At 31.9% G+C, this 72,089-nt stretch overlaps 3 protein-coding genes across 6 annotated transcripts; 2 read left to right on the top strand and 1 right to left on the bottom strand.

The window, feature by feature from the left end:
- Positions 1 to 14,740: 14,740 nt before the first annotated feature.
- On the bottom strand, positions 14,741 to 46,858 carry LOC108347668 (NAD-dependent malic enzyme 1, mitochondrial). Of its 3 annotated transcripts, XR_008245296.1 has the most exons (20): positions 46,510 to 46,858; positions 44,649 to 44,745; positions 40,558 to 40,676; positions 37,391 to 37,558; positions 36,852 to 36,980; positions 36,362 to 36,422; positions 33,353 to 33,456; positions 33,162 to 33,245; positions 31,037 to 31,143; positions 27,396 to 27,507; positions 25,804 to 25,917; positions 25,223 to 25,288; positions 20,094 to 20,166; positions 19,912 to 19,998; positions 18,039 to 18,093; positions 17,887 to 17,958; positions 15,985 to 16,047; positions 15,777 to 15,891; positions 15,077 to 15,211; positions 14,741 to 14,854 (listed from the first exon to the last, which is right to left on the bottom strand). XR_008245296.1 is itself a non-coding variant. In XM_017587062.2 (19 exons), exons 1-19 carry the CDS (start codon positions 46,672 to 46,674, stop codon positions 15,137 to 15,139), a joined length of 1,866 nt encoding a protein of 621 aa, XP_017442551.1. In that variant the 5' UTR covers positions 46,675 to 46,858; the 3' UTR covers positions 14,996 to 15,136. The 3 variants fall into 3 exon arrangements, 2 of the variants coding, with proteins under 2 accessions (XP_017442551.1, XP_052724462.1); XM_017587062.2 differs by lacking the exon at positions 14,741 to 14,854 and having other exon boundaries at positions 14,996 to 15,211; XM_052868502.1 differs by lacking the exons at positions 14,741 to 14,854; positions 44,649 to 44,745 and having other exon boundaries at positions 14,996 to 15,211; positions 46,510 to 46,645.
- Positions 46,859 to 53,307: 6,449 nt separating this feature from the next.
- Positions 53,308 to 60,658, top strand: LOC108347658 (phragmoplastin DRP1E). 2 transcript variants are annotated; one of them, XM_017587046.2, is made up of 15 exons: positions 53,308 to 53,658; positions 54,620 to 54,683; positions 54,920 to 55,027; positions 55,561 to 55,662; positions 57,147 to 57,197; positions 57,290 to 57,351; positions 57,631 to 57,721; positions 57,813 to 57,877; positions 58,014 to 58,208; positions 58,286 to 58,405; positions 58,500 to 58,570; positions 59,162 to 59,387; positions 59,480 to 59,530; positions 59,718 to 60,095; positions 60,299 to 60,658. In XM_017587046.2, the coding sequence occupies exons 1-15, from the start codon at positions 53,512 to 53,514 to the stop codon at positions 60,425 to 60,427; spliced, it is 1,860 nt and encodes a 619-aa protein (XP_017442535.1). In that variant the 5' UTR covers positions 53,308 to 53,511; the 3' UTR covers positions 60,428 to 60,658. The 2 variants fall into 2 exon arrangements, with proteins under 2 accessions (XP_017442535.1, XP_052724461.1); XM_052868501.1 differs by lacking the exon at positions 54,620 to 54,683 and having other exon boundaries at positions 53,318 to 53,658.
- A 6,522-nt stretch (positions 60,659 to 67,180) lies between these two features.
- On the top strand, positions 67,181 to 69,419 carry LOC108347047 (uncharacterized RNA-binding protein C1827.05c). Its single transcript, XM_017586156.2, has 8 exons — positions 67,181 to 67,374; positions 67,485 to 67,599; positions 67,674 to 67,729; positions 68,330 to 68,377; positions 68,460 to 68,557; positions 68,836 to 68,905; positions 68,993 to 69,103; positions 69,215 to 69,419. Exons 1-8 carry the CDS (start codon positions 67,291 to 67,293, stop codon positions 69,260 to 69,262), a joined length of 630 nt encoding a protein of 209 aa, XP_017441645.1. The 5' UTR covers positions 67,181 to 67,290; the 3' UTR covers positions 69,263 to 69,419.
- Positions 69,420 to 72,089: the final 2,670 nt, after the last annotated feature.

The following is a 72,089-nucleotide window of genomic DNA, read 5'->3' as shown; positions in this document are numbered from 1 at the left end:
AAATAAAATGATTTTATATTAGTAGAAAATATTAATAGCTTTACTTGCGCAAAATGAAAACCATAAATGTCCTATACTAATTAGTAGATGTTGTCTTATATTGGAAGGTAATGTAATACGCAATTGAAAAATCGTAATATTTTGAATTGGTGACAAACAAACTGATATGATATTATATCGATTAACAATAGTATAACTCATGTATGATATAATCATCTACTTGTCCATATTAGTATGTAATTAATAAGACAAATCGTTACAAAAAAAAGTAAAATTTAATAAGTGTAAAGCATAGCAAAAAGTATCCATGATTGTGAATCAATTAGCAAAGACTTCCCTAGTATTTTTATTTGAACAATACATATGTTTTTCTTCTAGGATGACCGTTAGCATTATCAAATCTTATAATCATAACAACAAAACCAAGATGAAAAGAAATTTCTCGAACCTACTGAATTAACTTATCACATGTAAGAAAAATCTCATTGATAGTGAAATTATCAATATAATCTCCCATGCACATTTCATTTATAACAAGAAAAGAAATATCATATAAAACTCTCATTTACTTATAGTTTCATACAATTTAAAGGATAATCTTTCATCTTAATTACCAACACTTTAACCATCTACAATGTGACATGAGCATACAATATCTCACTTGTTGAATAATAATAACTAAAATAGAAATCAATAACAAATTCATAAAGCAAAGCACACAAAATAAGTAAAACTAAAAAAAATAAAGAACTAGATTTCGAAATATGAGAGACTCTTTATCTAGATTTCAAAATCCAGAAGATAACAAGATCAAATTTTAAGATTGGGAGAATAGAGAACAAATTTCAAATTTAGAAGAATTTTAAATCAGATTTTGAAATTAGAAAGAATAGAGAACCAGATTCAAAACCACGAGAATTTTAAATTTAATTTGAAATTTGAGAGATTAAGAAATCAGATTTCAAAATTCCATACACTCCTAGATCGGATAGAAAAATTCAATACACTCCTAAACCTAATTTTGAAACTTGGGACACTCTAAAATTGAATTTCAAATTTTAAGAAACTCCTAAACTAGATTTTTAATTCTAAGACAATTTTATATCGAAATTTGATATATTCAAAATTTACTCCTAAACCAAAATTTGAAATTTGGAGAGTCGTACACCGGATTTTGATATCCGGTATTTATTTTAAATCAGAGTTTCCATTCTTTAAACCAAATTTTAAAGAATAATTATGAAAAACTAAAAAAAAAAACGTGTAAATGAAAAATAAGGAAGTAAATACTTCACTCTTCAACCAAAATGAAGATGAAAAACGAAATCCTTTAAAGAAGAAGAAAAACACCATTGAAAAAGAAGAATAGGAAAATAACTTGGTTGAAAGGAAGAATAAGAATGCAAGAAGAGAAAAACGCTTTTACTGCGTGAAAATGACTTTAGAGTTGAGAGAAGTAAATATGACCGCTGGAATAGTAATATATGGATGGATAAACAATAATTACTGTTTATCTAATTAATTTAATAATATATATAATTTGGAAGTATAGGAAGAAAAACGTGGGAAAAAAAGCCCCTACTTTATAATTAGTTAATAGAAAAAAAAATACTTTACATTTTAAGTTTGGTTTGAATTAAAGGATGAAAAACGACAAGGGTAAAAAAGAAAATATTATTTGAATTAATAAAAAATGAGAAAAAATAATCTTTTATTAATATTTTATTTTAATGTATGTTAATTATTACTTATTATTATTATATTAAAAATATAAATATTAATAATACGTCTTAATCTATTATGTCCAAAATATAATCACTAACATTATATTTTACTTTAGAAAGTAAAAATTATTAAAATATTTATAACATACAAATTTTATTTTGATATAATTGATTATAATATTTTTATAACATAAGTTTATGAACTTGAAACTTTATAAAAAAAAAATACAAGAAATAGTGAAGCCTTTGTGATGGGAAACTTGCACTAATAATTTTAGTAACCTAATTGGTTGTGGTGTAGTAATTTGCAATGAATATTTCTATTTCAATTTGCATGGAAAATATGGACAACTTTCTTTGGTAGAAAATGAATAGTATACTGAAACTTTATCTCCATTTTAATTATGTTAAAACCAAAAACTATGTACATTTTTTTACCTATAATAAATTATATTCATTGCTTCGTTGACAATCTCACAGATAATGGCATGCTATTGATTGTTGTTTTGTTATATGTTCAAATAATTGTAGTTTCTTGAACATGTCAAATAATTCATTTTTTAAAAATTATTTTCAGTCAGTAAAAAACCTTTCTTTCTACTAGTCAATGCCATTTACGTAAACGATTATGATCTTATTCCAATAATTCTTTTAGACGTTTATACAAAATAAAATAAAATTGTTTTTTTTACGATTTAAAATTAACTCATGAACTCAATTTTATAAAATTGGTGGCATCTCACTTTTCAGATTAAAATATTAAATTTGGTTTAAATTTATAAAATGATTTTGCTTTGCCTTTTTCTCCTTTTAATATTTCGTTTTTATTGAAAAAAATGATCTAAAATAAAGTCACGCTTTAAAAGTATTTATATGTTAAGTGAGGCAAACATGAGACGAGCAATACAACTTAATCAAGGTAGAGAAGAACATTTATGAATAACTCATTCATTTTAATGTTAATATATTTTTATCAGAATTAATAAAGAAATTGTAAGGAATCGTATTAAAAAAAAAAAAAAAACAACAACAACAAAAGAAACGGGGAAGGAAGGGCGCTGGAAAGCGCCAGTTTTGTTGGCCACAAGGGACAACAAATGTTGCTTCCCTTTTCCCATTAAGAAAACAAGAGAGGGGGAGGCTTGTAGGAGATAAAAAGAGGTGGGTTCTGCATTTGGGGTGGGGAATCATTGCTGCCAAATTTGTGAGAGAGGTGAAGTTGAAGCTGCAAGGAAGCTTTGGTGCTGCAAGTTGAGGAAGAGAAGAAGAGGAGGACTTTTGGAGTTGGAAGGGAATCAAACTCTCTGGAAGTGATTCAAGGAAGTCTTCAAGAGGTAAGGGGAGCTAGATCTTTTGTTTGATTGTTGATATATGTTGTGTTTGATGCAAATCTGGGAAGAAGGGGATGAAAAATTGGGGTTTTTCTGGGTTTCTGGAAATCTGGTGCGATTCTGCAGAATTCTGCAGATCGCGCGTTCGTCCAATTTGATGAGCCAAATTGGACGTTCGTTCAAGTTGCTTGACCAATTAGTGGTCGGCAGGAATGGGTTGAGCGTTCGGTTATGGTGCTCTGAGGTAACGAGCGTTCACGTTTGTTTGTAATTTAGACGTTCGTCCATAAGTAATATATTCAGCGTTCGTCCTTAAAATATTGAAATGAGCGTTCGTCCTTAAATATTGAGTTGAGCGTTCGTCCTTAAAATATTGAGTTGAGCGTTCGTCCTTTAAATATTGAAGTGAGCGTTCATCCTTAAATATTGAATTGAGCGTTAGTCTTAAAATATTGAGTTGAGCGTTCGTCCTTAAAATATTGAGTTGAGCGTTCGTCCTTAAAATATTGAAGTGAGCGTTCGTCCTTAAATATTGAAGTGAGCGTTCGTCCTTAAATATTGAGTTGAGCGTTCGTCCTTAAAATATTGAGCTGAGCGTTCGTCCTTAAGTGTTATACTGAGTGTTCGTCCTGGTGAGTGTAGCGTTCGGTTTCATGACGTTCGTCCAGCCAGTATCCAATTTGAAGGAAGTATCCGGTTTTAGCGTTCGGCCTAAGTACTCGATCCCAGCGTTCGGCCTAAGTATTAATCTCAGCGTTCGGCCTGATAGTGTGTTCGGTGAAATAGCGTTCGGCCTAAGTATCAATCTCAGCGTTCGGCCTGATAGTGTGTTCGGTGAAATAGCGTTCGGCCTATTTGTAAATAGCGTTCGTTCAATACCGTTCGGTCATATAGCGTTCGTCCAAATAGTTTAGATGACGTTCGTCCAATTAGGGTTCGGCCTGGTATTTGGAAAATGGCGTTCGTCCAGTAGCGTTCGTTCCACAGTGTTCGGTGAATAGTACTTATTTAAATAGTATTCTATAAATAAGTTGTATTCTAAGTTGCTTTGCTCTTGGGTGGAATTATGTGTTCTAATGTTTGGAAAATATATATATTGTGACGTGATTTATGTGAATGTATGAGGTATGTTGAATTTATTGTGATAATATGGTGGTATCTGTTTATTCATGACTTGGGATAATGTTTAAAGTAACAGTATAAATTCATGAACGTAATTCCATGATCCTCAAGGAGAGGATACATGGTGGTGTTTTGGGGTTGTATAGAATGATTACATGGTAGCTCAGTTTTGGGGGTCATCCTGAAACTCCAATGGTCTTTCTTCTCATGTAGAGAGGATTGAACCATGTGGTGAGGAGTAGCAGGAGGTCCTAGTCTTGGGTGCTTCCATATGATCCAAGGTGAGTAATAACGGATTAACCTCGTGATTGTGGCCGGGCAGGAGTGCCCAAAGTTCCACCGGGCGGGAGTGCCTAAAGTTCCACCGGGCGGGAGTGCCCAAAGTTTCATCAGGCGGGAGTGCCAGAGCGGGAGTGCTCAAGTTCCATAAAGCCACCACGAGTGCAAGACCCGCCATAGCTCGGTAATCATTCTGGTCCGGACGAGTCAGGGTATAAAGTAACAAGTCTTGTGATGTCAGTTTATCATGTTTGGATGACTTTTGTATGTCGTATGAGTGGGTGAATGGTGATTTAATGAGTATGCCCTAATTGTTCTTTTATACGAATCTAAGTATGATAACATGAATTAATTGTGCTTTATGTATAACATGTTTTTTATATCTAACTTACCCTTGCATTTTCTGTGTTGTGTGCTGTTTGGGTATGTTTCTTTGGCGATGATCATCCACTTGGATGATAGCAGATGATGTCGCGGAGATTCCCTTGGAGCAAGAGCTGGAGGTTGCTGATGTTGCGGAGTAGTCTTCTTAGGAATTTCCTGATTGAACACTTGTAGTGTTCAATCCTTTTAACGGTTAAGTTTAAATTCCCATTTATTTTATTTCTGGATGACTGTAATTTCACATTTAATTACACATCATATTCTGACTGTTCTCTATATTTGATTAACGTCTTTATTATATAATATTGGTTATTATATAATTGGGATCTTACAGAAATAATGTTTATAATTTTAGTAATAATTATCATCAAAGGTCAGTAAAAGTAGTATCTATAATTATTTATTATTGAATAAAAATGTAAAATTATTTTCTATTATGGAAAAGTATTTTGTTTCTCTTTTATTATTTAGGTGTACGAAAAAACAGAAAAGGACGACGACCATTTCTGATAAGCAACTATTGGGGCATACGCCAGCAGACAATGACAAAGTCCCAAGAACGAATTTGAATATTTCTTCTATTTTTTTTTAATTTTTTATATATATTTTTGATGATTGAACTATTTTTTCAAATAAATAAGCAACTTTTCTATTAAATCCACACAGTCGCAAAAATTTAATGTCAAAACCTTGAATATTTATGATGAAGGAACTGTATTTATGAGAAATGGAAAGCAGTGATGACTTTGAAATTTTAGCATTGGAGATAGCTAGGATAATCATATTTTCTTTTTGTTTTAATTAAGTTTTAAGTGTTTGATGAATTTTGTAACATCCCGATTATATAATAACAATTATTACATAATAAAGACGTCATCATTTAAAATATAGAGAACAGTCAGAATACGACGTGTAATTTAAGTACAAATTACAGTCATCCAAAATAAAAGAAAACGGAAATTCAAACTTAAAAGTTCATATATTAGAACACTACACGTGTTCAGATATGACACTTCCTAAGCACACTACTCCGCAGCCACATTATTCTCAAGCTCTTGCTCCAGAGGACTCTCCTCGGCATTCTCCTCGACCACATCTGCTCCCATCCAAGTGGATGATCATTGTCGAATAACATAATCCGAATAGGCATACAATACAAACAATGCAAGGGTGAGCTAGATATAAAAAACATGTTATCTCCTAGTACAGTTAATTCACGTCATCATACATAGATTTAAATATAGAAATACTTAGGCATACTTATTAAACCACAATCTACATACTCACACAACTCATCCGGATTTTGTATAATTGTCGAACTATTGGTCGTCTCTACACTTGCTAGCTCTGCTGGTCTTTCTCCAACGCTAGCAATATAAATCCCCCAAGCTGCCTATGTCTAAATTCAAAGACTATAGACGAGGATCTCCCTCTACTCTCACCACTGACATTATTCTTCTCTACTTGAGTGTGAATAATGCTTTGAGTGTAGGGATAGACATACCATTTCGAAGCCCCTACAATTATACAGACACAACCACAATATTTCACATAACTACTTCCATCCATCTCTCCCTGAGATTTCCGAATCATACTCACATTCATCATTTTCATCATATAATCACGGTAATTTATCATAATTCATACATGCTCACATTTTCAAATAAATCACATCGTATCATACTTTCAACATTTTACATATTTAATTCAATCCAAAACAATAGCAATTGAACCCTTTGCACACTTTTGGACGAACACTATTCACCACCAAATTGGACGAACGCTATTAAGGATCTGGACGAACGTTATTAAGGACCTGGACGAACATTATTAAAAAAAACGGACGAACGCTCAAGTTTAGGACGAACGTCCATTTTCCGGACGGACGAACGCTTGCCGAACACTCCACTGTACGAACGCTCTCTGGAGTTGAAGGACGAACGCTCTCTGGAGTTGAAGGACGAACGCTCACTGGGACGAACGCTACACTCATCTGAAAGGACGAACGCTACACTAATCGGACGAACGCTACACTAATCCGAAAGGACGAACGCTACACTCAATGGGAGGACGAACGCTCGACAAACACTGTTTGGACGAGCGTCCTATACTAAGACGAACGAACGCGGACGTTCGTTCAGAAACGAACGCTCAACAGTGGGGACGAACGTTCAACTGAAATCTTGGGGACGAACGCTCAGAATAATTTAAGGACGAACGCCAACATATAACTTAAGGACGGACGCTCAACCCATTCCTGCCTACGAGCGACTTGGACGAACGTCCAATTTGGCTCATCAAATTGGACGAACGCGCGATCTGCAGAATTCTGCAGAATCGCGAATTCAGAAACCCAGAAAACCAGAAACCCAACTTTTCATCCCCTTCTTCCCAGATTTGCATTAATCACAACATATATCATCAATCAAACAAAAGATCTAGCTCCCCTTACCTCTTGAAGACTTCCTTTGCAAAATCTTTGAATCTATCTTCTCCAAGACTTCCAGTTGCAACTCTGGACGCTCTCCGCTTCACCTCTCCCAGATTTACAGCAAGCCTTTCCACTCCTCCCGAATTTACAGAACCCAAAACCTCCTCTCAGTATTTCTGAAGTTAGTACTGTTTCTCTTGGGACTCATGGACGGTTGAAAATGGAAGGAAGGAAGGGTTCCTTTCCCCTGGATGCTCTCCCTCCATGCCAAAGAAATGAGACCCCTCTTTTTAGTTGCTAAGCTCCCCCGTAAAATGTCTCCTTTCCTTTTCTCCCCTCCCCTCATAATTGTACTTCAATAATTGCATTCTAATAATGCACCCGTAACCCCACCTATCCTTAAAAATATAGGTCCTTACAAATTTGGTTATTTTTTGTTGATTTTTTTTAATATTTTTTAGTTTATTGGATGTTCAAAAACAAGTTATGTATTTATATTTAAATTTATATAATTAATTTTTTTTATTAAATCATAAGATTATTATTTTATCTTATCAGTTTGTTTGTTTTTTTATTTATTTTCATATTTTAAGATATAATTAATTTTATGATTAATATAAAACAATAGTATAGTAATGTAAAATGACTAGATGATTATTATTGTTTTAATTAACCGCAATATTAAAAACAAACAATGACAAAAAAAATTCATAATAGCAATAAAAGATACTGTAAATCCATAATACATAAATTTATCAGTAACTTCAAATTATTTAAACCTAATATTAATTTAAAAACTTAGTACTAATTAGAAACCATTTTCTACGAGATTATTCATGGCACTTTAACCTTCAATAATCATCTGTCTAATCTATTTTTAATATATGTGTTCCTATCTAATCTAATAAATATGTTAAAGAATATGATTTAATAAAATTTATTAAGCTTTTTTTCTTCTGTTATGAGACCGTCTAAATTTAAGTCTATTTGGATGATATTTATAACTTTTAATGTTTAATATTATGATTATATATTTATTAATTATATTGTTATTATATATTTAAGGTAAATATTATTTTAATAAAAATATAGATTCATAATTCAAGTTGATTTTATAATTACAAGGGAGATTTTTTAAAGAATTGTCACTTCATAATTATTAATACTCACATATTTATAAAGATTTTAAATTTTTTTAATGATTTGAATGTTGAAAAATCTTTTGGAAATGTTTGTTTATAAATCTATAATCAAGATTTCGATAATATAAATATGTTTTTTTTTTTAACTTTTATGATGATAAGGAATTTATGTGAGAAAGCATGTGAAAAAGATAAGAAAATGAAAACTTTTAGTAACTATCTTTCAAAGCCGTGTTTATTAACACCATGTACAAGAATGATTAGATAACACAAAGTTTGATTTATAATGGATTTCTTTTTCTTTCCTTTTGAGTGAAATTTAGAATTTTTGGTTCACCTTTAACATTTTATCAATTTTATCTAGAAGTATAAAAAATGGGTTACAATTTGGAAATCAATATAATTCATCAAATATTTAAACTAGTTGAAAAACATATACATTATATTTATTATATATAGGTTAAAATGAATCAATTTATTTAGTTAATAATTAAGCAAGTTTAAGATGAAATGGTAATTAAGCAAGTTTAATCTAAAATAGTAATAAGTTGAATTATTCATCGCTCTTAAGTGGGGCTTTTAACACGCTGTCATGGTCTCGACATCTTGTTTATCCTCTCCTCATATTAGGACCCTCTCATTAGGAATGGTCACTAATTCCTTTTCAAAAATCCAATTTTGTCAAAAATTACAAAAACATTACATAAATCTACAAGTTTTCAAAAATTCAAAACCTTAAAGCCCAGTTTTGTCTAGCCCCAAAGCTCAATTTCATCTAGCCCCCAAAGCCCAACTCGCCTGGCCCACGAAGTCCAGCTCGTTTGGTCCCCAAAGCCTAGTTCATTTGGCCCCTAAAGCCTAGTTCGTATGGCCCCTGAAGCCCAACTCATCTGGCCCCCTAAAGCCCAGTTTCATATGGCCCACAAAGCCCAGCTCGTCTGGCCCCCTAAAGCCTAGTTTCATATGGCCCACAAAGCCCTTCTCGTCTGGCCCCCAAAACCCTACTCACCTGGCTTCCAAAGCCTAGCTCATCTGGCTCCCAAAGCTCAGCTTCTCTAGCCCACAAAGCCCAACTCATATGCCCCCAAAGCCCAGTTCTTCTGACCCACAAAGCCCAACTCGCCTAGCCAACAAAGTCCAACTCGCCTAGCTCACAAAGCCTAGCTCTTCTGACACCCAAAGTCTAGCACACCTAGCCTTGAAGCTCAACTCATTTGGCTCCCCAAAGCCCAGTTTGTCTGGCCTAGAAAGCCCAGTTCGCCTAGCCCACGAAACCTAGTTTATCTGGCACCTGTAAGCCAAATTCTTTCTAACATCCTAAGTCCAGTTTCGTCTAGCACTCTAAGTCAAGTTTTATCTCACACCCTAAGCTTAAGTTTTTCTTTTGTATATCTTTCTGCTTTCCCTTTTATTTACTAGATCATTTAAAGTGTGTACTTTTATTATTTTTTTGTTTTTACTTTTACTTCTTTTGGTTTTGTTTTCTGGGTAGCTTTCATTTATACATATTATTCTTATACGTTTGTTATAAAATATAATAAGAATTATAAAATAAAAGATAAAAATTAAAAAATATAAAATGAAAAAAAGGAGTAAAACTACAAAATTATAAAATATTTTTAATTTCTTTTTTTAACACTTAATATCTTTTAATAACTAAATGTAGTTTTAATTTATTTTCTAACTTAGACTTTTCTTAAAAAATACATATGCAAATATTATTTTTATTTTATTTTAAGTACTTAGGTAAATATTACTGTTATTTCATATTAAACATTTATGTAAATATAACTATTTTCTATAATCTTATTTTAAACATATAGGTAAATATTGTTTACATCTAATAAAAATTGCAAAACAAAAGATAAAAAGTAAAAGTTATAAACTAAAAAATAAAAATAAAGGAATATTAGTACTTGTGTGATAATTCACCTCGTCTTATACTTTTTTTTCTAAAATAATTAAAAAAATAATGAAAATAATGTTTTAAAGGAACGAGTATTTGTGTGATCGTCTGCATTAGCTTAATACTTATTATCTTCTAAAATTACCAAATAAAATACAAAATCACAAACAAAAAACTAAAAAAGTCAATATTTTCAGACAATCTGAAGCTAGAACTACATGATCCTTGATTCTCCATAAGAGTGGAGATACGTAGAAGCAAGGCTAGTCCTTCTCAAGTTCACTTCCCAAAAATTCAAATTTATCCATAATCATGTCTAAGCAAATTTTACAAACAATTTCTCAAACAAAATTTTCAAACAGTTTCCTAGAAGAACTACTTAACATTGATTTCTCGTTTTGAATGATAATACCTAGAAGCAAAGTCAATCCTTGTCAGGATCAAAAAATTAATTTTTTTTTTCTTTAGAGTATTATTTTTCAGAAATAATTAAACATTTTGAAAACCATATCAATTTCGCATATTTAATTAAAGGTACTACTACCTTCGGGCAGGTGCAGTAAGGTGCTAATATCTTTCTACGCGTGATCGACTCTCGAACCTAGAATCCAATTTTCACATACCATACATTTTTTATAATGTTTTCGTAGTTTTTCAGAATAAACTATGGTGGCACCTCCAAGTTTTTTTTAAACTCGTTTTTTTATTTTCGTCGTTTCGTCACTATTTCGATTGCGACAACACATAATACCTATAATATGTTAAAAATGTCATAACTTGTAAGATATAATATAATATAGTATAATATAATATAATATTGATTGGAATATTGTAAAATTTTATTTTCGAATGTTTGTGTCAAATGTCATTTGGTTAATATCAATTTATTTCTTGTGTTTGTTATTTTTATTCAATTTACTTCTTTTGTTAAATCTGAACAATTTCTTTCATCTCCAAATTATAACTAAATATATTTTTTTATATAAAATTTATACTAATATTTTTATTAAATATTTTTAATAAGATTAAATTTATTTAAATTTATATTCTACATTAAACTTTATTCAAATTTTGTTTTAAATTTTATAATTTATTATTGATATTTTATTACATCATACTTTAATATTGTTTTTTATTTGCATTTATATGTCAAATAATTGTATATAAATTTATAAAAAAATTACTAGTATAACATTTAATAATTTTTATACAAATGTTAAAATTGGTTTAATTATTTTTAAAAATATAAATTTTAATAAAAATATCATTATAACATTTATATGAAAATTAAATTTGATCTCGATCAAATTAAATGACTTTACTTTAAAGAAAATTAAAACTCAATCAAAATAACAAATACATATATTAGATTAAAATTAAGACTATGATACTTGATGTCGACAGTACACGTGACAATTTCTTTTTAAATTAAAAAAAATAAAAAAGATAAAAAATAAAACTAAAACTAAAAAAAATCATGATATGTGATATATTTTTAATGTTGTTAATATATTATTAATGGAAATAATTAAATTATATCACAGTTTCGAAACTTAAATTAAAAAAAAATTGAAAGATCAATTTGAAATTTTGATAAAAAGAAATAAAATTAAACTTATTTGAATAGTCGATTACAGCATAGAACATATTGCATAGCATGATTTTTACAAATAATTAAGTTTTAACAACTTTACAAATTACAACCAATTTTTAGTTTAAAAAGGAACTTTAACTTCCCACACATACTCTTAACTCTTAATAGAAAACTAAAATTAAATAATAAGATTTTATTAGCTTAGGTTAGTGGTACAAGTTGGTAGTTGGTTTTGACTTAGTGCACACAATCATGACCATTCATGTTATCATAAAGTTTCAACTGAAATCTAAACGTTGCTTCCAAGTTGAAAATATTTTGGTATAAAGAAAGGAGAACAAGCATTAACCATCATGATAATGAAAGAAGATATTCTAGAAGGAACAAGAAAGGGATATTACTTGAGCCTATCAAAGATAGAAAAAAGTTTATATCTTAAGCTCCTTATTTTTCGGTACAAAAAAATATTTTACTTCTCTACTAAATATGTTATAATCTGTTTTAGTTTTGATTTTTGTTTGTTAGATTTCGCAGGTGATCATGTTTGTACCAACTTTTCCAAGAAGAACTTGTTATAGGAAAGGAAAAATAAGAAAAGGAAAATATTTTTTTTGAAATGTATATGTTAGAATTAGTTATAACGAATAAAATAAAAACATATATATTTCAAAAAAAGCTACATGATAAAGGTTCTATGTTGTATATAACTTAATTTTAACTAACAAGAAAATAAATTTTGATAATTCTTTTTATTTTTACTCATGAATTTTTTTTTCGTAAAGAAACTCGTTCAAACAAAGTGTGACAGCCAGTTTTTACCAGTCTACAAGAAATAATTTTACAATGATAAATATTTTTATTCCAAGTTAAGTTTACCTATGTGTTTATTAATTTTAAAATTTATTATCTTTTTTATTTTTTCTGAAATTTTATTTTTACATTTTCATACTTATTTCTTGGGAATTATTTCTTTTAATTTTCTCATATAGATCTTATTTACTTGGAGGTGATTGCATATATTTAGTAATTTTTATATCAAAATTTAATTTAGAGTAAGTTTATCTTTTATAATAAATCCTTTTTATATATTTTCCTTTGAATTAAATATATTTTTAATCTTCCACCTTTTAACGTAAAATTGAAATTTATTTCTATCTGAAATAAATTCTGATTTTCAAACTTTAAAAATAAATAAATATAATTTTTTAAATCCAATTATATTAAATTATGTTTAACACATTAAAAAAATTTAATCTAATTGAATTAAAAGAACTATATTAATTTATTTTTAAAATTTGAAGATTAAAATATAATTTTTTTAATAAAAATAAATTTCATCCTTGTGAGTTTTATTTGAAACTAATGGAGACGGTGGTTTGTGGGACTGTTGTAAGTGAGAGAGGTCCATGGTATGAAATGTTTGTTTTTTGTGGTTGTGTTGGGTGAAATGGTGTGGTTTAGCTCACCAGAAAACATAGTCCGAAACTATGCTTGTGGAAAGTGTAATTCGAAATTGATGGGGAAGAAAGAACTGGTAGAGACAAGTGAAAGGGAAGAGAAAGAAAAAAAGTGAAGGGGGAGACTATAAATTTATATAGAATTATTTGAAATATAAATATTAAAGTGGATAAAAAGAACAAAATTATGTGAATTTAAAATTGGAAGTTAGGATTGGAATGTGGATAAAAGTTGAAGAGTTCCAAAAGGGTAAAGAGGGATATTAGCCTATTCGAAAAGAGTAAAATGATGATAAAATCATGTAAGGTAAGTAGACAGAATGACAAGTTTATATATAGTATCAATGACTCTACAAAAGAGCGGTGACATGATGACATTGACGTGACAAGAGCACGAGTCGTGCTATGGCCATACTTAAAAGTGTAGACCATTGTTGACGTCCTCCTCTATCGTAATAGAATGACCAAATTTCAGCGATCACATGTCTTCCATATATTGTAGAACCGAATTCGGAATTCACGTGTCTTCCACAAAATTGTACGAGCAAAACATGTGAATTATTGGACATCAAATGTAGAGTTGTAGCCTCTACAAACAAGTAACTATCAAACATCATACTGTACGTGTTTCTTTCCGCATTATAGACGTTTTGGTAAACAAAGTCTTAGATAAGATAAAACAAGAGATACATCAAATAAAATAAGAGATGAACATGAGTTTATATATTTATAAGATATCTCCATTGATAAGAGATTTTTTGAAGTGGTACCAAAAACAAATTTATAAAAATTGACCCAAAACGGACAATATCTTACTAGTATGAAAATGTATGTGTATATATATGTTGAACCTCCCTACGTTTGGTTGTGCTTAAATGTGAAAACATGTTAAGATATTAACCAAACTTATTTAACCAATCTTTCTTTTCATTTTATTATAGTTTTTAATAATTAATAAGTTTCAATCAATGGTAGAATGTGTGCTAAAAAAATGTGTTGTTAGTATTTCTCTTTTAGTAGATGTGGAAATAAAATATAACTCTTTATGTTAAATAAAAGATTAACACTAAATTTTACTATAAATTTACATTTGAAATGGAGGTTTCTAAATACAAATCACTTCGAACAATTTAGCAAACAGTCAGTCCATAAATTTAGTCATAAACCCAAGCAAGTTATGCAGAAGTATAACAAGACAGAAATAAAAGTAGATTAAAAATTAAACCTGGTTTTTCATTTTAATTCAGAAGTATCATATACAAAATATATATATATATATATATATATATATATATATATATATATATATTAAGCTTTGTTTTTCTAACTTACAAACTTTTTTTTAGTTAGTTGATATAGATTCATTAACATATATTTCAAAAATCTTTGAAAATCAAAGTATTAAACTTCAAGAATGGTCGGGATAGCTCGGTTGGTAGAGCAGAGGACTGAAAATCCTCGTGTCACCCGTTCAAATATGGTTCCTGACACAAGATTCATTTGTATGAATATCTATCCCCCATATTTATTTTTAGATATATATATATATATATATATATATATATATATATATATATATATATATATATATATATATATATATAAAAGTTTGCTAGACTTTCAGAAAAAGTAACGTGATAATGTTTTAGAATTTAAATCAACTAATCCTGCATGGTTGATTCCACCCTAAGCAGGACTCGGCTAACCTGATTAAAGCGTAGATGCATCGTGAGGGAAATTGTAGTGACCATAAAACTGCAGGTTACTCATTCTTTCCTGTAAACTAATGTCGGGTACTCTGGATTCCACATGTTATTCTTCACATATTCTGCGAGTTCATCCTGCAATTCCCGTAAAAAGAAAAAATCCATAACTTGGAAGTTTTGATATATAAATACTTGCATTTAATGTTGGATGAGAATAAAAACTACTCTTACGATATAATAAGGGAACATTGATGCATTTGAAGAAAGTATAAAACAACTACGATGATTACCGAAAAACAATGAAAGCCAAAGAAATAAATGGTAAAAAGTAGAGTCAACTAAAACTCAGATCAGAACCTGTGGAACTTCAAGATCCTCAATAAAGACACATCAATCTCACATACACTAGTAAAGGTCCTATTTATTTTATCAGGAGGTAAGTCACATTTTCCCATCTTTTGTTACTAGAAAGTGGTAAATCAGAATGCAGACAAACCAATCTCACATACACTAGACAAGATAGTTACTGATTTATTTTCGTAACAAGTAAACCTAATCTGGCCAACAGTTAACAGTGCTGTCTGGACCCTGGCAAAGTGTGTTCTCATAAAAATTTAATTCCAACCACATTATACTATAGATTACAATGTTATGTCCTCGTACTAAGAAGTGTTAAATATTCCAAGCAAAAAAAACTTACCTCGCTAAGTTTCTTTAGCTCCCTAGCATCCATTCCATGATATCCTTCAGCTAGGTCCTCCTCCAACGCTTCTTTTATAACAGCTGCGGCTACCTTCTCTGTAATATCTCGAATTCTACAAAAATATGTATTAGTTTTGAGAAATATGCTGCTCATTTAGAACTATCTCTTATAGCCTACAAACAGCAAAGAAAATGCTCATTTATACCTGGATGTTGAAGGGAAAATAATCCCTTTGAGCACCTCCTCTTCACTCATATATGTAGCCAGACTTCAGTTTCCAATGATATTAGGCAGGGCAAAAAAAGAGTCAAAATCAAGGAAAGACCTCAACATTTAGGGATGAATAAGCTCATGCACGAATTAATAATTACTAATGATATGAAAAATGTTAGGATGCCTAAATCATTATTTCTAACGTAAGACTCAAGCTTGAAAAAGTAATCGTTTAAATCTCAAATTTAATCTGGCGGGGCTTCAAAAGACATAATATGCATATAAATCTTCTTTATCAATTGCTTCATCTTTGTCAGTCAAAGGGGACAAAACCTTTTGGTGTGGTGCTTTGATATTTTGAAAAATAATATACTCATTTATACAAAGAGGGGACACTGACATATGAGGAAGGAGAACAAAAGGTCGTACTTAAATTGTAAAAAATAAAACAGAGAACAAATGACATTTCAATGAAGCAAACAGAGAGCAAAAGACATTTTAATGAAGCAAAGCTACCCAATGCACATGGTGACTGAAAAGGAGTGAAAACCCTTTAAATCCCCTAAAATCATGTGTTTTACACTAAGTAAAAGCCAACTCTCAAAGTAGCTACTCATCCAAAGAAATCTCTTTAAATATGCAAGAATTATGTTCCACCAAAAGCATTGTAAGGGCAGCAGCACAAATTGTTCATTGTAACAAAAAATATGTACTTCTACAACTAGTAACGCTACTCATAAAAATTGGCAACATTGTCAAATATAATGCCAAACAAAGAATTTCATAAAGGAACAAATGTAAAAAGAAATGAGAAACTAATTCAACGCTAGCACCTCCACTCATAACATACATAGGAAGAGAAATGACCTCAACACGTCATTGGTGATATGATACAATTATATTAGAAATATGATTTGATTACATTAAATAGGAGATATATATGATTTGATTACATTAGATAGGGAGATATGATATGATTTGATAGGAAAACAATATCTTACCAAATATTTCTCCTCATTACATATTGATTTTGTTTCTCACTATTGTATCTTTCCTTTATTATAAATAAGAATACTCATGTATACACAACACAGAATTCATCATATTCTTTCTCAAAATGGTACCATCCTGCGTGTTTTTTCACTAATCCTTTTGAAGAATATTTGTACACTGTCGTATATAAACAGAACTTAACCTTAGAGGGTGCTTTTAGCTTCCAATGAGAATCATCTGAATGGAAGGTTTCTCTATTCCAAAGATGGTGTTAGAAATATGTAAACCATTCCCGTGCCTATACTCTTCAAACCACACGGTCTAGAGGTAGACCCTTTTTCTTCTAAATACAAGTTAAACTACGATGCAAGATTAGGTGGGCCATATATTATTCATACTTTAAGCCCAAAGAACTCTTACATGCAGGGTGCGTTGTTAAATAAAAACATTCATGTCAGTCATGTGTCTTCACTCAACATCATAAACGTAAGTGATGATTCATGAAATGGTGTGAGAAATCGTGCAGGCAGTAGAAAATAATTGTGGAACTATTTTCCTTGACTCCAAAACGAAACAATACATGGGTATTCAAAAGAAAACATAATCCTATTTAAAGAAATAAATCTCCTGAAATAAAGACTTTAAATGAGTAGAAAATCTACCAAATAAACTCCTAATCCCAATCCCCTAATTTTATGGATTCTTACAACTAAAACTATATTTATTATTTATTGCACACTCTCATTCATTACATTTAACTACATCACAACAGTTTGATGATCCCATTCTATTTGTGGACAAAATTTTTTTTTGACACTTTTCCCGCTTATAGCCCTTTTTCGAGTTGATGTAATTAATAATAGAAGTACTTTCCGAAATTAATAAATCTAGTAAAACATACCGCTCAGCCGCAGCTTGTAGCATGCCATCAGAGATTATACTAGCACCTGACAGAAGAGTTCCGAGACCAATGCTGGAACAAAAGAATATAATTAAAATAACACTAACTGTATATTGTGAAATATCATAGGAAACTGTGAATTGTAAACTAACCCCGGAAAGAGGTACATGTTGTTTCCCTGGTTGCAGTGGCCAATATGACCATTTCCTGCATGATTACAAGAAATTGTCTTTCTGAGTTCCCCTTAACTGAGACCAAGAGAAAGGATAACAAAAGATTTCTTTTTCTACCAAAAAATTACTTTACCAATATCAAACATACTTTATGCACGTTGTAGAACAAATATCAAATTTAGTAAGTTTAAATAAAGTACAAGGCTTGATTTAAACCCAAACAAACAAACTTATTCAAAATTTGAACAGTAATGAAAAGTTAGAAAAAGAAACGAAATCCTTGCCACCTAGGTTTGCTTATCGTCAAACTGTCATTCCCATCATAGTATTTCATCTCCCAACAAAAATACGTCCAATATTAGTTGGTTGAAAACTGGTAAATTCGGATACAAACCATTGAACAAAATCACAAACTTGGTGAATCAATTGAAGATGTAGTTGTGGATAGACAATCTTATTTAAAGGCTGGTTGAGAAATTGATCTACTTGTCACACACATAGCCAGTGCATGCATAATTCAAAGGAGACTCGTTTCAGGGTTGTTTATCACATTCTACAGTACATGAAAGTAACTCCTGGAAAAGGAATTCTATTTATAAAGGAAAATGAAATGCTCTTAGAAGCCTACACAATCGTTGATCATGCAGATTCCTAAAACACAGAAGAACTAGCTCTAGATATTGCATTTTTTTGGAGAAAATTTAGTTACTTGGAAAAGCAAGAAATAAAATGTTGTGACAAGATCAAGTGCCCAGGCATAGTTAGAGCCATGGCATTAGGGATTTGTGAAATACTATGGTTTTAGAAGACCTGAAGATTGATTGGAAGAAGCCTATGAGACTGTATTGTGATAACTAATCAACAGTAAATATTGCACATGATCGAGTGCAATGCATAGAACTAAGCATGTGTTGAAGTAGATAGACACTTCATCGTGAAGGAGAAACTGGATAATGGAACAATATGTATACCATTTGTATCCTTTTGAAATCAACTCAACGTTTCAATCTATTGTTGGCAAGTTGGGAATGGATGATATCCATTGACCAACTTGAGGGGAAGTGTTAGAATCCCTTGATTTATGCTGCAGTTAATATTTTCTTGTTCAGTTTTCATTGCATAATAAGGAGATTTAATTACATTCCATAATTAGAAGGATAATTAGGAGGAGGGTTAATAGGCTGACAGCATATTTTATATTTATTGTAGAGGATCACTGGTCCTGAATTGTAGGGATAGATTGTATCCATCCTAAATCAGGATTTCATTTATTAAGTCTTTGTATTCTTTTTAAGCGCAACTGCTCCTGTATGAATAATATCAGAAACAGTTTTTTTGACAGTTACAAAAAAGATTTCTCTCTAGCCTTTGGGTTAAATCTTTTTCCCCTTTTACTCTTTACATATACCCTTTTTAATCCTTACAGTAGGGACTAAAAGGGATAAAAGTGATATGCTAAGGGACTAAAAGGGATTAAACATGTTATGTGTGGGGACTAAAAGGAGATATTTTTATGTGTATAGAGTAAAAGAATTTTTTTTTTTTGGTGACTATAGGAACCAAATGAATAACTAAACAAACTAAATGTACACTTACTTTAAAATGAAAAAAAAAATTACCCATAATAATGGAGTTTAGCTCCCTATTCTTCAAAAAGAAAATAAAGGATATTGTTCCAATAACACTAGGAATTCTACTGCCAATATGAAAAGAGTTTAAAGACAATCATCTCGGTTCTTAAGTTTCCAGCAAGCAACAATCATACAGTTTTATTATCACTTTTGATGTTACCATGAGTAGATTATAAACATCTAATATATACATATTCTGCAAGGGATTCACAAACTTATACCAAGATCCACATTACTGAATGGACTTCCACTTGCAAAAATAATGTTGTCACCCAAAACAGAGAATGCTTCTTCAGCGGTGCATTCAGCTGTCAAAAAAATGAGGGAAGTGGCATACAAACTATTAAAATCCATGTTTTTCACTTTCATCACAAATATCAATTAGGGAAAAAAAAACATGTACCATTCTTTGTAGGATTCGACATAGCAAATATAGCTGGTCTCGTTGATGTTGAATCCTTGAGAGCTTCTAATACCTGAAGGATGTCCATCATTGGTAAATATAACAAACATTTATGTCTATGAAAGCAAGAAATAATTGGCCATTTTTCACTTGAAATTTTGTTCAGTTTATATAAAGAATACAAATGGTTGTGCTACTATGAAAGGGATGAAGATTTTAAAAGATAGTAAAAGGAACCAACTATTGGAGATCCCACATCAACTAGAGAAAAGGTGAGTTTACAGTATATAAGTGGGTGCAAACCTCACCTTACAAACTGATTTAGTGAGGTTGAGTTCGGCTCAAAATCCACTTCTTAACATGGTATCAGAGTCACGGGTTAAAGTCTATCCTAGCGAGATTTGTTGTTTATTCGGCCTAATGTGCCAACCATTATCAGGAGATTTGTTGTTTGTTAGGCCTATCATGCACCGACTATCGGGTCACTATCAGACCACTTATTAATGTTTAGCTCACAATCAAGAAGTATATACCTCAGCATGAAGGGGGGGTGTTGGGGATTTCAGATTGACTAAAGATAGGGTAAGTTTATAGTATACAAGTGAGTGCAAATCTCACCTTACAAGTCATTTTTATGTAGTTGAGTTAGGCTGAAAGTCTATTTCTTAACACCAATCAACATTGGCCAATAGATTGATGGAGGCAGCATAAAACATATCATGATTCTCCGTGAGTGGGGGATAGAACTTCCCCTTTCAAATTTCCTTCATTTTTCTATACAAACACAGGACAATAGAAAATGGATGCATAAATAATAGATTAGTAGGAAAAATATTCCCAATATCTATGTAGTAATTATGAAAAAATATTTGTAGAATCCTCCTATCTAATGTAACATATTTTTATTCCCTTATTTTAAAGGATTTGATTATTATAAATAAAGATGATGAGAGTGTAAATGGTTTGATTCTTATCAATAAAATAAACTTTTATTTTCTTACATAACTCAAGTTGGTATTAGAGAACCCAATTTTGGGAATCTTGATTCCATTGCCTCATTAACAAAAGCCACTGTCATTGTTTGCCTTCATCGTTGAGGTTAGTGGTGGGCTAGAAAGGTGTACCCCTCTCTGACGGACACAACATTGACGTATACATCATCACACGGTTGTTGTACACGACCACATGCCACCACTAGGATTGACAAGCGTAGCTCATGCGTCTTGCTTGGAAAGCTCAATCACCACCATAGTAGACAATGTTGTCCAGACCTCCTTTGCACATTCCAATGGGTGCGACATCTCTTTTGTTTGGTTTGGGTAGATCTTAATTTGTTGGTTCTCTTTGTTACGAATAACAGCAACAAGAGTTGAATCTCTATTACGACTTTGTTGTGTTTCTTCAATGCTTGATATGAAAGATTATAAAGAGGAACCTGGTCGTATGAGAACAATGACTAAATCCCCTACATCATATAACCTACCCGTGAAAGATAAAAGTACATTCAATACATTTGGCCCTTTGTCTCAAGGTGCTACCTAAATTACCTTGCGCTTAGGTTTAAGTGCTTTATCGAACGAAGCCATGAAAAGACCTACAATATCTCGATGGAATTGGCCAATCACCAAGGTCTTTCTCAATGGAGCTCTACTCATGAAACAGGGGTGGCGAAACCAAGGCTTTAAGTCCCTCTCAATGGGTAAATCAGGGTAGACCAGCAGTGTTAAAAGCTACTCCCAGCCATGTTCCCGCTCGGTTTCAAGTCTATTACGTAGCGACTGCCCCAAGTCCTCCGCCCAATGGATTCTTGATTCAAGCGCAACTGATCACATGACTCTATTTGCTAATTTCTTCAATTTATATGTCAAAAAGACTAGAGAATAACTCCCTACAACTGCAAATGGTAGGAGAGTACCCATATGCAAATCTAGGAATATAACTTTGGAATCATGTATTGTATTAAAAGATGTTTTCTATGTCGCATAACTGACCAATATGTTTTTATCTCTATAGAAAGGATTTGAACTATTTAGTAACTTTTTCTTTATTGTGTAATTCAAGACCTTGCCATGATATATGATTTTAATTGCTAAGGAGCAGCATGGAGTAGCATAGGTTGTATATGTTGGAATCCAAGAATAAAAAAAATACAAAGGTCAGAAACATGGGGTATTTCCCAAATATGCCTCCATCATAAAAGATTTGGACATCACTTATTCAACCTTATAAAATCATTCTTCAATAAATACTTTGTTAAGTCTTTCAAATGTAATATTTGTCAATTGTTAAATCATCACCGTGGATCTTATCTCATATTTGATAGAAGAGTAATTTTCCATTTGACTTGATTCACTCTAATGTTTGAGGACCTGTTTTTTGAATTTATTTATGAAAAAAAATGGTTTATTACTTTTATTGACAAATGTAGTTGTGTCATGCAGACATATATTATGAAAAGTAAATATGAAGCCTCTCACATATTTGTTAACTTTTTCTGTCTTGTCTAAAATATATTTGGAGAAAACATCAAAAGAATTAAGTTTGATGACATTAGTCCTAAGACTCCATTTTTTGTTTCCTATACTCCTCTAAAGCCAAGTCTACCTTGTCGAGTCCTTGGATGTTCTATTTTGTTCTCTCTCATAATCCTAATTGCATTAATTAAAATACTAAAGATTTAAAATTGTATTTATTAGTTATTCTTTTTGTGGAAAATAAGACTGATTTATTATTCTCAATCATAAAAAATACATTCTGATACTTTCTATTTGTAATAATCTAATTCTCCTAAAAAAGGAAATAGGGAAACTAGGAAAGTAAAATAAAGGAAAATAGAGAAACTAGGAAAGTAAAATAAAATAAAGATTATATATCTATTTCCTCTAATTAGGAAGATTCTAAAGATATTATCTCAAATTACAACACTTTTAATAGAAAATGGTACAAATGCTATCATCTTAAGAGATCTTGTCTTTATTACCATGGATGTTTACTTTCATGAAATAGAAATTTTCTTTTTGTTAGCCTAATGCTTTAGGGTGAGAAAATACTCAAAGCAGAGAAGTTCTTCTGCCTATCATTACCATATCTATCTGCAGAATACTCAAGATCCAAGTGATAGGAAGCCACTATAAATGGGATTAAAGTAATCCACAATGAGGAACAAGAAGACAAATACTTTGGAAAAAAAACATAAAGACAACCCACTTTGATGCTAGAGAAAGAAGAGTTTTTTGACTTTGAGGTGAGGAGCCTTGAAGGTAACAATGAGGAGATAAGTGTTCTTGAGAATTTACCCATCGTGGTCAAAAAGGAAAAAAGATTGCACGTTAAATATCCTATTTATTAATATTTTTGGACTTACAATGTAATATATTGAAGCTTTATTGTTGCCACGAAAATTCCTACCTCAATCCAAGAAGCCATGAGAAGTGAACATTGGACTTAAGCCATGAAAGAGGAAATGGATGCACTAGTAAGAAACTAAACATAAGGGATTGTTGACTGGTGAAGAGCCTAATGGCAATAAGGTGTAGATGGATATTTATTGTGAAACATAAGGCAAATGGGTTAGTAGACAAGTATGAAGCTAGATTGGTTGCAAAATGGTCGTTGCAAAGATGAATACAGATTGAGTTATTCCTACTTTAGAAGCTCATTTTGGGTGGGACCTACATCAGTTGCATGTGAAGAATGTCTTTCTTCATGGAGCTTTAGAAGAAGAAATGTATATTGAAATTACACCCAAAATGGAAACTCACATTGGAAGGAATAAGGTATACCTCTTAAAAAGGGCCTTATATGGTCTTAAACAATCTCCAAGAATATGGTTTGGGAGATTTACAAAAGCAATGGTTTCCTTGGGATGTAACCAAAGGAAGGAGATCATATTTTATTCATAAAGCACTCTCTTACAGGTAAACTTACACCACTATTGGTCTATGCAGATGACTTGATTATTAGAGGAGATGATGAAATAGACAAATTGGCTCTCAAAGAAAAAATGGCTACCCAATTTGAAATGAAAGACCTAGCAGAACTAAAGTATTTCATTAGAATAGAGGTTGCTTATTCAGAAAATGATTTTCATATCCCAAAGAAGATATGTATTTGATGTCCTTAAAGACACAAGTAAAAGTTGGGATGTGGAGCCTCACAAGTTCCTTTTGGACAAAAGAATTAAATTGAAAGTGAAGAGAGAGCTCTATTGAAGAAAAAACCCAATATAAAAAATTGGTAGCAAAACTTATTTATTTATCATGTATGAAACCAAACATTGCTTATGTGATTAGTGTGCTAAGTCAATCTGTGCATGATTCCAGGAAAAGACAAATGAAAGCAGTTGACACAAATTTTCAATACTTGAAGACAAGCCCATGAAAGAGGTAACTCTTAAGAAAAAAAGACACTTTGTCCTTGAAGATTTATGTTGGCGTATCCTATGCAAGTTACGTACTTATAAACAATATAGCTCTAGGTACTGTACGTTCCTTGGAGAAAGTTGGTGATCTGGAGAACAGAAAAAAAAGAAGATAGTCTTGTTATAGTGCAGAAACTGAATTTTGGGTCCTTGCTCAAGGTTTGTATGAAGGACTATGGATGAAGATCATACTTGATGACCTCAACTATACTATAACAACGACCACAAACATTGCCTATGATTCAGTCTAACATGATAAGACCAACCATTGAAATTGACAACTATTTTATCAAAGATAATCCTGACAGGGCCTGGTAGTTACAACCCATGATCCTATAGGTTTTCAGATGGTGAAGATTTTCACTAAGGAACTTCCTCAAGGCACATTCTAGGATCTTTTAGGCATGTTCAAAATACTTAATATTCATTTACGAACTAATGGAATAGTGTTGTAAATTATTAGGATAAAAGTATTCTCGATGTCTTCAAAATCTTCGTACTCATTTCAACATATTTTTATCCTCTTATATTAAAGGATTTCATTATTATAAATATGGATGATGGGAATGTAATTGGTACTATTGTTATCAATAAAGTAATTCTTTATTTTTTTATATAGTTCAAGTATTGATAGATGCCATATTAATTCAACAATCTTAATGAAATAAGCATGCAATGAATAATGAAATCAAAGCTTCAGATTGTATACCTCCTTTGAAAACAATCCTCCAACAGCTGATAATCCTAGGAGGACATCGGGCTTCACTTGCTTGACCTGTTACCAAAGTTCGGTAAGAATCTAAGAAGCAAGCAATTTTCAAATACTATAACAAGAATTATAGTGGACTATAAAATACTAAACTAGGAGACCCTAATAGATAAAATGAGAGACTAGAGAGTTTTGTTATATTAATGTTTCTATATATTATGCTGTGTTTATATCATACACAATCCCAGAATATTTTTTAAATTCATCCGTGTCCTTTATTCAAGAAAGAAAAACTTCACAGCTGTAAAAACTGTTTGTTATGTGTGTGCAATTTTCTGTAAATATATGTAAGAGAAGACATAGAAACTTATATTAGGAGTTGAGCTTAGCATTATAGACAACAGAAAAGAGAGTCCACTCATGAGTTTCATTAAGTTTATATTCAAATGCTAAGAATATGTCCTGGAAAATCGGATAATAATAGTGGAAGAAATAACTGTATTTTTTTAAAATTTTGATTTTTCCTGTATGATGGCTTTTATAATTCATATTAGCCTCTCTAATGCAATATTCTCACAAACCACTTCCTCAAGGCTTGCTCCTTCTCTCAGTCCTTGGCGCTCCATTTCTTTCAAATTTCTTGCAAAAGGAAGGGCATCTGGATCAATATTTTCACGTCCTTCAGAGATTAATCCCTATATTTGCAAAATCAATAAGAAAATTGAATATCAAATGATCAAAATATATCATTAGAGCAGCATAAAATCTACCTTCATGCAATGAATTTGACAGTCACCACAAATTACAAAAACAAGCAATTATATTATACATAAAAATAAAGCCATAAGAAATCTATTTTTACTTGAAACTGTTGTGGTTCATAAAAACGGTTAGTGGATGATAATTGATGAAGTTCATATTGAGGTCAAATAGTGAATGATGGACATGCCAAAAATCTGAACAAGGACAATTCGTTAAAAGAATGGAAGCCTTTTCATTGTAGTGAAAATGTATAACAAAATTCATACATTGACAATAACATTGTTGTTAGTACGACTTTACAGCACAAAATAGTTATCGAGAAGCATATAATTGACAACAAAAGCAGGTTCAAAGGCCATGTATATGACAAATCAACATAAGCATTTATGCACCACCAGAAAGAGAAAGAAGTGGAGCTAAATTCGATGATTGAAGATCAAATTCAACAGTGATTTGAAACAGTGTCCCAGCTGAGCATTTCAACAATGATTTTAAACAGTACAATAGATGCACAAAATTAGATAGAATCCGTTACCAATAACAATCACAAATCAATGATAGATCATCTATTTTTTATTATTAGAGTATGTACTTAGTTATATATTGTGTATGTAAATATTGCTTGTACATAGACTAACAACTCTATCGTGTATTAATTAAATGAAGTCGTTGGTTACTATCAACAGCTCTCTCCCTTGTTGGAGCTTAGCTATAAATACACTTGTTATTCTTCATCTTTTACAAGTTAATGAAATCTACACAATTCAGTTTGTAACAAAATTCTCTCTGAGTTTCTCTCACATTGATAAACTACTGGTGATGCAGAGTCCAAAGAACGGTTCCTTATCCATCCAGGCAACTTACTAACTCATCCATTTACACATAGTATGACGATTTATAAATTATGATGTTTAATAAAGGGTTAAGAATTATGTTCTAAGTTATATGGCCTAATTTCTCAAACCGTTTATCATAAATTGCGGCTATAGTTGTAATGATAAAGGCATATGGATATATAAGGGATAAGAAGTCTTTGAAAATCTATGATACAAGTATTGTGAATTATATGCACAAACAAATTTTTATTAAAAAAATTAAACAATGTAGATTCATATACAAAATTATTAGTTAAACAGAATTAAATGTTTTTTCTGTTTGAGTTCAATCTATTTTTCCATACTATGAGTTCAAATCTTATTTTGTGTAGTTTCAAAAATTTTAAAAACATTTTTTATCATTTCTGTCAATGCTTTTCACACACTGCTGCTGTGAAACACAAAACCCAGAAATACTTATGTATGCAATAAAATTCGAAATGCATAAGTTATGCTTTCCATGAAAAATAAGATTTAATTACTACAAAAGACTAAAACGCATCTAATAAGGACATCAATGTCATGATAAACAGTACCTTTGCATCAACAACCCAAAACTGACTTTTTGCACTCTTAAAAGCTATTTCATTATTTCCCAACATTCTTGCCATTGTTTTTCTGGCTGCATTAAGAACCCCAATTCCAGCACTGCAGTATTAAAAATATAACCAAATTACCAACAAAAGCCTTGGATATGAATGTCCTACTTCAAAAGGATTTAGCTATATGAGAGAAAAGATCATTATTGAATTAAATAATTTGAAACAGTACATAAGCATAGCATATATATAGAGAGAGAAAAGATCTTTTGAAGCGAGTCTTTTGAATCTCTTGAGACATCTTTTGTCCCTTTCATACAAGAACCGCTTCATACTGCTCTTAGTACTCCTGATACTTCTCGTGTCGCCTATCGTATGAATATCCCTGAAGTTGCTCCTAATAAAGGCATCTTTGTTCCGAGCTAGGGTCAATTCTAGAAATTAGTTGTTTTTGAAGCTGCTCCTAACAAGAGGATCTCTTTCCCGAGTCAGGGAAAACTCTAGAAATTAGTCGTCCATAGAATTTCTTCCATATAAAATGTTAGAGGAGACAAAAGCAACATAACATGATCCAAGAACAGCACCAATTATCTAACTTGGGGTAAGTGTTCCTTCTTTTCTTCTGACACCCTTGAACCTTTGGAAAATTCCATGAATAATAATTGTGAACCTAACCTTAATGACTTACCCATTGCTTTGAGAAAAAGAAGTCGGTCTTGTACCATGTGTCCTATTTCTCATTTTGTAACTACTAAAAACCTATCTATGCAGCACCATAAAATCCTCTCTGCCATTGATTCAATTAGAGTCCTACTACAGTTCAAGAAGCATTGAAGGATAAGAATTGGGTTCAAGCCATGACTGAAGAGATGAGTGCCTTAGAAAAAAAAATCTAACATGGGATATTGTTAATAGGCCACTGGACAAAAAGGCAAGATGATGCAAATGGGTGTATAATGTAAAGTATAAATCTGATGGCACATTAGAAAGTTACAAAGCAAGGTTAGTTGCTAAAGGATTTACTTAGACTTAAGGTGTTGATTATGAGGAAACATTTGGGGTGATGCTATTCTTACTACATATTATCTTATTATTCACATGCCATCTTTGGTTTTAAATAACAAAAATCCTCATTCTATTTTATTTCCTCATGCACCTCTACATCCCCTACCTAATAAAGTTTTTTGGTCTACATTTTTGTTCATAATTTTAGTCATGGTCTTGATAAGTTATCTCTTAGATCACACAAATGTATTTTTTTAAGATTTACTCGACCACATAAAGGATATAAGTGTTTCTCTCCTCTTAATCGCTATTTTATTTTTGCAGATATCAAAAATGTTTTCCTCAATAGAGATTTGCAGGAAGAAATTTATATGGAATAACCTCCAGAATTTGTTGCTCAAGGGGAGTCTTTTGGATTTGTATGTTGTATTCACAAATCTTTGTATGACCTGAAACGGTCTTCTAGGGCCTAGTGAGGCAAATTTATAGCGCAATTCAACAATTTGGTATGACTTTCGATATGTCTATTTGATAGTATATGTTGATGACATTGTTCTTAAAGGCAGTGACCACCATGGCATCTCTTAGATGAAACAACACCTTTGCCACCGTTTTCAAACAAAAGATCTCAGGAAACTCATATACTTCTTGGGTATTGAGGTAGCACAATCCAACAATGGTATTGTTATATCTCAAAAGAACTATGCATTGGATATTTTAGAGGAAAATGGGTTGATGAATTCAAAACACGTTGGCACACCCATGGATCCTAATACCAAACTCCAACCAAATCAGGGGGAGCTTATTTCAGATCCTGTGCAGTAAAGAAGATTGGTTGGAAAATTAAATTACCTTACAATTCCTTTGTAGTCAGTGTGGTCAGCCAATTTCTCAACTCCCCAAGTGAAGATAATTGGAATGCAGTCATCTATATATTAAAGTACATTAAAGGATCTCCTCAAAAAGGTTTGTTATATGGTTCCAATAACCGTACAAAAGTTATTTGCTAAAGAGTAAGAAATAAAGTGTTGTGGCAAGATATAGTGTGCTGAAGGAGAATATAGAGCTATGCCCTCATCCACTTGTGAACTTGTTTAGTTAAAACAATTGCTTAGAGAGTTACAATTTGAAGATGTCACTCAAATGACACTTATATGTGAGAATAAGGCGGCTCTTCATATAAGTTTTAATCTTGTCTTTCATGAAAGGTCCAAACACATTGAGATTGATTGTCATTTCATTCGGGAAAAGATTGTATCTGGAGACATCAAGACTGAGTTCACTTAAGTCAAATGATCAGTTAGCAGATATTTTCATTAGGTCTTTAAGCGGACTGAGAATTAATTATATTTGTAACAAACTTGGTACATTCGATTTATCTCACAATTTAGGGTAGAATAATTGATATATTAAATTACGCTGAGAATACAATTCATATATACAAGGGTAAAAAGCTACTTTATGAAGTATAATAATAGTACCTAGACAACCAGATCCCTATGATTCAGGGATATTCCCATCATACACTATAATTTTAATCTACTAAATAAGGAAACAATACAACTAATAAAATATACATTCTAATAGAAATAATACAGCTAATAAAACAGATTCTAACACTCTCCCTCAAGTTGATGAATAGGCATTTCCATTCCAACCTTTGAAACAATCCTGTCAAAGTTGTTGTTGATCAGCCCCTTCGTTAGAATATCTACAAGGTTGTCCTATGAGGAGACATGGAGAGCATATCAAACCACTGTCTAACTTTTCATTGATAAAATGTCTGTCAACCTCAAAATGTTTGGTTCTATCATGCTACACTGGATTATGAGCTATGCTAATAATAAATTTGTTATCACAATAAAGTCTCAATGGTTCATCCGATTTTATTCTTAAGTCTTCCAAGATGATCTTCAGCCAGAGTAGTTCACATATCCCTTGTGTCGTTGCCCTGAACTCTACTTCAACATTGGATCTAGCTACCACACTTTGTTTTTTACTCTTCCAAGTCATAAGATTCCCTCAGAGGAAAGTGCAATATCTCATTGTTGATCTCCTAGCCACAATTAACCCTGCATAGTCTGAATCTGTATATTCCAGACTTACATTCCCATTTCGTTCGAACAAAATTCCCCTGCCTGGGGTCCCTTTCAAATATTGCATAATTCTTAGTGCAGCTTGTAAGTGAACCTCCTTCGCTTGGTGCATAAACTAGCTAACTAGACTCATAGCGAATGAAACACCATGTCTAGTGTGAGATAAATATATCAGTGTACCAACTAGCCTATGATATATTTTCTTGTCAACTGTAGTATCCCCTTTTGCGTTTCCAGTTTCAAGTTTGGATCAATTGATGTACTTGCAAGATTGCAGGTTGTCTTACTAGTCTCTTTCAACAAATCAATGATGTATTTCTGTTGAGATATTAATATTCCCTTTTCAGAATGGACCACTTCAATTCCCACAAAATACTTCAATTTTCACATTTTCAAGTGACAGAATATATCAATTATGATATTTTTCTAAATACTCTAGCATACCTTTCACATTTCAATATATATCTGAATAATTTGGTGAGCAGAAAACTTTTAGATTAAATCATAAATGGTCATCCTTTCACATGACAGACTAACCTTCCAGCACCAGCAACAACAATCTTCTGCTTTGGAAAGTCAATCATTGGTCTTCCTTGTGCCCTTACAGCACCTAAAAGTCCAGCAATTGCAACACCGGCTGTTCCCTGCATGGAGAAATTTGCGCATTAAGAAAATGAAACAATCATGATAGGGAAATGATATTATGAGGTGTCTAAGGCCCACATAAAGTAGTATGATACTTGGTAGAGCATTTAAGTTTGGTCCTACCCCCTTAACAGCTATCTTTTCAGGGAGAGTTCTCCTTGTTACATATCAAATCATCATAGTGCTTTAAAATATACTAAAGGACCATCATCTACAAAAATTTGAAATTATGGTATAATTCATCAACAATCTAATAGATCACAATAGATTTCATTTGCCAAAACAAGCTGCAGCAAGCCTATACCTAAAATACAGGCCAGTGTGTAAAACATCAAGTTTTGTTACTAAATTGTTTGGTCTGTAGACAATTCTATTGATATCTTCTAGGTATCCCTTGGACACTTTCTCCTAGGTAAGGTAAACAGATGGACCACACTTTCCTGTCCAGAGTGGATCCCAAAAGGGTTCTAAGATTCAAGTGATAAATGGCCTGTCAACTTATTGAGACTCTCTAGTTTTCTCATCTGAGTTTAAATCATTCTTAAACCTGAGTTAAGTACTTCATAGAATAATTGTGACTTTGTTAATGTAAATATTGTGTCACCTTAGAACATTTTTTCTTACCTGGCACATCTTACAGTTTTACTAAAATCTTGGAGTTAGGGTATATGATAAAAAGAAAGTTCTATTTATCTTATCATTTCGTTTATTTTATTTTTCCATATATATGGATATAACATAACCACAAGTATGTATATATATATATATATATCTACAACAACAAAAGATTTATCTCACTAGGTGAGGTTGGCAACACGGATCACACAAGATCATTCAACTTGGTTAAAGATGAATCTTCAAAGATAATTCATCATGAGATACTTGTTAACATCCTTCAACATCTACTCTCTCACTAGAGCTTCCATTTCAATGACCTTTGTATGTATCTTTTTTTTTATCACCGACCCTTGTATGTATCTAAACAACCTTAACTAACTTTTTGTCATCTTTTCTTCAATCATCATTACATCAATACCTCCATGTACACACAGTTTATATCCTATTATTTCTTGTGTGACCACACATTCATCTTAGCATTCTCAATTTTTCTGCTCTCACTTTTTGTCTCTTCTTCCTTTAAAAGCCCAAATCCACTATCATAGAGTATAATAAGATAAATAGCAATACATTAAAACTTGCCTTTAAGCTTGTTACGTAATTTGCAATCACAAATAGCCCTTGATGCCTTCCTCTATTTTAGTCATCATGCTTATATTCTCTTGGACATCCTCAATAAGTTTTCCATCATTCTGTGATATTGTCCCCAATATTTAAACTTCAGAAACTTATGGCTTGACATATTGCAATCACAGATAACCCTCAATGCCTTCTTTTATTTTAGCCATTATGCTCGCATCATAAATGTGACATCCTAATTAATTTATCCATTATTTTGTAGTTATATTCCCAAATATTTAAACTTAGAAACCTATGATATGACATTTACTCCCATTTTTAATTCCAAGTCATATTCCTCTTGTCTCTTGCCAAAATTGCATATATTGTCTCATTCCTATTTATGTGAAACCCTTTGTTTTCAAAGTCTATCTCCTAAGCTCAAGTTCAAAGGTACCTGGTTGTCCTTTATTCCTCAATAAAAAATTTATCGTCCCAAAAAAGCTTGCAGCTAGGGATAATCTTCTGTATGTCCCTCGTATGTGCATAAGACTAGATTAAACAAATAAAAACGTATGTTAAGCCTTAGCGTACTGATAGATATACATCTAATTTAGATAATATCATAAAAAAGCAGCTGCCTCTTTACTCTGTGTTATGTATTCTTTTGTTTTGAAAATATTATCAATGGTTTTAAGAAATTTTAATGCATTAATGAAATACTTTTATAATCACATTTATTAGAAGTGAAAAGTGTTTCAGAAACATCATACACAAAATTCTCAAGTACAATTAAGAATTAACAATATTTTCTAAGATCACTATACAAAAGAAAACCTACCTGTACATCATCATTGAACATTCTGTAGGTATTTCTGTACCTCTGTAATAACTTAAATGCCCATTTGCTTTGGAAATCTTCAAACTGTGCTGGCACAAAAATTTAATAGCCTTGTAAAAAAATTAGCACTGTGAATAAAATGTAAAAATAAAACATGTTGCTATTTTTATTTTAAACTTTATTGTGAATACCTGCACAATTACATTTGGCCAGCGCGTAAAGACAGCCTCCATAAATTCATCAACAACAGCCAGATAGTCATCACCATCAAGACGATGTTGCTGCAATCCCAGATCTTATAAAAGAAAAAACCAATCATGTTCCGTAGAGTCAACTCAACTCAGTTTATTTAGAAAGTTTAAGATGAGAGTTGATATTATACACATTGTCAGCAATCACAATTTATTATTCCATATTTAGCATATTATAATTAAAGTGTATAATGCAAATATGCCTAAATAATAAGTATCTGATTACATTTCGTGTTGTTATTATATTTTCAAATTAGTTTTCCAATCTTGCTATATCTATCTATCTATCTATCTATATATATATATATATATATATATATATATATGTGTGTGTGTGTGTGTGTGTTAAGAAGTGGATTTTAAGCCTAACTCAACCCTAAAAAACCAGCTTGTAAAGTGAGGTTTGCACCCACTTACATACTTTAAATTAATCTTATCTCTAGTCGATGTGGGACTTCCAACACACTCCTCTCACGCCGAGGTATATACATCTCCAGCGTGAGACTAGAGATTAATGGGTGGTCCGATAACTCCCCGATAGCGGGTGGAACAACATATCCAACAAACAAATATCGCTAGGATAGGCTCTAACCTGACTCTGATACCATGTTAAGAAGTGGACTTTAAGCCTAACCCAACCCCACAAAACTGGCTTGTAAAGTGAAGTTTGCACCCATCTATATACTTTAAATTAGTCTTATCTCTAGTCGATATGGGACTTTCAATAATATATATATATATATATATATATATATATATATATTTGATGTACTCTTAGCAAAACAATAATTATTAGAGTGGGCTTTTCAGGAGCTTTCTGTTTTTCCTTTTTTATGTTGATCTATTGTCCCTTAAATAGGGTAATATGTGTATTAGGAAAGGTGAGCAGTAATAATAAAAATATTTTCAGTTTCTCTCCTAATTTTAAGTTAGTATCAGAGTCATGATTAGAGCCTATCATAGCGATATTTCTTGTTTGTTGGGCATGTTGTTCCACCCGTTATCGGACCACCCATTAAAAATGTCTAATCCCACGCTCGAGATGTATATACCTTGGCGTGAGGGGGTGTGTTGGAAGTCCCACATCGACTAGAGATAAGGTCAATTCATAGTTTATAAGTGGGTGCAAACCTCACCCTACAAGCCGGTTTTGTAGAGTTGAGTTAGGCTTAAAGTACACTATATATATATATATATATATATATATATATATATATATATATTTGATGTACTCTTAGCAAAACAATAATTATATCTACCCTAATATTTGAGATGGTGTCGTGTATGGGAGTCACCTCTGACTCCACATTCTTGTTAAGAAGTGGACTTTAAACCTAAAGCAACCCCAGAAAATCGGCTTGTGATATGAGGTTTGTACCCACTTATATATTGTAAATTGGTCTTATCTCTAATTGATGTAGAACTTCCAAATGGAAAAAAACCAGTAGGGTGTAAGAGGGTATAATATAAAATACATGGCTGATGGGTCCATTGAGAGGTACAAAGCAAGGTTAGTAGCTAAGGGATTCACACAAACCTATGGAGTGGATTACATGGAAACCTTTGCTCCAGTTGCAAAAATGAACACAGTTAGGGTGTAAGAGGGTATACTATAAAATACATGGCTGATGGGTCCATTGAGAGGTACAAAGCAAGGTTAGTAGCTAAGGGATTCACACAAACCTATGGAGTGGATTACATGGAAACCTTTGCTCCAGTTGCAAAAATGAACACAGTTAGGGTGATATTATCCCTAGCGACTAATTGTGGTTGGAACTTGCAACAATTTGATGTTAAAAATGTTCATTAAACACTTTAAGTCAAGGGGAGTAACAATGTTACTGGTTTATGTGGATGATATTATAGTGACAGGTGATGATGATGAGGAGCAAAAGTTGTTAGGCCAACATCTAGCTGAGGAATTTGAAATTCAGACCTTGGAAAAATTGAAGTACTTTTTGGGAATTGATTTGGCTCATTCTAAAAAGAGAATATTCATATCTCAACAGAAATACATCACTGATTTGTTGAAAGAAACTGGTAAGACAGCATGCAAGCCTACAAGTACACCAATTGATCCTAGCATGAAATTGGGAAATGCAGAAGAAGAAATTGCAGTTGACAAGGAAATGTATTAAAGCTAGTTGGTAGACTGATTTATTTATCTCACATTAGACCTAATGTTGCATTCGCCATGAGTCTAGTTAGCCAATTCATGCACCAACCAAAGGGGGTTCACTTACATGCTGTACTAAGAATTGTACACTATTTGAAAGGAACCCCAGACAAGGGAATTTTGTTTGAACGAAATGGGAATGTAAGTCTGGAAGCATATACAAATGCAGACTATGTAGGGTCAATTGTGGATAGGAGGTCAACTACGGGATATTGCACTTTCCTTGGAGGGAACCTTGTGACTTGGAAGAGTAAAAAAACAAAGTGTGGTAGCCAGATCCAGTGTTGAAGCAGAATTCAGGCAATGGCATAAGGGATATGTGAACTACTTTGGCTGAAGATCATCTTGTCAAAATCACTGTTTTTTATTAGTTATATATTTTCCTTATTTAACAAATTATAATTATTGTGAATAATGGAGATATCCCTGAATCATAGGGATCTGGTTGTCTAAGAGTTATTATTATGCTTCCTAAAATAGCTTCCTAGACTTGTATATATGGATTGAATTCTCAGCATAATAAATATAAGATTCTACCCTAAATTATGAGACTTTCTAATATAGAATTGCTAATAAAGAGCTAGTTCTTTTCTATCACATATATACTCCTAAATCTAACAATTAATTAACTCCAATCTATTAATGAGTCCGTTATTAACTAATTTGGATCCCAATTGTCATCACATGGACAATATTTTAATGCAATGATGTGACTTCTATATAAGTCCCATACAACACTACCATTGAGTGAATGTAGAGCTATCACTACTTACATAAGGGATCTTCAAGTAACTTCTCATTGTTAGTACCAACATCAATCATCACGGGAAGTACCTATTGTAAGAAGAAAAAAAGGTTTCTCATAAGTGTTCAGTCATGTACTATCACAATGTCGAAAAATGGTGTAATACATAGTATTGTTCCCAAGGAAATAGAAACATAATTATTAGAAGACAAGCCAGCCAAGCAAGAAAAAAACAGTTTCAAGACAGAATAAAATGCGAAAGAAATGCTACCAGAAGCCATGACAAAATTATTGTTCAATCAAGCACAAAATAATAATACTCCAATGGAAGAACCATTTACTAGAATTTGTTATGTTAAGGCATAGCCAATAGACAAGAATTTGAGGATCAAAAAGTTAGTGGCCCATTACAGCTATTTAAGTACAATTGATCACAGCATTTACCATACAAAAACTGAGATATCACCGTTGTCAAAAACATGAGTAAGGAAATAATAAAACATTGAATAACAATGTACCCTTTGAGGATTTATCCCAGCAGCAGCAACATATAGATCAAGCTTCCCAATGGCAATTCCAATTCCTTGAACTCCAAGATCTCCAAGTCCCAGGATTCTGCTCCCATCAGTTACTACAATCATATCAACCTGAAAAAAATATCAAATGACACTTAAACAAATTAGTCTCTGACTAAAGTCCTAAATTGGAAACAAATCCAATAAAAGGTGAAAATGTCACATTGTCAAGCATATTCAAGTGTTCACAACGATATTAGTCATTCAATATTATTAAAAAAATAAATTGGTACATGTATCTATTATATATCAAAATCTCGCAATTAGCACATGAAAAAAAATAGGAACTAACAGTTATACTTCAGTACATTATTTAACAATATTTTTGTCTAGCAAAAAACATTAATACAAATTCTCTCAATAATTCCCTCTTTCACAATATAAAGCAACACTGCAACAACAAGATAAACATTTAAAATCCATTAATACAAATTGGTGAAGTATTGACATTTAGGATACAGAAATAATAGATAGTTAACAACCTGCTCAGCTGGCCAGTTATACACCATAGACATCATTTCACCACGATCCTCGGCACTGAAATACATTCCTCTCGGTCTTCTAAATAGTCCACTATAGTTCTGACATACAAGGCCCACTGTTGGAGTGTACACTACAGGTGCATATTCCTCTATTTTGGCAATCAAAACCTAACAATACAAGAAATGTCATTGAAAATTACATAGTTATCTGAGGGGAGGCGAGAGATAGAATAAGTTTTATTTTCCATGGCATGAGCTGAAGCAAATATACAATAAAAATTGTGGTTACAAAAAGGAAGTATGATGTGGTATAAAACTCTTACTCATCATAAGTTATGTGAATTCCAACAAAAATACTAGTTTTCACACGAATGTAGTCCTAATATCTACATATTTCAAATTTCTTTATATATATAATTCATTAATTGATATCAATACAATAATATCCTGCTCTAGAACATAACCTATGTTTGACTAGCCAGTCCCAACCTACAATCCAGCTACTACCCATTTTGGCATTGGCATCCTAGCTTGAAACTGACTGACATCTGGCTACATGTCATATTAGAGATATTGATGTAAAAAAATCAGTGATTCAACTGAATGTTTGTTGGATGTTAGTTTTCTGTTTTCTGTAACCTGTTCAGAAGGTTTTAGAGTCTATATATACTAGGCTTGTATTCTCTGTTATCATGAAGTGAAATAATATACAAGTTCAATTTTCATTTGTCTTATCCTTGTCTTATTTTCCTTTCTTTTTCTGATATGGTATTAGAGTCTCAAATTCTCTAACCCCTCAAGTTCACTTCTGACACGCATGGGCATAGTGTCCCATCAACATTGGACACAGTGAGAACTACTCACCAACAATTCTTAATACAGCTCTCCTAACAACAGGCAAATGGCTGACAAAGGAGAAGCACCAACCTCCTACATACACTAGTGCACTGCTTCACCTTGTAAATTTTCCCATTCGCTTACACACTTTGTTTGTGGTACATAACTTGGTCATCCGAATATCCACAAGCAGTCACCTCTACTGCACTGGTGCTAAGATCACAAACAATCAGACCAGACCATCTTTATCTGACATAGCACTAGTCCACATGAGCACCATAAAAGAACATATTCTAAATACAAATATTGGATTTGAGAACTTTGCTCATAGCTAGAAGCAAAAACATATTTCAGGCCTTGCAATCTTTTAATATAATGGGAAACATCTTTTCACATACATGATAAATGTTGTAAATATCACATTGACTAGAATTAAGACAAATTTATAATGTATAAATAGTTGTAGAACTCACATTCCAAGACATTTTTGTAGGATTAAATTAAGCTTAAAGTTCATTCTTTAATATAGTATCAAAGTTTAGTTAAAAGCATATCCTACCAAAATTAATTATTTTTTGAGCCTATTGTGACACTCGCTATACGACCACCCATAAATAACTAGTCCCACCCTCGATATGCCTCGACATGAAGGGATGTGTTAGAGATCTCACATCGACTAAAAATAAGACAAATTTACAGTATATAAGTAGGTGCAAACTTCATCTTACAAAGTGGTTTTGTAGGGTTGAGTTAGGTTTATAGTTCACTTCTTAATAGTAGTGTTTATCTAAGCCACATTAAAATTAGTTATTTTAGTGGATTTATATTTGCTCTCCAAAAAGATTTCACTTACATTGTAATGTCAGAATTGCTTACTTTCCCTATCTCTGTGATAAAATAATAAACTAGGAATATCTATCTGATAAAATAATAAACTAGGAATATCTATCTGATAAAATAATAAACTAGGAATATCTATCTGTTAGATGTTAAGTTGTGTGTTTATGTTAATTGGGCTTAGCCCATTATGTATTTAGGGTTTAACCCTTATCTTACATTATAAATAAACTACCCTATGTGTATGCTAAACACATAAGGGAGATTTCTCCTAATCTTCTTCACTATATTCAATATGGTATCTAGAGCTTAGGTTTTGTTCCAGCCAGTTCCACAGTCTCTGGTATCCATCGTCGTCGCCGTAGCCGTCGCCGCAGCCGTTGCCGTCTCCGGTATCCATATATCTTGATAATAACATTTCATTCAAAGAAAAGAAAAGTATAGAATCAAAGGATAAACATATTATACAAAAGCATACTACAAAGAAAAGAGAAATTAAAAACACAAGAACACAATAAACCTAGGAGTCCCTCCAATTATTGTTCAAAAAAGAAACAACCGCTCCCTCAGCCTTTCCCAAGACCTTTCTCTTAAGCAACACCAAGTCCTAGGACCAACTTGAACATGGCAAGAACCCCATAGGTAACCATTATTTTGTAGGAATTAGCACAGCTACACCATAAAAAAAAACTCCTAATGGAAAATGGTTTTAGTTTATTCTATTTTTTCATTATAAGTAGTTATTATTGCTAATGTTGCACAAACCTCTATACATTTTAAGGAATTACTATTACAGACTCTTAAGAAGTAAACTTTAAACTTAACTAAACTATACAAAATCAGTTTGTAAAATGAGGTTTGCGCCCACTTATATACTATAAATTATCATTATTTCTAGTCACTATGGAATCTCCAACACGTATCCCTCATGCTAAGGCATCTACATCTTTAGTGTATAACTACATATTTGTGGGCAGTCCATTAGAGGCCTGATAGTGAGTGGCATGATAGACCCCAAAACCAAAAAATCTCACTAGGATTGGATCTAAATGGCTTTGATACCATCTTAAGAAGTGAACTTTAAACCTAACTCAACCCTACAAAATCAACTTGTAAGATAAGATTTACACCCACTTATATATTGTAAATTGTTCTTACTTCTAGTCAATATGAGATATCCAACACAAATTACCCTAGGAAAGGTTCACCCAAATCTCCAAAAAAGAGCTCATAATGCTCATAAGGGATGCAGGTTGAATCAAATTTTACTTGCCACTGAACTCCTAAAATAAAATAGAAATGTCACAGTAAAAAACCTTGCATGGCAATTGCACCTATATTTTGTCTTAATAATCTATGTAGTTGTAACTTTATAAGTTAGAGGGTCACTTAAGGGTTGTGGTTGATTGACACCTAAATCGTCATCAAAATTTTCAAAATAAAATTGTTGGTTATCAAAGGAGTGCAATAGAAAACAATGGATGTACACATACCTTATAGTACATAGTCTCATTCCTGTCATGCAAGCGATTAAGTATCCGCCACTTAGCCAATGCATTAGGATCAGAAGGTCCATCTCTTGCTTGAACTTCAAGCCTCTTCAGATCAACCACTATTAACACAAGAATTTTAATTAAATTGTAGGATACTAACAGAAACCATAATAATAAATAATTTTATGGTCTTTGATGAGTTCTTCACAGATTTATCTGGTTTTTCCTTGTAAAAGAAACTGAATGAGAAAGAATTCAGGAACATACAAAATTGTATACATTTCGTTAACTTTTAAAATACAACAGATTCAAGAGTATTTATAGCAAAGCTCCATTAAAGAAGATAGTTGTTAGTCGTGATTAACAGTTTTATTTAATTGATACAAGAGAGAGATGTTAGCAATAACAGCTCTAACTAATTCACATAACCCCCTCAAACTCAAGGGGGAGATTTTTCAAAAGAATTCACATTACGCTTCCTCTAAGAAAAACAAAACAAGGCGAAGAAAGTGGATTGGTCAACACAATTTCCCACCGATTCAGGATTGGAATGTGATAGACAGAGAATTGTTAGGTCATAAACTTTTCTCGCACAAAGAAAACATCAACCTCAATATGTGGTGTCGCGATGGAACACCACATTATGACCAATAGACATAGCACTTGACCATCACAAAGAAGAGCTGGAATAGTGAATGGAACTTTCGATCCAGAGAGCAAAGCAAAAACCTATGTCAGTTCAGTAGAAGTTTGAACCAAGCTTTTGTACTCAACCTTAGTATTGGAGCGACGTAACTTTCTACCTGTGGGACCACCAAGATATATGGTTGCTCCTGAAGTAGAATGATAGTCATCAACTTCAGATGCTCAATCAACAAAATAAAAGGCTTTAAGCCATGCCAGAAATGCAAACCGAAGATGTAGTCCGTGAGACAAAGTACCCTTAAGATACCTTAGAATTCATTTAACCACAGGCAAATGAGATTCCAGTTATTAGGCCATAAATTGACAAACTATGTTAACAAAGCAGATTTCTGGCCTAGTGAGAGTGGCATATTGTTGAGTACCTATCCCTGAGTAATATAGAAGTAGGACCTGAGAAGAGATCATCCCCAAATTTAGATAATTTGCAATTATAAACCATAAGAGAAGAAATGGAATGAGCTTCTACCATATGTATTTTGTGAAGCAATTCCAAAATGTATTTACTTTGAGTCAAAACAATAGAATGGTCTAGCAAATATTTGATTTGAAAACCAAAAAAGTAATCTAGATAATTGATAGGTTCAAGGGGAAGGTTTATACTAGAAGGAATAAAAACCGACAGACAATTATAACTGTCTAAGGGGTAGTTTTGTTGTTTCAAACTTTTATAAAGTCTGCATGGGCAGTTTTTTAGCAGTTTTTTTATCTAGTTTTTGGAAGTTCTGTAAATCTAGAGAAGTGGAGAGTCTGGTTCTCTCGAATAACCAGAAGTTATATGTTTGTTTCAGTTTCTCTATTTGTAGGAAATTTAGTGTATTGTTGGAATAAATATATACAGTTTTAAGGTTGTTTCGTATAGGTCTGTAATACCTATCAATAAGCCAATTGTTTCACAGAAAAAAACTGCATGGATTTAACTCTAAATTGCTAAATTAAAGTAATAGAGCTTCCAGTAATTATGATGTCATTAACGTATACTATAAAATAGACAACGTGAGAATGATTTTATAAATAAAGAGTGATGAGTCACAGTCCAAAAAACCAAACTTAAGGAGTTTGGATTTTAATTCGTCAAACCATTGTTTGGGGGCTTGTTCTAACCCGTGGAATGTCTTGTTCAACTTACAAACAGGAGATCTATCCCCGACTCCAATTCTAAGAGGTGGTGTCATATAAATTGTTTCTTCAAATAGACCATGCACAAAAAACATTATTTACATCCAGCTGAAATAATGTCCACCCATGAGAGAGAATAGTAAGAATAATTTGATGGTAATGATCTTTAGCTCTAGAGAAAAGATTTCATGAAAATCAAAATCGTGCACTTGATGAAACCCCTTGGCTAACAACTTTGCTTTGTATTTATTAATAGAGCAATCAGCATTTTCCTTGACCCTAAAAACCCATTTGTAGCCAATAGTTTGTTTGGAGGAGGTAAAGAAACTAAATCTCACGTAATTTGCTTCAGAAATACATCATTTTCTTGTTGCAATGCTTTGCAAACCCTCTAGTTTTTTCTTAATTGTTTTAAGTTTTGAATGAGTAAGGAAGTAGGAAAGATGAATTCCGGACTAATGAATACGAGATTTAGAACGAGACAGAATAGGATAGCTGTTGGCAGCTGGCGCTGGAACAGGGACAGAAATAAACTCATAAGTGGATGGATCAGAGGTGATAGATGGTGTGTTGGAAAGTTCATGTGTGACAGAAGAAATAGGGGAGTAAGCAAGCACGACCTGCCTACCATTATATTTCAGCTAGATGCTAAAAAGTTTCGGTGTAAATGGGCCAAAATATGCATTACAGTCAGCATCAGCCTCTAGATCACTTATTGCAGAAACTCAAAGAAGAAATATCAAAATAAAATATTTAAAACATAATTAAAAAAAGAAAGAAAAAATCAGGCAATTAAAGGAGTATCCCTTAAATTGTTTCACATAGTCCAAAGCAGTAACACAACAACATCTCATTCTCGACCATTTCATATACTAAAGTTTTAAAACAGAAAAAAAAGCAAATCAATGTTTCGAAAATACAAAGCAATTCAATCTCTATATATCTGTAACAAAAACTATCTAAAAAGCAATTGAGGGGCACGGAAACAAAATAAAAGCAAAGGACAATGTTATACAATAACATATATAACAAACTAATCTCTCAGTGTTAAAAAGTGGACTTTAAGCTTAACTCAACCTTACAAAACCAACTTGTAAGGTTTGGTTTTCACGACTTATACATTGTAAATTAGTCTTATTTTTAGTCGATATGGGACCTCCAACACATCCCTCACGTCAAGGCATATACATCTTGAGCATAAAATCAGACATTAATGGGTGATCTGATAGCTAGTGGAACAATAGACCCAGCTAAAACCAAATTTCACTAAGATAGACTCTAACACATGGCTCGGATGTCATGTTCAAAAGTGGATTTTAAACCTAACACAAATTTATAAAACTAGCTTGTAAGATGAGATTTGCACCCACTTATATATTATAAATTGGTTTTATCTCTAATCGATATAAGACTTCCAAAGCATTCCTAGAAATTTAAAAACTTCTTGAATAATATTTTTTTCAGAAAACATTAACCACTCTTGATTTTTTTACAAGGGTGGTCAAGGTAACTTCAAAAAAGAAAGAGGGTTTATGTAGTTTCATTAAATCTAAGAGCTATTTGTGCGTACTTAACCTTAAAAAGGACTATTACATAATATGACAGCCAAAAACACAAGATGAGAAAATTTCAGATCAATTTGTTCATCCCTCTCTCAACATCAGGAAAAAACTATTATAAAGGTATCATCAAGGTGAATATCAATGACAAGAAAGCTGAACCTATCTTATATGACAAATGAAATGTCTAACACCTTCTCCGTACAACATTCAAATCTAGATGTACAAAGTGGACTATCGAACACATGTCATGCTCCCTTTCTCTTGCACACTATTGAAATTGACCACTAGTTGATCTTCAAGAAAAACCCAACTCGTTGTGGAAAGAATAGACAACCAACACACCACATTCAAGACACTGAACATAGAAAAATAAATGCCTGGACTTTTTTAAAACTGTAAAAACACCTAAACAGAATATATAAGAGGACAAAGTGTTACTATTACACAGGAAAGTTAGATTGTTTGTAAAAGTTCATTTTATTTATTATGAAAAGTACCATGAACCAATAGATAAACGAACCATGGCAGAAGCCTTGATTTAAATAACCTGACCTACCTAATTCCCATTTAATGGAAAAATGAAGGATGGATCTCAATCATGAACACCACCCTCACCATTATGCGAAAACAAAACTACCACCAAGCACAGCAACATGGATTTGATATGTTCAACATTGACCTGAGACTACAGAAAATAGAAAAACATACTGAAGCGTTCAATCTGTAGGTCAGGAGACATGACATTTGGGGGAAGCAGTCCACGTAGATCAAGACGGTCTCGTTCTGTCATGGAAAAAGCTGTTCCCTAATTTAGACATCAAAGTTAATATAATACTAAATTATATAGAAGTTTATAGGAAACTAAAAAATACCTACGAAAGGAAGAAAAGGTGATGCAAAAACTCAATAGCAAAAGCTTAAATTTATCAATCCTAGCTTCAAAGGTGATGCAAAAACTCAATAGCAAAAGCTTAAATTTATCAATCCTAGCTTCAAATGCAATAGCAAGCAACTGCATCAACCACGTTCATCTTCCACTCCTACAAACTTGTTACTAACCCAATCAGAACTGCTACCAGTTTAAACTAGTTTACATTAAATAACCTACCTATTAATCAAAGATCATACCAAAGAGGAAACCCACTTAAAAAGACCCATGAACAGGAACATACACAATGCCTCAAACTATGCTCACAAAAAGCCCATTTCATATAAACAAAATTACAAAACAAGCTAACAAAAATAAATAAAATCACTTCAAACTTGCTCTAAGCATCAGCGCATTCCCAAAGAATTTATTAAACAAATTGAAAACTTCAAATTAAGATAAAAGTAACACAATAAGCAAACAGAATTATGAAAGTGAGAAACAACCTACCTGAAAGAAAAATAGAATCAGTGAAGACTTAATTAAATTATCATCACTAAAGAGGGTGGCAACACTTATTTTCATCTTATTTGAACTCATCTGTGATAATAAGCTTTTGCAGAGCATTTTCTCATATGCACTTAAATTGTAAATAATAAAGTAAAATGAATTGAGTTTCTCCCACGACCTAAAATGACTTATGCACTTAATCTTTATTGAAGATATTTCATTTAACTTCTCTAAAAAAAGCTTAAGTGCATATATTATGCTAAGTTCATAAGAGAAACTTAATTCATTTTATATTCTTTCTTTTTTTCCTATAAGTGTTTATAGAAAAAATTATCCAAATGAGTCTAACTCAAACAATATTTAAAACCATATGAGCCATTTTAATTTTATTTTAATGATCCATAAATCGAAGCTTAACTTCAAACCGCCACTTGATTTAAGTTATTCAGCACCCAATGACTACTTAAAATTGAAAAATTGTTCGCCACCTCTTAAATTTAGAAAAAAAAAATGGTGTTTGGATTAACTAAGCAACACCGAAGCCTCAATTAGATTATCCTGACTGGGATCTCATTAGGCTATACTTATTTTCTCCTTATTTGAACTTCTCTATAATAATAGACATTTGTAAAGCATTTTATGCTAGTTTGGTGAACTTATAAAGAATATCTAAAACTCAGGTAAGCTGTTTTAAGCTTATTTTCATGATCTATGACCCAATCTTAATACTTCTTCATAACCACTTACAAAAAAAGAAAAATGTTAAACATCTCCTATAAACTAAAACTAAATTATGTACTTCGGTTTTTGGACAAAACAAACCAGAGAACTTCCATAAAAATAAAGTATATAAGATGGTTTTAACCTATAAAAACTCCACTAAAGCAATTCATTTTGCCTCCTTATTTTATTTTATGTATAATTGTTCGTGGATAAGTTTATTTATATAAAGTCAATCTGAAGCTTATGAAAATATCTAGACCTTCAAATTACCATTTGTTCAAGATATTCACCCAAACAATGCCTAAACAAATTGCAAAACTATTCAGCACCTATTAAAATTAAAAAAAAAAAAAGTTATGTGTGCGAACTAACTTATTTTCTATTCAAAACAGCTTATACAATCGAAATCATCATAATCTCATCGATTTTTCCAAAACATAAATAGAAAATCGAAAAAGAGAGAAATACTTTATTGAACCAAGGATCGTGGAGGATGTCGAGGCTGCGTTTGTGGACGATAGAGGGACGGTGGCCCTCGGTCGTGGTGAACGGCCGCGAAAGCAGGTGCGCGCGGGTCACGTGCTGCTTCAGCAGCGACGACGACGCCCTCACATGCTTCAACAACATCGCCATTTGGCTCTGCAAGAACGAGATCTGATGAATGGTGCTATGAGTTCAGTGACTCGCGCACTCGCACTTATATGCGTTGAATTGGATCAGCGTTGCGAAATTTGACAAAACGACCAATGGCGCTTTCTCGTAATTGAATGAGGGAGGTTGGGTGTGGGGATCAGTGATGGATTAGTAACTGCTATCCGACCCGCAACTAAAACCAAAAAAAAAAATATTCAATATGTTATTTTTCTCGTTATTTAGATATCTATGGAAAAAATATTCAAAAATTTTAAACATATATCTACCATATTTAAACTATATTTTATAAATTTTTAAAACAAAATATAATATAAATAAAATTTAACTTAATAAAATAAATTAAATTTTAAGTTCAATTAAATTAAATTAATAAAATATAAATTAAAATTTAATTTTAATATATTAAAATATCTATTACATAGGAGTATCAATTATTAATCTTGAATCTTTTATATTTATATATTTATATATATATATATATATATATATATATATATATATATATATATATATATATATATATATATAAACACGAATAGTTATGTCATATTTATTAAAGACTTAAGTTTTTCTTTATTTAATATCTTGTTATTTGACTATATTTAAATGTTCCAGTTTTATCCTAATTTTATTTAAAATTAATTAATTTACTTTTGCTCCTTTAGATTTGTGTTGAGAGTTTAGAAAGTGAACATATAACTATTTGGTCACACTTTAACTAACAGCTCCAACGGCATTGAAAACGATGATTTAAAGAAAATCAGTGTACACGATGAAACAAATCTCACGGTGACAGCAACAAGTGTGCAACGAAATCTCCATACATTTCAACCTTCTATGAAGTACAAATGACATGTCTATTTTTATCTTTATTCTTTCATCTTCTTCTCTATATATCACTTCCAGTCTCGTTCCTCTCTCCTACACTCTTTTCATTTTTGTTTCAAACACATTACTTAAGATTATACAATTTCATATTTCACGAAGAAAAGTAAAAACTTAAAATTATTTATATTCCTAAATTCATATTATTATTTTTTTTTCCTTAACTCATTTTAATTACGATGTCATCGACTTGACCTGAATTATTATAGACTTGGACAAGGTTTAAGTTTTTATATTGTCAACATTATTAAAGTTTACTGTGTTTTTTTTCAATCAACATCATCACGGTTATTTCATTAATGATGTTAGACTAGAGTTATTTCTCAGGCAATAATTTGAGTTTCCTTTATGAATATTGATGGTGTTTATTTACTAATGTTATTGTTTTTAGTTTATGTCGACGAGGTAATTTCAATTATGTTAGTCAAGTTTTATTTTTTCAACCAACATCAATTAGATTTATTTTCTAGTCAATGTAAGTCAAAATTATTTCTGGATCAACTATAATTATAATTTTCTTAGTCAAATTTAGGATAATTACTTTTTGCCTTGAGTAAGTTTTTTTTTTCTTATTGATGTGAATACGAGATTATTTTTTATTTATATTATTATATTTTTTGCAATGATTAATTTTCTTATTAAAGACAATAACATTATTCTTTTTTAATAGTTTGTTAGATTTTTTTTTTTAATGTTAACTAAGAAAACTTTAAATTAACTGGATTATTTTTTGTCAATGTTAACTAGGAAATTTTTTCACTCAACATCAACCAAAAGGTCAACAAAAATAACTGTAACTAATGACATTATAAAAATATTTTTGTTCAATGGTAACCTAAATAATTATGGTCAATCTCACTATAATTAATCAAGAAAAAATATTTTTTAATATCAATTAATAAAATATTAATGAATTTTGTCAGACCCATAAAAACTCCAACTTAGTGGAGTACATGTGTAAGTTAAAGGGTGTCTGAAATTCAGAAAGTGAAAGATAGGTGTGTGATACAGATTGGACAATCGGTTTTGACGGTAGAAGTAAAAATCAAACTTTCAAATTTCGTGCCACTTTTTTGCATGCACTCGTCTTCTTCAACCTTCTGAACCTGACTTTTCTCCTCCTTCTCTCTAGATCTCTTTCACATTCTCTCTAAGAAATTCTCATCTTTTCTTCTTCCGATCACCACTCAGGCATCGTTTGAACTCTCATGGCGTCAAGGGCTTTCATTTAAACCGATCAAGTTGTGGTTTTAAGCCGTTTCATAAAGCGTGACCTTAGAACTCTAAGATTTCTGATAGTGGTGAGCTATATCTTGCATCATTGAGCGTTTGGCTACCTTAGAGGTAAGGAAAGCTTATATAATTTGATTAAGATTCTTGTTTTGAATGGTTGCATGTTGATTGATTGCTGAATGAATATGAAGTATGGTTGTTACTGCATTGTTGGTTGTATGAGTATATGAATCTAAAAGATGAGAAACTGGAATGATATTGTGTTTGATGATTTGGTTGATGATGAAATATTGTATGTTGTTTAAAAGTATTGATGATTAATGAAAGGCATGAAATGGGTAGGGATATTGTCTGAGAGTCATTATGTAATACTTTGCAAAATTATGTAAATTGTAACTGAGAGTCAGTATTGATCATTCGATTTTCCTTTGAGCGTCCGTCTAAACTAAATTCTTCTTCTGTAGAGAATTTAGTTAATGATGATCGGTTTTATATTATTAGATATACGTAACTGAGCGTTCGGTCTAAGTGGTGCTCGGTCTTAAACCAAGCGCTCAGTCTCGTCTCAATAATCTATCATTACCAATTGTGTGCTTGTAAGTAAGCGTTCGGTCTAAGTATAGTTCTTCTTTATGTTTCATAAACAGTTTAGTTAATGTATTCTATAATACGTAAAGTCGTAGATGTTATCGTTATTTTTCATTGAAAATAAGTGTGGCGTAATTGTATATATATTCCTTCATTTTTATTTAAGTTTAGTAGTGCTCGGTCTTGGACCAAGCGTTCGGTCTCAGTAGCGCTCGTTCTTGATAAGTGCTTGGTCTTGGACCAGCGCTCGTTCAATATAGTTCTTAGTTTTATACTATTATTTATGATAGTGCTAGCGTTCGGTCTTGTACTAGCCGTTAGGCTAGTGATAGCGCTCGGTCTTGTACTAGCCGTTAGGCTAGTGATAGCGCTCGGTCTTGAACTAGCCATTATGCTAGTGGTAGCGCTCGATCATGTACTGTCTTGGTATTGCTTGTTCTGTACTAGCGCTCGGTATCGGTAGTGCTTAGTCTTGTACTAACGCTCGTTCTTGGTAAGTGCTTGGTCTTAGACCAGCGCTCGTTCGATATAGTACTCGGTTTTATACTAATATTTATAATAGTGTTAGCGATTGGTATTATTGAGTTGTGTGGTCTCTTATGAGCGCTCGTTCTTATACTAGTGCTCAATATCGTATTTGTACGAAGTTAATAGTGTACGACCACTCCTTCAATCTTATCTAGGATGGACCGTTCAGTCTTGTTCGGTGTATAAGTGGAAGATCGCTTGGTCTTCCACTATATGTCCAGCTGTGTTAGTCTAGAATGTAATCAAAACGTTCGGTCTTATCTTTGGGGGAATGTTATGGTTCAGTTTTGATTTCAGATGGGATCTGTTTGGATTGGTTCGGTATGATTGTATTATTGAATATGAATGGAATATAATGGAAATGAAAGAGTATTCCAGGGAGGAATATCTCAGAAAGTGGTTATTGAATGGTAAAGTATGAATGTGGGCAAAGCTTAGCTGGCGTTTATCCTGATATTCCGTGATTACTCATTCTCACGTAGAGAGGAGTAAGTCATGTGTGGGAATGGTAGGAGGTCCTAGTCCATAAGGTTAACTTGGGCGGAACAGATTAATCTCGGGTGACAGTTGTTGAGGGTATCCCAGTTACTACATCACCCGGATGTAAAAACGTTGTAGCTACACATAATTCATACAGTCCAGACAGTCAGAGTAAAGTGGTCGGTCATTGCATGCTTTGACGTATGATTTTGATTGGAAATGCATGATTGGATGTTACATGATGGTATATGGAATTATGTTCAAAGTTATGTAAAGTATAGGTTTTACTGGATTAATTAAATTACATAAGCTTACCCTATTTTCCTGTCTTGTCTGTGTGTCCTTTTCGTTGTCATTTTTTGTTGCAATGATCATCCACGTGGATGTGAGCAGAAGGAGAAAAGTTGCTGGAAGAAGCTCTTGTAGAAGTGAAAGTGAAGGCCAAACCTTAGGAACGTTCGGTTATTATTGCTACTTATGTTCTGTAGAACCGTTCATTATTGGTGATTTTGGAAACCGTTCGATCTAGGCTGTTTATTGTAATAGTTTAAACTCTATAGTATTTTGGTATGGTCGTTCGGCAAGAAGTGTAATTCTTAACCTCAGAACTGAACTGTAATATTGTTAATATGTGGATATTCTAAATATGGTTTTATGCTGTATTTTTTGAATGTTACAAATTTTGATTGAAAAATATTATCAATAAAAATCGACTAAAACATATAGTCAATATTGATAGTTTTGAAATATTAATAACTACTTAGTATTTTAATAATTGTCTACATTTAATAATAATTGAAATATTTTATCAGAAAACTAAAATTCAGTAAATTTGAACTATCTTATTAAAACAAATATTCAAAAAAATAAAATAATTTAACATAAGATCAATTCAAATTCTGGTGAATATCTTAAAAACTATGAATTTTTATATTCAAACCAGAGTAAAACGACAACAATACTAAAATACACATATACCAAACAATTTATATTAACAAACATAGACCTAGTTAGTCTTGAAAAAAGAGGAAGATTTATCCCCAGAAAAGAATCCTAATTTCAAATAATTTAGGATCTTTCCAATACTATATGAAATATAGAAAGATCAAGTTATATACATAAGAAAAAAAAGGAAATATAAATATTTATGATTCCATGTTTAAGTATCAAAATATTTTTTATGTGGGACAATCTCATGATTTTAACATAGTAAAATTAAAAGATAATGATACTTTAATAATATTTTTTTATAACATTTTAACATCGTGTTATTTTGTAATTGATAAATGTTAGTGTTTATAATTATTATTATGAGTAAATTTTTACACGTAAATAATTTAAAATGTTTTAAAAAAACTAAATATACAGTAACTCAAGTATAATATTCCAAGAATCTATTCCTGTATATTAATATTAGATAATGTAATAATAATAAAAATGTATTTTTAAATGATTAAAAAAGAATCTATAAACTAAACACGCATTCACCCAATGAAGAAACCTGGAAAGTGGTTGAATATTGACGCCGCCTCGTTTGTTCTTGAAAGAGCCATCACACAGGAACAATATTACATCACCAAATGACTATTAACTTTGAATTTTCGACGTTCAAACAATTGTCGCTCCCACTTTCTCTTAAAGCAAAACAAAAAACAATCCCTAACCGACAAAAGTAATAGCGAAAGAAAAGAAAAACACTTTCAAGCTTTCCAGAACATTTGTCAAAATTTGGCTCCACATATGTAAATTCTTTTCCTACTTTCATATAATCATAATAATTTTATTATTTTTAATAATTATTTTATAGTCAATGATGACTTATAATCTGATAATTTCTGATTGATAATGAATTTTCTAAAAACTGACAATAATCAGTATTCGTTATATTATAAAATTCAGTCCATAAGAATAAAATCATATATCTTTTAATATTTTTCAAAACTTAATTTTTGACGATCAGATTGTTAACTATAAGCACATGTATATTAAAATTTAGAACAAATTATTAACACTGACAAATCAAACATTTCATATTTGTCTATATTTTATGAGTTATATATACTATGTTAATTTTGATGAACTATCGAATAAAATTAAGTTTGTTTCTAATTTTGTATTGATTTAATAGCACATTTTGAGAATAAAGTATCTAGTTAAATATTATCGAAAGTATGGTCGTTTGATGTGATTTACACTTGTGTCATTTGAACTCTCCTATATATACATAGTTATTGTAATAATTTAAATTTAAATATGTTCTTAGTACCTATAGAAATTTTTTTTTAGTTTTTATCTCTATGAAATAAAATTCCTTACATTTTACCTCAGATTATAAAACGACTAAATTTTATTTTTATCCCTGTAAGATATATTTCACTTATTTATGGATAGTTGATGATCTATCTATTATTTATCGTCATTTAATAGATCGTTCAATCAATTTTTTCAAAATAAAATCTTTCTTAGTTTTTAAAAATTTTAAAAAAATACATGTTATGAGACTGTTTAAAAAATATATTTCTGAAATGTTTTTAAAAAATATACTTTTAAAAATTTGATTCTATATACTTGACTAATTATCATTTAGGAAATATATTTCAACAATTTTAACGAAGTGCCATTTATATACTAAAAGTGTTTGAAATAAAATCATCATTTACAACAAAATTTAAAAGAACATTTTACTATGAATTAATTTCATTCTTAAAATGTTAAAAAAATTACACTATGTAACTTTCTTAATATTAATAGATGAAAATAAAAGTATTAATAGATGATAATAATATATTGTAATTCATTTACTGTAAATAAGCATCTTTTCACTATGCGGCTTGAAAAAAATAATAATAATAAAATAAATAAATAATAATTCAAACTTGTAAGAGAGAACCTGTAACGGTGGACTCCTTCCACATAATTTCATTGCTTTTCCCTCCTTCACCTTCTTTCGCTGTTCTCTGTCTGTAACTAACTTGTCCTTTAAGTCTCTCTCCTCTCTCTCTCTCTCTCTAGAATTTCTTCTTCCACTCTCTGCAAAAGTCTAGGGTTTCTGAATCCTCTGTGCTTCCTCTACACCTTCATCATCATCTTCTCCCTCACGAGATGACGAGCATGGAGAGTTTGATCGGTTTGGTGAACAGAATCCAGCAGGCCTGCACCGTGCTCGGCGACTATGGCGGCGACGCCGATAACAACGCCTTCTCTTCTCTATGGGAAGCTCTTCCTTCTGTCGCCGTCGTCGGCGGTCAGGTCATCACCTTCACCATCACTAAACATGAACATGCTCTGTTCGTAGAAGTAGAAATCATCTAAAAACAAAAGGAGAAAATGAACTCACGTAGAATTTATTAGGTTCTGTTTGTTTGTGTTGTTCTCCAGTCAAATTAGAGTTTCACCTCGCTAATCAAATTTGTAGAAACCTTGAATACAAACCTTTATATTGCGCGAATTAAAATTTGATTCGAAGAATAACTCAAATAACACACTTAGAAGGAAATAATACATCGAAGTTTTTTTCCAATACGTCAACATGTTCTTTGTATGCAAGTAAAAGGTGAAGGATCCAAGAATAAGTATAAAAAACATACGTGTTTTTGGTGCTGTTTATGTTGTTCTGGAGTTTAGCTTAGAGTTTCGTCTTGATAATTAATCCCTGTGATCTTTCAATACGAACCTTTACTAGGTTAAGTGAAACTCCAATCAGAGAATAGCCAAACAACAGCTGTAAAGAATCGTAAAGTTTTGTCCGAAACTTGAACATGTTCTGTTGTATCATAGGAGTAGAAGTAAAACAATCCAAAAATAAGAAGAGAAAGCATATATACTATTTCTTTGATGTTGTTTGTGTCGTTCCCTAGTCAAAATTAGAGTTTTACCTCCATGATCAATGCGTACAATTCTTTATTACAGATATTTGTTATGTGAAGTAAAACTTCAACTGGAGAGAAAACACAAAACATTTGTTTCATAAGTTTTTGTTCAAAACGTCAACATGTTCTGCTGTATGCTAGGAGCAGAACTACAACCATCCAAAAATAAAAAGAGAAAAGACAGATACAATTTCTTAGGCGTTGTTTTATGGCAAAAATTTGAGTTTCACTTTTGAATTGAATCTACATAATCGTTTAATACAAATCTTTGTTCAGTTCTAAAATAAGAATCATTCAAAAAATAAAATTAATTTATTTGTTTATTTATTGAAAATTAATAGAGTTCGGGTAAGTCTTCGGTTCTGGAAAGCATCGTTGGACGTGACTTTCTTCCTAGAGGATCAGGTTCGCTCGCCCTCTCTCTCTCTGTTCCTTTTCTATTTTTGTGGAGTGTGATATTTATTTAGGCGCAGTTTGATAAACTTAACAAAAGGAAAATAATAAACATAAAATTAATTAAACTTATTTCATCATTTTAATTTTTGAAAACTCTAGTTTGAGCTTATTGAAAAGTTTGTCCAAAAAAATCTTAGTTAATTTAGCTAATTGATTTTGAATTGGAGTTTGTGTTTGAATTGCAGGAATTGTGACGAGGCGTCCATTAGTGTTGCAGCTTCACAAGGTTGATGGCAAAGCGAAGGAGTATGCAGAGTTTCTTCACATGCCAGGGAAAAAGATCACTGATTATGGTATTGTGGTTCAGTAACTGATTTTGCTTGCTGCTGGTGTAATTCGTGTTACTGTTATGTATTTAATGGTTTACTAGTTGATGGTTTTCACGAGTTGAGACTTGTGCTGTGATGAATAAATTATTTGCTAATTATAGAAATATGATAGGATGTTCTTTTTTGCTTCTCCTGTTTCTGTCTTGCTTGTAGAACAATTTGAAAGCTTGTTTCCGTTTTGTGGTTTTTTTTTTCTTTGATTCCGTTGTGTTTCAATTGTTTTTGCGTGCGTGTCCCCTATAATTGTGTAGTATATTTTAGGTTTCGTGTTGTTAGACTCACAGCCAGCGTTAATTAACTGTGGATTTACTCATTCTAGCGATTTGTTTTTTTGTCATTATCCTTAAACTACTAGTTCGCTTGCAATTTATCATACACTGCTATCTTGCGATCATTGTACTGCTTCACAGTTAGCTCACTGGTGCAATTATTTGTGTGGTGTTTATAATCTAACTGATATTTTCATTCCTTTTTATAATTTTAATTTCTTTTTGTAGCTTTTGTTCGCCAGGAGATTCAGAATGAAACTGATAGAGTAACGGGGAAGACAAAGCAAATATCTCCTGTTCCAATTCACCTTAGCATTTACTCTCCACATGGTGCACTTTTATTGTTTATTGCCTTTAACTTCTTACTACTAGATGGATGATTTGCTGCAAACTCATGTTTTTGTTATCTATTTTTGAATTAAAGGATTTTTTTATTGAAATAGAAAAATGAATACCAAACTGAGGTAATAGTATTCCCATACCATTTCAAAGTAAAATAATTTGCAATAACCCAAATGGTGTGTTGATCAATATAACAGATTCCTATTATCTGTTAGCTTTTTTTGTGAAGTAATCTCCCTCGAAATAATCATTGGCTGAATACCATAAGGAACTCAACAATCTCGTTGTTCAAAAGGAAAGAAACCCCCAAGGGAGGAAGGAAGAACGTCTATTATCCTTCTAAATATTTAAACACTTGAATTACTATTATTCCTTCTTTACTTGCCATCAAAAATATCATTACAACTCTAAGAACCAGAGGAATTCAAGCTCTAGGCTGTCGTGTACTACATTTGAAGATAGGCAGAGTTAAGTAAAGTGAGAAATGTTAACATATCAGGAGCCTTCCTATACATCTAATACAGGTAAAATATAGAACACTGGCAAATGCTATAAATCTGGCTATTAGGGGATGACATAAAAAAATAACGTGATGGCAAAGGGAAAGACTAAGAAAAAGAAGTATCAACAATCTGAATATTTTGAAAACCTATTACATGAACCGTTTCCTGTCCTTAAGCTATTATAAGGACGAAGAATAGCCTAAAGAAATGGATTTACGGGAAGACTAGACTAACATGAATTTACAGAGGTCTTCAGGCGCTTCTTACCCCATTATTTGTGTAGTTTCAGTTTCCAACTACTAAGGCCGATAAATTGTAAAATGAATTTGCCCTCCTTTTTTTGCTTTTGTTCCACCTGTACGTACAAAGCTTGCTGATTTGCTGAAATCTACTTCCCCAGCTCTGCTTCCAATTAAATAAAGCAGGACTAGAACATCTTTTAATAAGGGTAGCTGGCAAAATTGGACTGACCAATTGGACAATCCGAATAACTCATAATACAGGTTTGGTTAGACTGGAAAATAGTGATCTAAATTGAAGTGGAGCAATGTTGATCCGACCCATTTGGTGCACGGCTTAACTATCCTGACCCAGGACATAGTCTCATGGGTCAACTTCTTTTTAAAAATAATTGCTATAATTAAAAAAAATTGAAAATAATGTTAGTCCGTTGTGCTGGGTCAGGCAATCGGATTCACCAGTCTTATCTACACTTTCACTTGCTATCTTGGTAGTTACAGCTGCTTTGTTATAGTTTACTCATGACCTTTGCTCTTGATTGCCTCTATATATTTGATGTTAAGCACTGATCATTTTTAAAATTTTATATTTGATTTATACTCATTCATTTTTTTACTTAGGTGAGTTCATTTCACCAGTATTACTTTTATGTATAATTATGTGGCATAACATTTGACTAGTTTTTCAGTTATGTGTGTTTCCTTATTCAATCTCCGTTTGTGTGAGCAGTTGTCAACCTAACTTTGATTGATTTACCTGGATTGACTAAAGTTGCTGTAGGTATGACTTGCATTCAATTTATCACTGTAATTTTGTTTTAGACTATGTGATAGAGTTTTTAGTTTATACTGATTAGCAATTGTCATTTTCAGAGGGACAGCCTCAGACTATTGTTGAAGACATTGAAAATATGGTTCGGTCTTATGTTGAGAAGGTAAAAGAAGTTTTCTGACTTTGCTTAATTTCTTCTCACTCTTCCTATTGAATAACCTTGATTGGATAATTCATTGTTATTTCATTTAGCTCTTGTACTTTCACCACTGAGACTGGAGACATAAACTGCCTATTTCCAATTTCTCCGTTTCTATGGTGTTGGTAGTTGATTACCATTTTATACCTTGTTGAAATGTTTATTTATAAATTGGTCACCAAGAGGTGATGGTGGTAAGATACACATTTACTTTAACTGGTACTATACTTGATTCTTTGACAGCCTAATTGTATTATACTGGCAATATCTCCGGCGAACCAGGACATAGCAACTTCGGATGCTATTAAGCTTTCGAAGGAGGTGGATCCCTCTGGTACATAAATTTTCTGTGGAATGATGATTTGTTTATTACCTTTGCTCGGGTCATTATGTGTCACTGAAATCCTTGACTATAAATAATCCAGGTGAGAGGACATTTGGAGTGTTGACAAAACTGGATTTAATGGACAAAGGAACTAATGCATTGGATGTAATCTTTCTTTCTCCTTCTAGCATGTTCCCTCTCTCGCTGTGGTTATGATGTATACCTTTAAATTTCTAAAAGTTTTAGCAGTGCCCTGTATAACCATATAATTAGTTTGCCTTACCCATTTTTTTCCCTTAAGGTCCTTGAAGGAAGATCTTACCGTCTGCAACACCCCTGGGTTGGTGTAGTAAATAGATCCCAAGCAGATATCAATAAAAACGTTGATATGATTGTTGCTAGGCGTAAGGAGAGTGAGTATTTTGAAACCAGTCCTGACTATGGACACTTAGCCAATCAAATGGGTTCCGTATACCTTGCAAAGCTTCTCTCACAGGTCTGTCTTTCAGAAAGTTGTTCTTTCCTTTCTTTAATTAAAAATTTGTTATTTTAATCATCTTAATTATATTGTAGCATTTGGAGTCAGTAATTAGGGCACGAATACCCAGTATAACATCTTTGATAAACAAAACAATTGAAGAACTTGAATCAGAGATGAATCAGATTGGGAGACCAATTGCTCTTGATGCTGGGGTGAGTGGTTTATATTTGTGATTATTTCCTGAATGTACGTACTCTTTCTATAGTATGCTGCAGAAGAATATTTTAACTATTCTTTCTCGTACAGGCTCAACTATACACCATCCTAGAACTATGCCGCGCATTTGATAAGATATTCAAGGAGCATTTAGACGGAGGGTAAATATATGCTATGATATTCACGTTTACTCTATTAGACTATCTTATTTGAATTTTTTTCGGAGGGTAAATATTTGCTAGATGTTCAATTTTACTCTATATGATACTGGTTTATTTGATTTTATTTTTGGGTGGATGGCATGTTGTTATTGAAACTCGACTATTTTCAACCATCCTCAAGGGTTTTATTGTGTATGTTTGGGTTAGCTTAATTTGAGTGAAATAGTTTTTTTCTTGCAATTTCATACGAAAAAAAGGAAAGAGAAAAACCAACTATTTCCCTTAGAAGGTCGTTAATAAACATGCACTTACTTCAAACTAGGTATGACTTTTCCCCACCATCATCGTCTTGAATTAGATTTGATATCTAAGTAATTCTCTTTTGGTTTTCATCTAGCTAAATCCTATTTAAAATCTGGTTTTGTTTTGGTTCTTGTTCTTTTCTAGACAAAAAGCACTGTATACTAATTTAATGTACCACCTGAATATGGTAAAGCAATTTGGAATGATAGTCATGAATAATCTTTCTTTGTGGTCTACAAGTTGAGAGGTATCTTTGGTTACATATGACCCTTTTGTTTATTGTCATAGGCGATCAGGTGGAGATAAAATCTATAATGTCTTTGATAATCAGCTTCCTGCTGCGTTACGGAAGCTTCCATTTGACCGTCATCTATCTCTTCAAAATGTAAGGAAAGTGGTATCAGAGGCAGATGGTTACCAGCCTCACTTAATTGCCCCAGAGCAAGGTTACCGTCGCCTGATCGAGGGAGCTCTCAGCTACTTTAGAGGCCCTGCTGAAGCTTCAGTTGATGCAGTAAGTATACCTGGTTGTACTTTTTCCTCCTCTTCTTTTTTAATTAAATCTTACATAGAAATTAAAGCGGGATTTCTTTGATTTCGATGTAGGTTCACTTTGTCTTGAAAGAACTTGTGAGGAAATCAATAGCTGAAACTCAGGTAAAATTTGGGATTTATTTTTGGACATAACTTGAGACACATACCTACAGTAGGTAAAACTTCATTATTGATAGGAAAACATCAAAAGCATTAAAAAGAACTGTGTCTAAGTTATGTCCTTTTATTTTATAGTATCTTTGTTGGTTTAAGGTTCCTAGAAATAAACTATGAATTTATGATTGAATAGGAACTAAGACGTTTCCCAACTCTTCAAGCCGAACTAGCTGCAGCTACAAATGAGGCTTTAGAGAAGTTCCGTGAAGAGAGTAAGAAGACAGCTATTCGACTGGTCGACATGGAAGCTACGTATCTCACTGTGGAGTTCTTCCGGAGACTTCCTCAAGAAATGGAGAAAGCCGGAAATCCAGCTAATCAAGCTACCCCCAATGAGGATCGATATGGAGAAGGACATTACAGGAGGATTGGATCAAATGTGACTTCCTATATTGGTATGGTGTCAGACACTCTCAAGAACACTATTCCAAAGGCTGTGGTTTTTTGTCAAGTCAGAGAAGCAAAACTATCATTGCTAAACCATTTCTACACACAAATAGGGAAGAAAGAGGTAATAGTCCGCTTTAACTTTAATTGCTCTCTTATTCTGGTAACAAATATTACACAATCATGGAAGTATTTTGGTTTGCTTCGGATATACTTCCAAAGTGAGGTATCCAATTTTAATTTTTATACAACAAAACTGTAAGTTCTGTGGTTATTTTTATTTCAAATATATTCATGATGTTTGATCTGCTATTACTGCTGGTGCAGCCTAAACAGCTATCCCAGTTGTTAGATGAAGACCCTGCCTTGATGGAGAGGAGGCAACAATGTGCCAAAAGGCTTGAACTGTATAAAGCAGCAAGGGATGAAATTGATTCTGTTTCCTGGGCACGATGATCTCGGTTGTCATGGGACTTTTTTAGAGTCTATATTATTTGAGTTTTCAGGTTTGTATATTCATTGACATGAAAAACAAAATAAGGTTTGTATATTCATTGACATTAAAAACAAAATCATAGGATAGATGGAGCTAATTGTTGTTTCTTATCCCAGGAGTTTGTACATGAAAAGAGGTCACAAACTATATTATTTTATTAAAAATTAAAATTACATTTTTTTTAATTTGAATACTTTTTCTAGTTGAATGGCATATGATCTTACGGATTCAGTTGCAGACTTTGACATTAGGGGCTTACAAGCTAGTTCATTTGATTTGGGACCCTGTATTTGCACTTATTTGTACACCTTTTTGTTGTAGGTTTTTTCTAAACCACTCCCATCGATCCTAATCTCCTTCTCTAATGCACGCACGAATATCCCTAAATTATATGTAATTGTAGTTCCTCTTGTTCCCTTACTCCAATACGTGATGTGTCAGTATGGGATTGGGGTACCGTTAGGTTATGAATTCTTTCACCCGTGAGAATTTATTTACAAAACATTTGAAAATAGAAGAATTTTCTTCAACTTTTAACCTATGTGAAAAATAAATCATTATTCTAAGAAAATAATCTTGTTACTAATAGATAAATATCCCGAGCTATAAAATAACTTAGTAGTAAAACTAAAAAAAGAAAAGAAAAAAAATTGTGAATTCAACTTCTTCCTTAATAATTTAAAAATATAAATTTAGTTTAATAAATTTGAAATAAAATTGTTTAACTTTCTCATTAACAATTTAAAAATATAAAATTAATTTAATAGATTTAAAGAAAAGAAAGAAAAGATGATGAATTTAATTTGACACTAACATTTAACTACTATATTCAGTATGATTATTTTTGAATTAAGAATCAACTCCTTTTTAAATAACTAAATTACAGCAGCTTTTTAACAATAAAATACTAAATTGTGATATTTAATTAAAATATAAATTAAATTATTTAAGGAAAACATTGTATGGTGGTTTTATAAAATAATAATAACTGTAAGAATAATTTCCTAAGAAAAATATTCATTAAGTGTTTCACATTTCAATGTGGTATATATATATATATATATATATATATATATATATATATATATATATATTACAGCTGTTTTTTAATAATAAATTATTAAATTGTGATATTTAATTAAAATATAAATGAAATAATTTAAGAGAAAACATTATATGTGAAAGAATCAGCCTTAAAATAGAGTCTGATACGCATGTGTTAGGGTTTTATCGCAATCCCTCGCCGCCCTTTACTATATCTCATCGCGAGGGCCTTTCTTTACAGAGAAGTAGTTAAGCATAACAGACAGTGAGATGGGAACAAAGGTAAAGAAAGCTACGAAGAAGAACATGAAAAGGGTTTCCTCTAACAAACGATCTGAGGGTGCTGGTTTTTCGGTACGTCCACAATACCGTGTGCTCTCTGTTCAGTTAATTTTTTCTTTGGTGACAAAGTAATTGAATGACATAACTGTTACAAAAACATTGAGATATTTCTATAGAACATTTTTTTTCAGCATTTATATTTTGTTAAGAAAAAAACATTTTTTTTTCTGCCAAATCGAAATGAAACATACTTTTTAACATTCTGGACATCTCAGTGTGTTTGAGTAAATATAATTGAGATAGTTTAATTTATTAGCATTTGATAGGAGAGTTTATACCGTGCTTCATTGGAATTGAAGAATGAAAAAAAGAAGTAAAAGTCACTTCCATGATGTGTTTACTTGTTGTAAGTAAACCATGTGTATATACTTTTCATTGGAATAAAATTTGTTGATATTGGAAGATGATATACTTTTCATTGGAATCAAATTTGTTGATATTGTAAGATGATGTAGGACTAATGGTATGATTGTTAATGTTTTAGTTATGATTTTTTTTTATTATTTTGTCAATTGCAACTCAGTTTAATTACCCAATAACAAAATTTCTCCATTTGTTGTATTAGATAAATGTCAAAGTAGAGGTGACACTCTTATTAGAAGTGCTTTTTGTATTTTGATTGTTTTTTGTTAAATGCAAATTTTCTTTTTTTTTATTTCTTGAATAAATTGTTACATCATTTTTCAGGTTATTAAGAACCAAAATACTACACAAAAGAATCACCTTTTGCGTCTTGAACTTGAACAGTCTATACGGGAACTTGAACAGTCTATACGGAAACTTGAACTTCTTAATTCTATGTTAGAAGAATGGGTTGAAAGAGCTGGCTAAGGATGATGTCAGTAAAAATGTTGGTGCAAGATATGAGGTTGATAGAGACCAAAGTAATATGTATATGCGGATGAAGGTTGAACTATGAAAATGGTTTAAGAGTTGTGCCGTTAAAACTTTATTTGTCGGTCATGAGAGTAAAAAAGACTGAAATAGTTATGTGTTGTTAACATAGTTTAGTATAAATACCTTAGTTTGTTAACATTCTTGTTATTAAGTATGTTCATGTTGTGCCTTTCATTTTGTTTCACTTTATTCACCATAACTTCGTTTCAACTTTTGTCAATATTATCGTCCACTTATTTCAGAACTGCTTCTTCATCATTATGAAAAGCATTGTGAACAACACCATACAAAATATAAGATATAACCATAACCACATCATAAACACAAATATAAAGACAAATTACAATGTGAGGTTGCTTACTTCTTTGTTCTTGAACAAAAACTCAATTTTTGTTGACCAGGCTATTGTAAAATTCTTGGAAATAAAACTAAATTATTTAATAAACAGTGAATTACAACTTCAAGAAAATATATACAACAAATTCAACCCACATGTTACCTGTAATAACTAACCTACTTCACCAAAAATCTATAAACAATATTTGCCTAAATGTAATTTGACAAATTATTGATATTGTTTAATGTTATACAATAGATATTACTTACAACTCTAGATTTTTTCAAAAAATACAATACAACAAAATAAATCAATATATACAAACTACAAACATTGTCTTATAATCTTCATCAATACATACAATGCATTTAATCCTTTTAATAATGTCTTTATATATTTTCATCAAAGTGTACCTTTAATCCACCTATAGGCAATCCCATACACATACAAACATCAACAACGATAAATGATACCAATCTTTGCTTAATGTGAAACAATTCATTGACACAAATCTAACGATTTACCATCTCCTTCAATAGAAATAACATATGTCTATAGATCTTTCTATGTATAGACACCATTTGAAAGGCATCTCTCCAATCTAAACACATTCGATATCCTTAAGCATTTCATTCATCTCAACAATGTATTTTGCCTTACACTATATCTAAAAACAAATTTAAAATATAAAAAAAAATATAGGTTTAATGTTTCGGTAGGTTCCTATTTTGGTCCGGAATCTCAAATAGGTTCTCTTTCTTTTGGGCGTCTTTATGGGTCCTTGTTTTTGTAAAATTGATGCAATTAGAGGTCTGCCGTCAAATTAGACAAACGGTCGTTTAAGTTTGGGTTACGTGGCGTGGTCAATGCATTCACTAATCACACATGGCATTAAAAAGGAGTTTGAATTGATTTTTGTATTAAAAAATGAATTGCACAGAGGTCAAATCAAATGTACTCAAGGGCAAACTAGGCAAACCCCTTTTCTTCTTCGATTGGAAGCGCGAGGAGGGGGAAACCCCTTTTCTTCTTCAAAACCCTAAAATCCTAAGAGATATGCACGAAAAGGGAGAGAGAGAAACACCTCTTCCTTCAACCTCCAACGCGGAGAAAACAAAATCGTTGTTTTCTAGTCACTAAGGAATGGAAAAGTTCACAACTCCTACCTAGTTGCTTGTTTCGAGAAACTCTTGTATGACCGCCTTTGTCACAGCACATGCAGATCTCCTCATGGGCAATACTCCATAACCAAGCAAGAGAGCTTATCTATTGCAATATAGGAGTACATAGTGAGAAGAAATGGATGGTCCAGCATCCGAAGGATCTTTCTCAGTTTGGGCCCTGAACATTTATTTCCGACTCGACAAAAATTCATTGTCCATCACTTTGAGCACAAAATTGGCCATGAAAACCGTGCACTCCAAAGCGAGTTTTGCGCATGTTGCAGTTGTTGCAAGGTCGTGTTGTTTAGAGCCAGTGGCGGTGACCATGCTTTTGCAACCCATTCGTTTAGCAATCATGGCTTGAGCAAGAGCGTTGTTCATCTTGTGAGAGCCATCATGGTTGAGGTCCTCTCTCTTTAAGTATATATCAGGCCCATTCCCGTTGTTGATGCTCTTATAATACTCAGACAATCGCTCCGCGTGATACAGAGGTGTTTCTCTCCCAACATAGTCTCTTAACGCCTTCGCTAGCTCTGCCTGTGGGAACAACCATTTAAGCTTTTAATTAACGGCTTTCAATTGTTCTATACTAACATCAAGCAATTATTAACGGTGAATTTGATGAATTGGGTAATTAATTAACCCGAAAGCCATCGACGACAGGCCTCTAATTGCTTCAATTTTACAAAAATAATGACCCAATTGAGACGCCAAAACGAAAGCGGACCTATTTAAAATTCCATACCAAAATAGGATCCTATCGAGACATTGAAAAAAAAAATAATAATAACCAACCATACCTGTCGCAACCGAAATCGTGACGGGACAGCGACCCGAAAAATAAACGGGTTTGAGAAATAAATTTGTGGAGTCGCCACCATAATTTATTATGAAAAACTATGGAAAACCGAAAAATAAGATATGGTCTGCAAAAAGTATACTTTTAGGTTCGGGAATCGGTTACGCATAAGGAAGGTATTAGCACCCTATCGTGTCTACCCAAGAAGGCAGTACCTTTAATTAAATGTATAAAGTATACGTGATTTTTCAAAATGTTTAAATTTCCCTAAAAAAATAAAAAAAAATAAATAAAAAAAGCTATTAAGAAACAAAAAAATATTTTTTGTTTTATGAACCCGACAAGAATTAACCTTGGCTACGTACATCCATTTATAATGGACAATCAGGGATCATGTAATTCTAGGTTTGTGAGTTTGTTTAAAAATTACTATTGATTTTTGAAAAGTGAATCCAAAAATAGATTTCTTTTAACAAGATTGACATCTTTTTTGGTTTTGAAGATTTTGTATTTTTTATTTATTTAAGAATGGTGGAAAAAAGAAAGAAACCGGCCATAGGCCGACACATACTTATAAAAAAAATTATGATTTAAAAAAACATTATTTGTGTGTAGGAAAAAAAATACCTTTAGAAAAAAACTTCAAAGTAAATAAAAAGAAAAAAAGAATGGTGTAGAAGTGACATACCTTTTTACTTCTCCTCTTTCCTCTTTGATGATTGTCGTTCACAAAACCCTTATGGGTGAGAACCTATTTTTTTTTTCTATATTCTCTTTCTATTATTTCTGCATGCTTCTCTCTCTTTTTCGTTTTTTTTCTATGACAGAGTGTGTATTTATATACACAGATTATAATATTATGAAAATCTTTGCCTTGTGAATTAATTGACAATAAAACAAAATAGGAAAAGAAATGGTCTTAGTTGCCAGAAAACAAATTAAAAAACATTGATTATCATTATTATCAGAAAATCATATTTTTCTCTTATTAAAGTTATTATTTTATCCTTTTTATTTACCATTAATTATTATTCTCTTATTCTTTATTTTTTATTATTTATTTACTTGAACGAAATTGGGTGTTGACAATACCGTTATTTCATCAATAATATCAAAATAATTGATACACCAACACAAAAATATACAATATTCCGTCTCAAAGGTTACCAAAAAAAAATAAATAATACAAAACTAGGAAGAAACAACTAAAATGCGAAAATAGAACTCGTGAAGTAGGTTTTTTTGGGTTAAAACTTTAAAAGTTGAACCAAAAATATATTACATCATTAAAAGTGTGTAGTTTTTTATTTCCACATCTGCATATTAAAAAAATAAACAATAAACTAGTAACAAATTGACACATGAACTCTGTCAAATTGTTGTAGAAAACTGTAGTAAACATATAATTTTCCCTTACTCCAATAATTATTTAATTATTTGTTCTGGTGATGTGTCAGTATGGGATTGGGGTACAGTTAGATTATGAATTCTTCCTGTGAGAATTTATTTACAGAGCATTTGAAAATAGAAAATTTTCCCTCAACTTTTAACCTATTTGGTGACAACGTGAAAATTAAATTATTATTCTAAGAAATAAATATTTTTACTAATAGGTGAATATCCTGATTATAAAATAGCTTATTGGTAAAATTAAAAAGAAGAAAAAAAAAGATTATGGGTTCAATTTTTTTTATTATATATTTAAAAGTATAAATTAGTTTTATAGATTTGAAAGAAAAAAGAAGCGATGGGTTTAATTCGATACTAAAATTTAACTAATATACAGTATGATTATTCTTGTATTAAGAATCAACTCCTTTTTAAATAACTAAATTACAGCAACTTTTTAACAATTTAATATTTTATTGTGATATATAATTGAAATATAAATTAAATTATTTAAGAAAAACATTATATGGTGGTTTTATAAAATAATAACTGTATGAATAATTTCCCAAGGAAAATATTCATTAAAGTGTTTCACTTTATGTGGTCTTTTTTTTTTTGTATATATATATATATATATTACAGCTATTTTTTAACAATAAAATATTAAATTGTGATATTTAATTAAAAATAAATTAAATTATTTAAGAAAAGAACATTATATGGTGAAATAATCAGCCTTAAAATATTGAGTCTGATAGACCTGGGTTAGGGTTTTAACGCAATCCCTCGCCACCCTCGTTTACTATATCTTGTTTCTTTGCAGAGAAGTAGTTAGGCATAACAGACAGTGAGATGGGAACAAAGGCAAAGAAAGCTATGAAGAAGAACATGAAAAAGGCTTCCTCTAACAAGCCATCTGAGGGTGCTGATTTTTTGGTAAGTTGATAATACCGATTCTGTGTGCTCTCTGTTCAGTTAACTTTTCCTTTTATTTTTCAATTTATTGTGTCAGTATGGTGCTTAATTTTGTTTCTGAATTGGTAAAGCCCTTGGAAGGTGGTCCTGCTCGCAAGCTCGCCGAACAGAAGCCGCCGGAGAATACCTCCACGGTATTGTACGTATCCAGGATTCCGCATGGATTCTATGAGAAGGAGATGGAAGGTGCTCATGGATTTTTCTTTTGTCAGATTTTTTATGGATTTTGTGGAGTGTGTGTTTACGATTGCATTTTGTAGGTTATTTTGGTCAATTTGGAACCATCAAAAGGTTGAGAATCGCGAGAAATAAAAAGGTTAGTTGCTTGCATGTTAACTTGTCTACTTTAATGTCCGTGCTTGTTATTATTTGCATTATTGTGTGATTTTGTCAATTTGATAATTGTGGCATACTTTGTTTATTCTGATCTATTTACTCATGTAGTTAATTTTACCTGTGGATTCAGTGATTATTTTTGTATAATCTTTTATTCTGGTGGATGGGTGTGTGACTGTGCACGATATCATCAGGATAGATAATGCACCCTAAAGAGTTGTCAATTTTGACACAATGCAATGTATGGTTGTGTGGCGAAAAATTACTTTTCTTGTCTCGTGCTTTATTTGTTCGTGAGTGGTCTTAATTTAAGAAACTGTTCCAATGCAGAATATCTGTTGTGTCGTTAATAGTTATGAGTTTCTCAGAGAAGTTGAAGCCTCTGCAATCAATCAATATTGTAGTAATTTTGCTTTTGTTTGGTCCTTACATTCTGAAAAAAACTATGGGTTTTCAACCAACCATCAAGATATTTGTTTCTTTAAATTCTTTGGGGCTGCAATATTTACCCTTTTAGTGATGATGGATATTGGTTTTAGTTGATTGATACTGACAATATATGTTTCTTGTTCTTTAACAGACAGGAAAATCAAGACATTTTGGGTACATAGAATTTGAATCTCCTGAGGTATTTGTTGTTTCTGCAGATTAATTGATTGTGTTTGTAATAAAATTCAGTTTCCTTGTTTTAATAGTGCCTTGATTTGTAGGTTGCGAAAATTGTAGCTGATACTATGCACAATTATCTCCTTTTCGAGCACCTTCTCCAAGTTCATGTTGTACCTCCGGAGAATGTTCATTCAAGATTGTAAGTTATTAATGAAATTTTTTCCGGATCTATTTCCTTCTAAGGATTCCCTTTGTAGACTTTAGTGTGTCTAACCTTCAATTTTCTTTCCACCTCCTTCTTTTACACGTGTGAAAAAGAAAGATATCTATTTAGAGTATTGAAAAAAATCACTAACGAATAGAGAATTAGGAATTCCCTCAAACATACATGTACCTTGGTTTAAGGTTTAAAGATTTAGTTTCTTCTTTGAATATGACCAAAGGTAACAAATGAATGTGTGGCATTTTTCATCGTAGATGGAGAGGATTCAGTTATCGTCACAAGCCATTGGATTATGTCCAAATTGAACGGAAGCGTCATGACAAGGTATCTAGTTCATTGGATAATAAAGTATATCTGCTTGATATTTCTCGTCTGATTCTCAGTATTAAGTTCTTGATGCTGTCATTCCAGGAAAGAACCTTAGACGAGCACAAAAAATTGGTGGAGAGGATTCTAAAACATGACCAAAAACGACGGAAAAGGATAGAGGCTGCTGGCATTGATTACGAAAGCCCTGAGATTGTGAGCCTTTTGCTTTTATCATTCTGTGGTGGTTCATTTCTTTTCACAAATAGAGAATATTCTGCATCTTGAGTTTTGCTCTCATTTTGCATATATAATTGTTCTTTGCAGATGGGTAACATCCAGCCTGCTCCAAAGAAAATAAAGTTTGATGACTGAGTTGGTAACCTGGAACACAGGAGTCTGCTGGTTTAGGATTTTTAGTTTTAATATTTTCGCAGTTTTGGAACTTAGTTCTGAAACCTTGTATCCGTCAAATGTTTACAGGAAGCATGATCCATTTTATATATTCATAAACTTTTTAAGCAGTTGATCACCTTCAGGCTCATTACTGTTTTACTTCTTTTTTGGTCTTCAATTGCACTCTTAATTAGAGTTTGCGCACATTTATTGCTTCGTTTTTTAATTTTTGTTAACATTGACAATCTGGCAAAAAATATTTCTGTTAATTTATTGACTTCTCATAAATATTCAATGAAACGGAAAGTAGTTTTAATTGTGTATGTTGATAATAAAAATTTGGAAATGTATTATTTTACAGGGTGATGTTAGGCTTCGAATTATTTTAGGTCTTAATGTATTATTTGATACTATTTATTAGTAATACATGGTTTTATTTAATATATTAAAAGTAATTATACAATTTTATCATTTATTTGAAAAGGTCGAGAATAATAGTTTGCAGACTCATGTTTTTGTTATCAATTTTTGAATTATAGGACTTTTTTTTTATTGAAATAGAGAAATGAATACCAAATTGAGGGAATAGTATTCTCAAACCATTTCGAAATAAAATATTTTGTAATAACCCAAATGGTGTGTGTTGATCATTATAACAGATTCCTATAATCTGTTCGCTTTTTTGTGAAGTAAGCAAAATAATCATTGGCTGAACACCATAAGGAATTCAACAGTCTCATTGTTCAAAATGAAAAGAACCACTGAGGGAGGAAGGAAGAACGTTTATTATCCTTCTAAATCTTTAAACCCTTGAATTACTACTATTCCTTCTTTACTTGCCATCAAATATATCATTACGGATATGGAAGAAGCATCTACAACTCTAAGAACTAGAGGAATCTAAGTAAGGTATAACATGTATTTTCTGGTCTAAGGACGTATAGTGAGCAGGTAATAAACAAAAATAGACTAAAGGGACTCAAAATTTGGGTTCAATGGTAAAATAGTTCAAGATAGGTTTTAGTTGGTTAAATGGCTAAAGAAACAAAAATCACCTATAATGCTATTTTCAACAAGTATTGTCAATTAGTTCAAGGCAAATTCTGGTAGTACTAGCAACATAAATTAAATCTCACTCAAGAAGGAGGTCAATCCAAGGAAGGCAAAAATTTGAGTAATTCTAGTGTATAAATCTGTCTTAATGATGGGGAATATGAATGGAATTCATTAAAATCTCTAAAAATCACCAAAATAATGTAAAACTACAAAAACTAAAACTGCTTGATAAAAGTCAGAGAAAACTGAAAATGCACGATGTGTTCCACGAAATACCAGAATAAATAGAAACTGAATTATATAGAACTAATGCTTAAAACAAGTTTATATACTTAAAATTAAGTTCGAGACGTGTTAGAAATCTCACATCAATTATAGATAAGATTAACTTATAATATATTAGTGAACGTAAATTTTATTATTCAAATTGATTTTGTAAGATTGAATTAGACTTAGACTAATTAAACAGTAAACAGTAAAAACTGTGAAAATTTGAAGCATAAATCACAATTCAACGTTCAAACCAAAGCCTAAATAGAATGGCGTGTTCTGATTTAGAAGTAAAGAACTAACGCATGGCATTGAATTGGAAACTAAAATGAATAGAAAATAACAATAGAAGAACGAGAATCATAACACGAAGCAGTAAAATGCATAAGAAAACGAAATTGAAAATTTTGAAAGAATACAAATGGCTTGAATTGGATAGAACCTGGTTCATAATAAAAATGCACTGAAGTTCTTGATTGCCTTTGTTAACTTTGTTAAGACAGCCAAGAATCTTCAGGGAGAACTATGGAGAAAAACTGAATCGTGAAGAAAATTGGAAAACTAATCTATAATAATTCTAGGAGCTGTATTGTAAAACAAGTTTCTAAAAGAACATCCAAGCCTTTATATAGGCCGATCAGGTCTGTACTACTGGAAAACTGAAAAACCGCCTAAACCCAGTCACAAGAACTGCCAATAACAGGTAAAATTGCCTACAAACTGTCTAAAACAGTTTAACCATGTTTACAAGACTCCTAAGTAGCAAGTAAACAATCTCAGCTTTGAGCTTTCAGCCAGGCTAACGCAGGTCATCTCTTCACGAAAAATCTGTTCAATTGAGTTCCCAAACTGGTTGTTTCAAGTTGCAAGAACTGCTCTAACCAGTTTCCAAATGCTTCCTACTGATTACAAACAACTGTACTGTTCTAGAATTGCAAGAATTTTCACATCACCGAAACTAACTTGCACAAGCTGTTTACTCAAGTTAACTGCACCAATAGATGAACTAATTCATAGCACCAAAAGCAAAAGACTGAAATATTAGTCAAGATTAAAAATCAGCACTGCACTAGAAAATTCAAAGCTGGGAAAATATGTCCAAACTAAACTATGCTATTTACTAGGACTAGAAATTCAACAATTGCAAAATATCTCCAAACTAAATTATGTTACTTACTGTGTCAGTGACGTGTCAATGAGTTATTTATTTATGTTTTCCTTAAGGTTTTTGGGCATTCTTTTCTCACACACTTCATTATTCTCTAGAGCGAATGGGAGATGGATGTTTAGGGTGCTGGGAAGCTCTCCCTTCTCCACCTTGAGATTCAATCTTCATCAATGGTAATTTTGCATCTTTTGAGTTGAGGAGGAAGATGTATCACAAATTAGAGATGAAAATGCGAAGAGAAAGTGTGATTGGGCATGCATTTCTCTTTCGTTTCAATTTCTTTCTTATTTCTTCAATTTATAAACCTTAGGT

This window comes from Vigna angularis, chromosome 9, assembly GCF_016808095.1.
Source record: "Vigna angularis cultivar LongXiaoDou No.4 chromosome 9, ASM1680809v1, whole genome shotgun sequence".
NCBI classification, from domain to species: domain Eukaryota; kingdom Viridiplantae; phylum Streptophyta; class Magnoliopsida; order Fabales; family Fabaceae; genus Vigna; species Vigna angularis.
This window is presented reverse-complemented; position numbering and strand designations above follow the sequence as displayed.

Excerpts from the sequence above, each read along its gene's own strand:
- LOC108347668 (XM_017587062.2), bottom strand. The coding sequence starts at position 46,674 with ATGGCGATGTTGTTGAAGCATGTGAGGGCGTCGTCGTCGCTGCTGAAG. Across the intron at positions 36,423-36,851 it reads CTGGGATAAATCCTCAAAGG|GTACTTCCCGTGATGATTGA; the intron begins GTACATTGTTAT and ends TTCTTACAATAG. Across the intron at positions 25,289-25,803 it reads GAGCAAGCCTTGAGGAAGTG|GTCAAGCAAGTGAAGCCCGA; the intron begins GTTTGTGAGAAT and ends CTTTGGTAACAG.
- LOC108347658 (XM_017587046.2), top strand. The coding sequence starts at position 53,512 with ATGACGAGCATGGAGAGTTTGATCGGTTTGGTGAACAGAATCCAGCAG. Across the intron at positions 53,659-54,619 it reads TCGCCGTCGTCGGCGGTCAG|AGTTCGGGTAAGTCTTCGGT; the intron begins GTCATCACCTTC and ends GAAAATTAATAG. Across the intron at positions 58,571-59,161 it reads AAGGAGCATTTAGACGGAGG|GCGATCAGGTGGAGATAAAA; the intron begins GTAAATATATGC and ends TTATTGTCATAG.
- LOC108347047 (XM_017586156.2), top strand. The coding sequence starts at position 67,291 with ATGGGAACAAAGGCAAAGAAAGCTATGAAGAAGAACATGAAAAAGGCT. Across the intron at positions 67,730-68,329 it reads GAATCGCGAGAAATAAAAAG|ACAGGAAAATCAAGACATTT; the intron begins GTTAGTTGCTTG and ends GTTCTTTAACAG. Across the intron at positions 69,104-69,214 it reads ATTACGAAAGCCCTGAGATT|ATGGGTAACATCCAGCCTGC; the intron begins GTGAGCCTTTTG and ends TGTTCTTTGCAG.